At 39.4% G+C, this 72,089-nt stretch overlaps 3 protein-coding genes across 3 annotated transcripts in view; 1 reads left to right on the top strand and 2 right to left on the bottom strand.

Annotated features, from left to right (window-relative positions):
• LOC126162787 (polypeptide N-acetylgalactosaminyltransferase 1-like) overlaps positions 1–4,075 on the top strand; it is a 353,756-nt gene extending 349,681 nt beyond the window's left edge. Inside the window, exon 12 of the mRNA XM_049919504.1 lies at positions 3,672–4,075. Within this exon, the coding sequence (XP_049775461.1) occupies positions 3,672–3,803 (132 nt within the window). The 3' untranslated portion in view covers positions 3,804–4,075. The remainder of the gene's footprint in view (positions 1–3,671) is intronic.
• LOC126162788 (uncharacterized) overlaps positions 1–6,778 on the bottom strand; it is a 640,449-nt gene extending 633,671 nt beyond the window's left edge. Inside the window, exon 1 of the mRNA XM_049919506.1 lies at positions 6,733–6,778. The gene's annotated coding sequence lies outside the window, so the exon portion shown is untranslated. The remainder of the gene's footprint in view (positions 1–6,732) is intronic.
• Positions 6,779–25,831: 19,053 nt separating this feature from the next.
• LOC126162786 (protein FAM32A) lies at positions 25,832–41,154 on the bottom strand. The gene is made up of 3 exons (XM_049919503.1): positions 40,979–41,154; positions 40,755–40,893; positions 25,832–26,098 (listed from the first exon to the last, which is right to left on the bottom strand). The coding sequence occupies exons 1-3, from the start codon at positions 41,041–41,043 to the stop codon at positions 25,976–25,978; spliced, it is 327 nt and encodes a 108-aa protein (XP_049775460.1). The 5' UTR covers positions 41,044–41,154; the 3' UTR covers positions 25,832–25,975.
• Positions 41,155–72,089: the final 30,935 nt, after the last annotated feature.

Here is a 72,089-nt window from a genome sequence, read left to right as displayed (position 1 = left end):
GGAGAGCAGCACTTTGTGAATGTTTGCTGATAACACCTCAATGAACAGGAAGTAGTTGTCTTTCAGTGATTATTGGAGGATACGGGATGACTTATATAGAATTTCTATTTGATGTGATGAATGGCAACTTCCTAAAGCCACACTGATTTGTAGACTGAATATTTCTTTTTCAAGCAAATATATCATATTCAGACTGAGAATATGTTCAAGAATTCTGCAGCAAACCCATGTTAAGGATATCGGTGTGTAATTTTGCGGGTCCAATCTTGTACCGTCCCTAGACACAGAAGTTACCGGCACCTTTTTCCAGTTCCTTTGGACTTCACACTTGGTGAGAGATTCATGGTAAAGGCAAGAAAGAAAAAAAAGGCCCATGCTGAAGAGTACCTCTGCACAACTGTAATGAAATTTTACCCAGGCCTGGAAATACATTTAATTTCAACTCTTTCAGCTGCTTCTTGATGCCAGGGCTACCCAATTCTATGTTCTCCATATGACAGTCATGTGATGGTTAAACTATGATCTGTCTGTGCTGTTCTCCTGTGTGAACCATTTTTTCAACACAAAATTAAAAATTTCAGCTTTCCTTTCGCTGGTTTCTATTGCCACACCAACTGGCGATGAGTGACTGGACAGAAGCCTTCAACCCATTTACTGAATTTATGCAGGACCAGAATTTTCTTGGGTTCTCAGCAAGTACTACTAACTTTCGCCTGTCAACATTTCCGTATTCTGTTTTGAACTGAGAATGCAACAGTCTCTGTTTCCTCAACATTTCCTGAATTTTGTTATAAATCACCAAGGGTCTTTTCAGTCCTTAATTCACTTACTGGGCACATATTTCCCCACAGCAGGACTGACAGTCAGTTTAAACATTTCCCATAGTCCCCCTATTCAAACTAAATGATGGCCACTCGTTGTGTAAATAGGATGCTACAACTGCCTATCTGCTCGTTGCAGCATACATGCTCTCATAGCCTCCTTGATGGATTTATTAACTTTGGTAACCATTCTCACTATGATGTCATGATCACTAACTCTTATCTCTGTACGGGCATCATCGATAAGGTGAGGCCTGTTCGTAGCTGTACGGTCTAAAGAGAATCAAGATGAGGCTTAGAAACCAAATCTTGGAAGAAAGATTATATATTGGAATGGATTTCAAAGTTAGGCAATGGAAGTTGGTTGAAAATCTAGTGGGAAAGGATAGTCAGAGTATTAGTGGTGCATAGAAAGTGGGATATGTGTGAAATTGTGCACCATGCTATCTGTATTGGTGATAACTGCATTTTACAGTTAATTTATTGGGTTTGTAGGTGCCCCAGGAAGATTCGAGATTAGATTAGATTAGTACTTCGTAATGATGTGGAACGTGTCAGGTTAATAAAAGGTGTCTATACAAGATATTACATTACACAAAATATTACATGACACTTAATTTCTTTTATTTTTTATTTTATTTTATTGTGGGGGGATTGGGGAAATTACCCACTTACTATATCCAAAAATGCATCTAATGAGTAGAAGAAGTTGCCATTAAAAAATTGTTTTCATTTCCTTTTAAATGCTATATGGCTATCTGTCAGACTTACAGTGCTATTAGGTAAGTGACCAAAGACTTTTGTGGCAGCATAATTTACCCCCTTCTGAGCCAAATTTAGATTTAACCTTGAGTAGTGAAGATAATCCTTTCTCCTAGTGTTGTAGCTATGTACACTGCTTTTACTTTTGAATTCGTTCGGATTGCGTGGTAAGATAATTTACTCAGATGTATATCACCAAAATTTGCAATGACCCTAATAGCATAAGTAGCTGAACTCAAACGTTTCAGCAGATCCTCAGTGTGTTTTTTCTAGTTCAACCCCTCATCAATGCATACACCTAGAAATTTTGAATATTCTACCTTAGCTACCGATTTCTGATCGAAGTCTATATTTATTAATGATGTCATTCCATTTACTCTGTAGAACTGTATGTACTGTGTTTTGTCAAAGTTTAATGAGAGCCCATTTTCAGAGAACCAATTAATGATTTTCTGAAAAATATTGTTTACAATTTCACCAGTTAATTCTTGTCGGTTGGGTGTGATAGCTATACTTGTATCATCAGCAAAAAGTACCAGCTTTGCATCTTCGTGAATATAGAATGGCAAGTCATTAATATATATTAAGAACAGCAGAGGACCCAAGACCGAACCTTGCGGCACTCCATTCTTGATTGTTCCCCAGTTTGAGAAATCACCAGTTTTTTGCGTATTATGAGAACTGCTTATTTAAACTTTCTGCACTCTTCCAGTCAGGTATGATTTAAACCATTTGAGCACTGTCCCATTCATACCACAGTACTTGAGCTTATCTAGACATGTTCTATACAGATAAGAGGTTTTAACAAAGTAAAACTCAAACATTTGTCTTTATTAGACTATCTCACTGGTAGCTTATGAGTTAAGAGAGTGGTAAAATACTAGTTTTAGCCACTACACCTGTTTATCGTCTCTGAATACATATTTTGCAAGTGATCTCTCCCAAGTGTATGAGTTCCCTTCGCTGATTTCTACTGGGAACAAATAACAGCATTTAGCTCTAAATATGGCTGTTGTATATGTTGGATACGAGCTGTTCTAGCCTATCATGTCTTACACCTTACAGTGCTAATTTTTCTTCTTTGAAGTAACTGCCACTAGCTGCAAGACATTTGCTGCCTAATTTGAATGACTTTGTTCCAACTTCTGGTTAATCAATCCCACCACAACCTATGTCCCAGTAACATCCTTTTTGCATAGAACCTTGCTTTGGTCTTATTCAGCCACTGACTCTTAAAATTTTAACTCCTCAGTTAATTCAACAATTTTAACGACAGTGTCTCAATTTCCTTTGTACCACTCAGTATAAGAATTTACTAATCTTATATTATTTAAAGTCATTTAAATTTCTGTGGCCCCTCTGTGCAAGTACCTCAGCTAGTTGTCAACTGAAAAGTTTTTTCTCTCAAATGCTTGGCATGAGAGTTAATACAAATCCTTTGACGTTGGGCAAGACAATACTTCAGAGTGAAATGCATTACAAGGACTGGCCTTTAGTAACAGCATTCATTTGATTTCCACAACACACTTCTTTTTGGACACTCATTAGGCTGAAATCTGCTGTATCATTTGTATACATCCTACCCTCTCTCCAAATCTTGGTTTATGTTTTACCCTTTATGCAGTTACCATTTGCACTGTCATTTCCTTATTCATAAACTCTTTTGGCCAAACATTTTCACATTTGTCCATGCACCTCATCCTTAACATTTCTCTACAATTTCATCCAGTTTTGATCTATCATTTTAAAATAGAATATTCACTAATTTGTTCCTGCAAATTACTAATGTTAATTTCAAAGGAGTCAGAGACTCCTAAAATGAAAAACTTAATACTCTTTCACTAGACCTCTGTTATATTTTTAGGTCACAGTTATGTTTTATTAATAGGTTCCATCTCTTCAGAACCTTGTGTCTCTTGGGTTTTACACCTTTTTTTATTTGAATATTCAGACAGTATCTTCTTTTTTATTATTGACTAACCCAGTCTATATTTGGTACATCTCACCTAGATCTATAAGTTTGTTTTACAAAAAAAAAAAATGTTTGTTTACTTACATGACTAATTTCTACTTTCTATGTTGCAACAGACACTGGCACTGGAGCACCCATCAAGTGGTCTTTGTCTCACTGTGTCTGATGACTCAAAGTCACTTGTCACTGCCAAGTGTGATGGCGGAACTAAGCAGCAGTGGACACAACAATCCATGCCGTGGAGGTGACAGTGATCACTAACTGCAATGGAAGGAAACAAGCAAGCCTTTCCATCCCAGACATTTCATCTGGATCTCTCTCCGATGAGCACCAGACAGTGTATATTGTATAATTTTTTAAGTGTACTTGTCAGAAACTTATGACAACCCACTGGCATACAATAATGTTTCCTGGTTGTTGATAACATCTGGATGTTGGCAAAATGAATCAATTGTATCAACATTTTTTTTTAAGAAATGAAATGCATAAGTGTAAAGAAAAGTTACTATATTTCTTCTCATTGCAAAACAATACTGCCTTATTGAGACACACTGAAGAATTAATACACAAAAAGGTGGGAAGCTACAAATAGGTGAAAGACATTTTAGCAATATCAGGGCTTTCATAAAATATGTTAGTGATATAACAACAAATCAGTGTTACTGCATATCATGAAATACTAGTAGAGTAAGGTGAAAAATCAAAAAATTCCTTGGGCAACTACAAATATGATAAGTCTTTCATATTTACCTACAAAATTGCAGAGCTCATTTATTATTGGTATCTGAACATGCAACCCATAAAAGAGTGTCATAAATGAGAGTAAATGCTTGTCGTGACACTGCTCTCCTATTGTGAATGTTCATGAGACCTTCCGTAATTCATGACATTGTTCTTTCACTTACAGTTCATAGCCCATGTATTTCACAGAATTCATAGTGAGTTCTGGTCTTTCTGCATTGATTGAGTCACTAACCTTAATTCACATGAGGCAGGACTGTTTCTTCACAGCCATTTTAACTCATTCTTACACAAAGAGTAAGCAATAAGCTGCACAACACACAAGTCATGAAATCAGAACAGACTCATTAATTCATGGCAGTAGATCAGTACCCATTCCTCTTATGGACAAATGGTGATTCAATCACCATAGTGGCAACACAGAGTGTGTGACATTCGCCTGCTTTATTTCTTCGTTGATAGTGCTCGGTGCTGACATACTGCATTGTCATACTGGCTGAAAAATGGGAGTGGAACACTGACTACTGTAAATGATGTAGCTGACAGTTGTATTTCACAGTTCTTGACTTTCACTGTTCACAAACACCCAATATTACACAGTTATATGGCCAGTTCACTATTGGTAAATTTTGATAAGCATCATTAATAGGTTGCAGGCAAAGATCAGCATACTGCTACAATAGTTTGCTGTTGAACATCTATGAGCAGTTAAAACCTAACCACACAGTTCACAGTTCTTGCAGAATAATATGGTACGTGTGACACCATTTCTCAAACAGATTGAACAGACACTGTCACTATTTTAACACATGGCCTATTTGTGTTACACTAATTCCACTGTTAAGTTGATGCATTGTTGTTACTTGAAACAGTACACAATTCCCCTCTGAAAATCAGCCATGGACTGACTGGCTCGGGACCAAAACTCGGGCCTTTATATATCCTCACAATAATGGGCATTGAAAGTATATGTTGTTTGGTGTTTAAGTTACAGAAATTACAATTAGAGCATAACTCATTTAATTAACTGAATACATCAAAAAACTCCTTCTTTTTAACAGTCTTCTACCACAAATGTTAGGCCGAATTATTTGTTTAAATAATGAAATTAAAATATAGTTATAATAGAAGGAAACATTCCACTTAGGAAAAATATACCTAAAAACAAAGATGATGTGACTTACCAAATGAAAGTGCTGGCAGGTCGACAGACACACAAACGAACACAAACATACACACAAAATTCAAGCTTTCGCAACCAACGGTTGCCTCATCAGGAAAGAGGGAAGGAGAGGGAAAGACGAAAGGATGTGGGTTTTAAGGGAGAGGGTAAGGAGTCATTCCAGTCCCGGGAGCGGAAAGACTTACCTTAGGGGGAAAAAAGGACGGGTATACACTCGCGCGCACACACGCGCACACACACACACACACACACACACACACACACACACACACACAGACATATCCATCCAAACATATACAGACACAAGCAGACATATTTAAAGACCTTTAAATATGTCTGCTTGTGTCTGTATATGTGTGGATGGATATGTGTGTGTGTGCGAGTGTATACCCGTCCTTTTTTCCCCCCCTAAGGTAAGTCTTTCCGCTCCCGGGACTGGAATGACTCCTTACCCTCTCCCTTAAAACCCACATCCTTTCATCTTTCCCTCTCCTTCCCTCTTTCCTGATGAGGCAACCGTTGGTTGCGAAAGCTTGAATTTTGTGTGTATGTTTGTGTTCGTTTGTGTGTCTGTCGACCTGCCAGCACTTTCATTTGGTAAGTCACATCATCTTTGTTTTTAGGTATAGAAATTAAGATATAGTTATACAAACAATACTTTTGACAAACCTGGTAATTATTTTGGAATTAATTAAGGGGTGGCTTTGCTAAAATGTTTTCAAATGGAACCAAATAAGTAATTTAAGAATCCTTGTAGTTCTTCTTCCAAATGTTTATAATTATTACGGAATTTATATTTGTAAGTCAACAACAGAATCTAAGTCATGAAACAATTACTGATTTCACCCTATAACAAAGCTATTAACTATGAATGGTCAAAATAAATTAGGAAATTAATTACATACACAAAACTGAGCACAAAATTAGACCTGGTGCTATATTCTTTAAGACTGAGGGCCAACCTTTCTCTTTTATGGATATGCAAATTCTATTCATGCATGTTAATGGAAATTAGGCAAAAATGAAAATAACATGACTTTAAGGAGGCAGATTAAAATGACTTTAAGGAGGCCGATGGCAAAACAAGAGAGGAAGTAAAGAGATCCCAGTTTGCTTCGTCACAAGTGCACGTGTAAATTTCTTATTCATAGCAGAGTATTACTATCACAAGACTTAAGCAGGTTCACACCGTTGTAAGTCACAGTAATTGTGCTAAGATGAAGTGGTCTGCCTAGGATAGATTATGTACTCACCTGGTATTACACCTCCAGTAGCTCCATAGTCTCCATGACGATGGCCTTCCACCTGTTAAAGAATCTGATGAACGTATGTCAAATAATGTTTACCACAATGCAATAATTGATTTTTAATCTCTTTGTGTTTATAATCAGTGTTAGCTTTGTCAAGTATAAGTCTAAACATTTGAACCAGGTAAACAAATTAAATTCATAAGCACCATATCGCAAAATTCTCTGGTGGTGAACTAACATATCGATTCTCACAGCTCTCATATACTTAGGGATTACTGCGCTGACTGACTAGTAAAGCTGTATTGTTAGTCTTGCAGTGGTAAACGAAGTGCATTTTTGGGTGGCTGTGTGTGTGAATACATGTGCTATAGTTGGAAAAAGAACTAGTGCTCAATGGCTAGTGTGAATGCTGTTTTATGTTGTATTAGTGTGCTCCAGGTATAAATCAGTTATAAGTAAGTGGTTGCCTTTCCCTTGTCTTATATACTGCTCCCTCCAAGAATTTCCATTATTGTTATACTTGAAGATGCAATAGGCAAAGGAGCAAGTCTTCAACTATGATCTGTGTAATTAGAAAATGGCAAATTATTAGTGTTGTTTTATGAGGGTGATTTCTATATTCACAGTTACTTACAAGGCCCACCAAAAAGTTTCAGGAAAGTTTAATTTTCCAAAATGAATAACTGACAAGGGAACAAGTTATTTTAGTGAAATGGCATTTTTGGAAGCAGAAAAATCCGGGCGACAGAACCATGGTACTGAATTTTGGAAATAATGACTATTTAAGATTGGAATTTTCTAGAACACCAAAGTTTTGAATACAAATAATTTTTGAATGATAAATTATTTTTTCAAAAGCTTTATTTGTTGGAGAGAGGAGAGAAAGGATTTTCGAATGAACTATACAAATTTAGAAATTGCCTACTGAAAATTTGACCGTCATCTGGTTTGTCAGTATAATAAATCACAAACATAATTTTAAAGAAAATGTTTCCATATGACACAAATGAACTATTATCATTAGTAGACTGAAAACTATCCTGTGAAAAATACATTTTAACAAAATACAGCTATATTGTGTCACTGTCAGATAAATACTCTTAACAAAACAAGATCAAAGGAAAAAAATTGTTGACATCAAGCCTGGTATAAGAACAAGCTGGATACTCCCACACTGTTCTGTTGCAACTTGCATAGAAACCATCAAACCAGTCTTTGAACTGACCACAACAACAATATTGCTCTCATTAACTGAAAACATTGTAATTGGATTCAGTATATGCGCTTCCTGAAGGTAACTCATCACCACAGAAACAGGGGCTACTCCACATGTGAAATGAAGAAAGTTATAAGCAATACAGTTGTCACAATGTATCAGCAGGAAAACACAATTGAGGAAACTACAAATTTACAGAATGGCTGCGAAGCACTTTCCTTCATGAGTCAAAGTACTGAGCACTGTTGAAAGAAATTATTCTAGAATTTTGAACTATGAGTACCATCTTAGAGGAGGAAAGAGGGACAGGTTAGGGAACATTAGAAATGAAGTGCACATTACTTAGACAGACCCCAGAATGAGAGGATCCAACTCGTGTCAGGATGAGGACACAGATGACTCCCCTCATTGTCAAAACAGAAGGGTTCCTTTAATTTTGGAGTCCATATGAATGATCTACCCTTCATTTCTAATCCTCCCCCTCTTTTTTCCCTGAGTACACAGTTAATAGTTTCTTGTGCTTTTATGTTTGTATATGTTGTTGTTGTTGTTGTTGTTGTTGTTGTGGTCTTGTCCTGAGACTGGTTTGATGCAGCTCTCCATGCTAATCTATCCTGTGCAAGCTTCTTCATCCCCCAGTACCTACTGCAACCTACATCCTTCTGAATCTGCTTAGTGTACTCATCTCTTGGTCTCCCTCTACGATTTTTACCCTCCACGCTGCCCTCCAATGCTAGATTTGTGATCCCTTGATGCCTCAGAACATGTCCTACCAACCGATCCCTTCTTCTAGTCAAGTTGGACCACAAACTTCTCTTCTCCCCAATCCTAATCAATACCTCCTCATTAGTTACGTGATCTACCCACCTAATCTTCAACATTCTTCTGTAGCTGCAGAGTGAATTGATGGTTGTGATTGTCTCCAGCAAGAAAATTGGATATTTTCGTCTGAATACACATTTTACATTTTTTTGTGATGTTAAGCTACCTGCCTTTTACCAAGCACTGACCATTTACAAGTCTCCACACATTTCCAATGTCTGTCAAAGATCTTGTCACAGCTTTGCAGGAGGGGTCAAATGGTGGTGTGCAAAAATGCACTGCACACGGAATTGCCTGAACGTTGGAAATGCCTGCGAGCACGGTGCATAAAATCCTATGAAACATCCTGCATTGCTACCCTACTAAACTGCCCATGTTCATGAGTTGCTCCCTGCTGACCTGCCAGCAGGACAAATGTCTGCACTGGAATTTCTTGGTCACATGGAAGTTGACAATGAATGGCCATGGAACAGTCTGTGGATAGATGAAGCCCATTTCCATCTCCAAGAACATGTCAATATGCAGAATATGAGCAATGGAAAATCCATACACATGTGAATTGGTACTACTTCATTATGCAAAGGTGTCTGTGTGGTGTGGGTTGATGGCATCATTCATCATAGGGTGGTAATTTTCCAAGGTGAGTATTGCCAGTCCCGTTGCCTGTACCATCACAGGTAAGTGCTATGTGAATCTTTTGCACACCACTGTCATTCCAAATCATCGACAGTGTGGATGTGTGGGTAGGGTTATGTTCATGCAAGGTGGCACTTCTCCACACACTACACAGCCGTTTTGGAAATTCTAGAACTATCAGCCATCATTTCCCTACAGCCTGGCCATCCAGCTCACCCAATCTTAATCCATGCAACTTCTGGCTGTGTGGCTATCTGAATGATGTGATCTGTGCTCCAATTACGAACTTAGTTCTACTGAACACATGCATTACACAATGCAGTCTGAATGTGACCCCTGAGACACTCCAATCTGTTGTGGAACAAGCTGTTTAACGATTTCTACTTCTGGCAGAAAACGGTGGACAGCATACTGAACATGCCTTGCGTCAATATCACTACAATTAGAAACCGATTTAATTTTGCTTTTTATGCAGTTTTTGGCCTCATGACAATTTTCCCATGTGTTGTGGACTTAGCCACAGTGTATAGACTTACCTAATTAAGAGTGCCACAACTGTTGACTGCCGAACTTGTGCAGTAAAGCATACTGAACAGAATCAATGGTGTAATGTGCAACTCAAATCATAGCCACCATATTGTGATTCATCTGTCAGTTTTAGCCAACCCCATTTACATTAAGAAGCTTACAGTACCATCTATCAGTAAAATTTTCACTATACAAGGTATGTTCAAAAAATTCCACAACCTTGTCCACAAATTTTTCTGCACTTACCTTTCACTTATTGTGCATTACCTCCTTCAAAATACTCTCTTCCATTCATCATAGAGCCCAATGCCATTGCCCCTTCTGGAAGCAGTCTTGCTACGCATCTTGCTGGATTGTGCAAAGTGCCATCTGCATTTTCTTTTATCTTTTCTATCGTTGCAAACCATTGTCCTTTCAACAGGGTTTTCAATTTTGGACAGAAAAAAGAAAAGTCCATAAGTGCCACGTCTTGAAAGTACAGAGGATGAGACAGGACAGCAACTTTGCTTCCTGTACAATAGTCATGCACCAAAAGGGATTTTGAATGGTCTCACCACATTTCAGGCCATTTCCTTCTCACATTTTCTCGCAGGTGTCGCAACATGCCCCCATAGTACCATTGATTAACAGTCTGTCCCTGTGGCATGAACTCATGATAAACTAATCCTTCAAAGACAAAAGAAACTATTAGCATGGCTTCGACACTTGATCTGACCTGACAAACTTTTTTTGGTCTTGTAGGACCTTTCCTGACCCATTTTGAAGACTGAACCTTGGTCTCAGCATCATAACTGTAGACCCATGTCTCATCACCAGTTATGATTCTCTTAAGGAACATATCTTTCTCATATGCATAATCCAAAAGCTCTTCACGGATTGAGAGACGAAGGTCTTTCTTGTCTTGACTCATGAACAGAGGGACAAACTTGGTGGCAACAAGATGCATTTCAAGATGCTGTGTCAGAATTTCACGACATGATTAACTGCAATCTGACATTCTTCTCCAATCTCTCCGTCAGTCACTCTTTGACTGGCATGCACAATTTTATTGACGTTCCTGACATGAGCATTGTCAGTGATGTTGAAGAGTGTGATGAATATGGATCATCTTTAACTTGCATCTGACCATTTTTAAACAGTGTGAACCATTTGTAACACCGAGTGCGGCTTAAGCACCCATCACCATAGACTTGCTGCATCATTTGGTGTGTGTCTGTAGAGATTTTCTTGAGTTTCACAAAAAATTTAATGCACATGCATTGCTCCTGTCTCTGCCGTCTAGAAAATCGCAAACTGTGTGACGCAACGTTCTACTCAATACAGCACTGAACAATAACTAACAGACATACAACAATGAAACTTCCAGCAATTACACTTTAAATGCAGGCGTGTGCATGGATGTCAACTGCATCTTTCTCCAACACACCATTAGCACAAAATTATGTTATGTTCCGGAATTTTTTGAACAGACCTTGTGTGTGTGTGTGTGTGTGTGTGTGTGTGTGTGTTACATATATAAGTTACTGTGAAAGTAAGATAATTGGTACATCCTAGAATTAACCAGTGAAACCTAAGATCTACCACTGCAGTGTGGTAAAAGTCCAAGATTTCTCATTGTTTGTATAGACTGCTAACTTTTACCAGGAAATGTGCAAACTGGTAAAAGCTGGATCAAAGACTCCACCCTCTGTTGTACAAGTTCAGACAAGTTTCAGTATTGCCAATTTTGTGTTCAGTTAAGTTTCTTTGTTGGCAATTATGAGTTGTCAATCCGCTCACTACTGCGTAGTTTCAATCAGTGTCATGCATATGGTCATCTTCTCGAATTATTTTAATCGTGTTCCTTCTGCAGCTTTGCTTCAGAATGAGTGATGTTAAGCATAACAGATTTTACAAACTTTCAAGTGAATCGGTGAGTAAGAAGAAAGACAACAATTTTTATGTAAGTACTGAGCAATATAATATTCGTTTAAGTGAAAAATGCAAAAATTACTCGAACAGTCCATGGGTATACTGCCGGTTCATAGTGTCCAATGGGCACAATATTTCGGCAATCAGACATGTCACCATCATCAGGTGCGCTGACGAACTGAGCTCCTGAGGGAAGGCGGTCGAATTAAAACCCCTCCCCCCGCGGGCCACTCTCTTCGCCGTCCGCGCCCGCACACCGGCGGTCGCGAAGACGTGGGCGTCGGAATCTGTCTTAGCATCGACGTGCTTGCTACATCCGCCCTGGTCACCAGTTTGTACTTCTTGCTGAGAGTCTTCATAATTATGTTCAATGCCGGGTCCCAAGCCTTGCTGAGATTGTAGCCACAATCTCGGTTGATAAGATCTTCCCTGGTGCGAATTTCAATAGCCTCCCTTATAATGTTGTCCCAATATTTAGAGGTTTGATCCAGGATCTTGGTACGCTAATAATCCATCTCGTGTTTCTCAGACAAACAGTGCTCTGCTACCATCGACTTATTTGGATATTTCAGTCGAGTGTGCCTTTGATGTTCTCGGCAACGATCTTCGATGGTGAGTACGGTTTGTCCGATATTAGTCTTCCCACACTCACAGAGAATTTGGTATATGCCGGCCTTCCTCAAACTGAGATCATCTTTCACACTTCCCAGTAATGCCCGTGTTTTATTGGGCAGGCAAAAGATGGTTTTAACTCAGTGTTTCTTTAATATACGGCCGATTTTCCCCAATAGTCCCCATTGTATGGAATAAAGGCAGTGGCTACCTCTTCTTCCGTGACTTCACCCGTCTCCACAGGTTGTGTTGTGGTGGTGGGACGGAGAGCGCATCTAATCTGCCATTCTGAGTACCCGTTTTTTCGGAACACGGTTTTGAGGTGTTCCAATTCCTGGGGCAGATTCTCTGCATCTGAGATGCTGCGCGCCCTGTGTACTAGTGTTTTTAGTACTCCAGTCCTCTTGAGATGGTTGGTGGCAGCTGTCTGCATGCAGGTACAGGTCAGCGTGCATTTTCTTCCTATACACACCGTGGCTCAGGATACCATCAGCTCTTCTCATGACCACGACGTCCAGGAATGGTAATCTTCCTGTTCATTTGTTTTTTTTTTTTTTTTTTTTTTTTTTCTTCTGCTTCTCATTGAAATTGTATAGCCTAGCTGAATTTGCACACGGACAAGGATAATCACACAAGAGCAATACTTTGGAAATGAGAAATGCACAGTTATTGCCATAAAAGAGATAGTTATATCTTGCAGCTCAAGAGACATTTACTTTTATGTCGCACCCACCACAGACTGTCATACACACAGGAAATAAAGTGGCTCACAACATAGTCTTCCAGAGTATACTATGGTCACTGCATTTCGTGGAGAACTGTTCTTGCAATGTATTTGCCACTCCAGGGTGCAATCCACTAGTGACTTGATTGAATTCCTACCACAGGCTTCTTCATAGCAGACCACTCTTCTCTCTTTTTTAAATGGATTTCCCTTAATGTACTTCCTTTTTACACACACACACACACACACACACACACACACACACAAAATCATATTGACCAACTAGGATCACATTAACAACTTCAGTTCCTCTTCTTCCTTTGTTGTTGTTTCCTATTTTTCCAGTATTCCCTCATTTTCTCCCCATGAAGTCTCTTCCTTTCTTCTGTCCATGTTGTTCACTTTTTTATTTCTTCTGTTTTGAAAGCCTTCCAAATTTAACATTTTATTTTTAAAACAGTTTCTTTCCGTTATTTCTGATTCTTTGTTGTTTCTTTCTACATCTTCCCTTACTTCTGTAATCCATGCTATTGTCGATTTCTTCTTCCAGAAATATAGGAATATTTGTTTTGTTGTATATTTTCATCCATTCAGTAGAAGTGTTCGAAAAGGCTAATCTTTGTTTGGCCATTACTCGAGATATTTTCTCTATATTTTTGTAGATCTCCTCATTACTTCTTATTTTCCAACCATCTGCAGTTTTTCGTGCACCCATTATTTTTCTAATAATCCTTCTTTCTAGTACCTCTATTCCGCCCATCTTACAGTTCTTCATTAGACATTCGGATCCATATAAACATTCTGGTCGTACCACTGTGGTGTAGTGTTTTGGGTATACATTTCTTGTAAATATTTTTGGTCAAACCATATGCTCTTTCCATTTTGTTAATTCTTACATCTATTGCAGATTTTTTAGTCCATTCTGTTGTATAGTCTCTCCAAGATATTTAAATTCATTTACTCATTCTATTTTACCTATTTGTGTTTCTATGAATTTTGGCACATTTTTTATATTTGTCATGAATTTTGGTTTTTCAGCTGAAATTTTGAGACTAGTTGTGTGTGCTATTTTATCTGAATAACTGCTTCGGTCAGGTTTTCTGAAAGTATTGCAAAATCAGCCACAAAAGTCGAGCAGTTTACCTTAATTCCATTTGTTTTCCTTCCCAGAGTTATTGGTTCAATTTAGGGATTTTTTAGCTTCAAACTCCAGATCCTTACAATTTTTTCTAGAACACAAACAGTAAAGGTGATAGTTTATCACCTTGTCTAACACCAGTTTTTATTTCAAATGGCTGAGATACTTCTCCCATAAATTTGACTTTTAGATATTGTACCTGTTAGTGTTTCACGGATTATATTTGCTAACGCAGAAGGAGTTCCAAGAAAGGGCTAAGGATCTAATTCAACAGCATCCTATAGAGAATGTAGAACAACATTGGGAAAATATGAGAGATGGCCTAATAAAAGCAGCTGAAGAGGTAATTGGAAAAAAAAAACTTGAAAAGAGGAAGGAGTGGATAACTGATGAAATAATACTTATGTTTGAGGAAAGAAGGAAGCTCAAAAATAATGAAACGGAAGAAGGGAAAACGGCATACCGAGTGCTTAGGAACAAAATCAACAGGAAGTTGAAGCAAGTAAAAGAAAGATTCCTTGAAGACAGATGCAAAGAAGTTGAAGACCTTCTGAAGAAAGGGAACATTGAATTAGCATACAAAACAGTGAAACGCTTCTTCTCAGGAGGACAAAGGATTAGATGTAATGCCCTAATAAGAGAGGATAATAAGATGGTGTATAATCATGAAGATATAGCACTTACATGGAAGGAATACCTAGAGAAATTATATGGAGGCAATGTACAAGATGACATGATTGAAAGTGAGGACGAAGTAGATAAAGATGAACTAGGAGACAGCATACTAAGGTCTGAATTTGATCTGGCACTACAGGCACTTAAGCACGGAAAAGCACCAGGAATTGACTCATTGCCTGCAGAAATCATCAAAGCAGCTGGAACAGAAATAAAAGATAAATTGTATAAATTAATCTGCCAAATACATGATACTGGAGAGCTGCCTGAAGACGTCAAAAAGTGTATTATACTAAAATGTAAACTTTCACGGCCGGAAATATCATGTCCATTATAATTATCCGGGCTGTTATGCCGTGGTCGGTTGATGAATGCTGTGGTGATTCCCAACGTTTCGTCTCCGACTGCGGGAGACATCTTCAAGGGGGTCCGTAGCTTGATGGAAGATCCAACACACACACTGGCTCGCTACTGACTGCCGCTCAATTCCGTCACGCCGCGGCGCGGGGGCGCGCGGACACGGAATTGAGCGGCAGTCAGTAGCGAGCCAGTGTGTGTGTTGGATCTTCCATCAAGCTACGGACCCCCTTGAAGATGTCTCCCGCAGTCGGAGACGAAACGTTGGGAATCACCACAGCATTCATCAACCGACCACGGCATAACAGCCCGGATAATTATAATGGACATGAAAAAGTGTATTATTGTTCCATTACCAAAGAAAATGCCAGCAAAATCGTGTGCACAATACAGAACCCTCAGCCTAGCATCACATGCATCAAAAATTTTGACGACTATCCTCCTCAGAAGAATTGAAGGGAATGTGGAATGCATGCTCACAGAAGACCAGTTTGGCTTTAGAAGAGGGAGAGGTACGCGAGAAGCCATTATGGCCCTAAGGCTCATAATAGAAAAAAGAATGGAAAAAGGAAAGGACACCTACATAGCATTTATTGACCTCGAAAAAGCCTTTGATAAGGTTGAATGGAAAAGCTATTCCAGATATTGAGGGAAACTGGAGCTAAGTATAAGGACAGGAGAACGATATGGAACATATACAAAGAAGAGGTGGCAATAGTGAGGTGTGGGGAACATCAACAACAAGCAAAAATTAAACAGGGTGTGAGACAGGGATGTGCACTCTCCCCTGTCCTCTTTAATATGTACATACAGAAAGCAATGGACGAGGTCAGAGAAAAGTTAGGACAAGCTAATGGAATCAGGATCCAGGGAAAAATAGTTGATATGCTGCGTTTTGCGGATGACATTTCTGTCCTAGCGGAAAATGAGGAAGAATTACAAGTAGTGTTGGAGGAAATGGAAAACACTCTTGCTACACGGTACAACATGAAAATTAATAAGTCAAAAACAAAAATCTTAGTTGCAAGCAAACAAAATAATCAAGTAATTAAGAATATAAGGCAGAATGGAGAGAAGCTGAAAGAAATACAAGACTTTGTCTACTTGGGAAGCAGAATAACATCAGATGGTCGTAGTAGGCAAGATGTAATAAGTAGAATAAATCAGGCAAAGATTGCATTCTATAATAGGAAAGGACTCCTCACATCAAATATGATAAGTCTGTCGTTAAGGAAGCGGTTAATAAAGACCTTTGTTGGGAGTGTGCTTCTCTACGGCAGCGAAACCTGGACACTTGGAGAGGACGAAAGAAGAAGGATTGAAGGATTCGAAATGTGGTGTCTGCGAAGGATGTTAAAAATTCTATGGACGGCCAGGATGACAAATGAAGAAGTCCTGCAGAGAGTGGAGGAAGTTCCAGTTCTTTGGAAGACGGTCAAGAAGAGGAGAGATATATGGATGGGACACATTCTGAGACATGAAAGTCTTCTCCACACTATAACGGAAGGCCTTGTGGAGGGCAAAAGGGCAAGAGGCAGACCTAGAAGAAAGTACATAAGCCAGATAATGCAGGACCTAGGATGCGGAAGTTTCACGGAATTGAAGAGGCTGGCCGACAATCGCACTGAATGGAGAGCTGCTGCAAATCAATCTTAGGATTGGCAACTTAAGAAGAAGATTTGCTAATTTTGATTTAACACCAAATTCTCTAATGACCTTATCTATTGTTTCTCTGTCTATAAAATCAAATGTTTTCTTGAAATCTATAAATGACACTATTATTGGTTTGCTGGTTAACATTCTATGGCAAATTATTGACTAAGTTAAAAATTTGTTCTGCACAGGTTCTTCCCTTTCGAAAACCACCCTGATATTCATTGATGAAGGTTTCATGGGTCTCCAGTGTGTTGATACCTCGCGACGTTTAGGGAAGTGTCATACTACCCATCTTCTGGCGAAGTGTCGAGATTCGCAGAGAGCGGGCTATTTATATGTGTGGTCACCCCCCTCCACTAGACCTCGGATGGCTGTGGTGGACCAGCGGCGTGCGTGCAGTGGTGGGGATGGTGGTCGCCCCCGGCGGCTATGTTCGGTTCTTGGTGTAAGCATTCTGTCTGCATCCGCAGCAGAGGACGTTGACGGGAGTGCTCCCGATGGATTGCCGCTATCACAGGGTTCCATGCTGTGCTGAGTTGGTGTCCCTCATCTCTGTTGACCAGATTGTCATGAATCCTTATTTCTATGGATTCTTTGATAACGCTTTCCTAGAAGCCAGATGCTCGGCACAGTACCTTCACGTTTTCGGAGTTGAAGGTGTGTTCTGCTATGGCTGATTTTTCTGTGTGACCTAGTCGCACACATCTGATATGTTCTTCGCAGCATTTAGATATACAGCGCTGTGTTTGCCCAATGTATTGTTTACCGCATTCGCATGGTATCCTGTATACTCCTGGTGTGGACCCATGTATGGAAGGAACGCGATTCATTTTCGTCTTCTTCTTCTTCTTCTTCTTCTTCTTCTTCATCTTCTTCTGGGGTTCTCACTGCTTCCTTCTTCCTTTTAAGTGCCCTGTTGATCTGCGTTTCACTGTAGCCATTTTGGTGGAAGAATTCCCTCATGTGTTGCAGCTCAAATGGTAGGCTGTCATTGTCACAGATGGCGCACCCTATGTACCAGGGTTGTCAGGACTGTTTGTCTTTGTGCTGGATGGAGACAGCTTGTTGCATGAAAGTATAGGTCTGTGTGTGTCTTCTCCCTGTGTACTGCATGGCCTAGTGAACCATGTCTTCTCCCTGTGTACTGCATGGCCTAGTGAACCATCTGCCTTCCTCTTAATTAAAATATCAAGGAAAGGGAGGCATCCATTTTCCTCCATTTCCATTGTAAATGTGATGTTCGGATGGTTGCTGTTGAGGTTTTCCAGAAACTCATCTAGTGCCTGTTTTCCATGCATGACAAAAGTGTCGTTAACATAGCAGAAGAAGTGCTTTGGTTTCTATCTGGCAGTTTGAAGGGCCACCTCCCCGAAATGTTCCATATGAGATTTGCAATCGCAGGAGCCAGTGGGGAACCCATGGCCACACTGTCGATCTGCTCGAAGAATTCCCCATTGCACTGAAAATAGGTGGTTGAAGAGGCTCACTGCTTGTGGTTCAAAGTTCTGGACTAAAAGTGCCAAGAAGTGTTGAAGGGGCACTTTTGTGAAAAGCGATGTCATGTCAAAGATCACGAGTAGGTCCTCCCTTAGTAGTCACATGTCCCTGAGTATTTTTACAAATTCGGCAGAGTTTCTCACATGGTGGCTGCAGTGTCCCACAAGGGGTTTGAGCAGTGTCGTTAGGTATTTAGCAAGTCCGTAACTGTGAGAGTCGATGGAGTCCACAATCGGTCTCAGAGGTACCCCTTCCCTATGTATCTTGGGGAGTGCATAGAGGTGTGGTATCACTGGTGCTCTGGGGTACAGCCGCTTCTTCATTTGCTCAGGAAAGTCAGATTTCTTCAGCAGAGCTATCGTCTTTCTACTCATCGTTGGGGTTGGATCCTTCTTCAGCTTCTTGTAGGCCTCGTCTTGTAGCAGCAGGTTTATTTTCTGTTGGTACTTGGCAGTGCTTAATAGCACTGTAGTGGGGACGGAGATGAAATTCAGTCCTTTTCTGAGGATTGTGATTGTGGCAGCTTCCAGTTCTTTTCCAGTCAAATTGACCACAGCTCTGGTGTCATTCATCTCCTTTTTTGTCGTCTGAGTCCCGGCTAGTCTGCCGAATTTGCCGTGTTGTTTAGATGTAGATCCCGTTTTTGCACCTCACTGTTGGAGTAAGTGCTGCAGTCAGCCCATTCCCACAGATAGGCTGGTTATGTCCTTGCCAGTTGTAGGTGGCATGTGAGGAGGGTGCGCGCATTACTGTCAAGCTCCTTCCGAATGAAATGAATGAGCTCCCTTACTAAGGCCATGTTTGCTAGTTGTAATATCCGGTCAGTCTTCTTAGATTTTACTGGATGCCGAATCACCGCAAACCTTGGTAAGATGTTCTCGTCTCGACAGCATTGTAGGAAAGCCAGTGTGCTGAGAAGTTTCACTTTCTTGGTGCGTTCTTTCTGAAGCTGCAGACTATTTCCTCCCCCTAGAGGTGTCATATATGTGACTGTAGGCTTTCCCGGCGTAAACTGCTGATGAAGGTTTCTCGAGTCTCCAGCCAGGTGGTAGCATTGATATTTCATGACGTTTCAGGAAGTGTCATACTACCCATCCTCTGGCGAAGTGTTGAGATTCGCGGAGTGCAGGTTATCTATGTGCATGGTCACCCCTTCCACCAGACCTCGGGTGGCTGCGATGGACCAGCGGCGTACGCGCAGTGGTGGGGATGGCAGTCGCCCCCAGCGGTCGCATTCGGTTCTTGGTGTAAGCATTCTGTCAGTGTCAGCGGCGGAGGACATTGATGGGTGCACTCCCGACGGATTGCCACTATTGCAGGGTTCCATGCTGCACAGAGTTGGTATCCCTCATCTCTGCTGACCAGATTGTCGTGAATCCTTATTTCTATGGATTCTTTGGTAACGCTTTCCCAGAAGCCAGATGCTTGGCACAGTATCTTCATGTTTTCGAAGTTGAAGGTGTTCTCCTATGGCTAATTTTTCTGTGTGATCTAGTCGCACACATCTGATATGTCTTTGGCAGTGTTTAGATATACAGTGTTGTGTTGGCCCAATGTATTGTTTACCACATGGTATGCTGTATACGCCTGGTGTGTTAAGGTTCAGCGCATCTTTGGCAGAACTTAGGAGCTCCCTTGTCTTCAGTGGTGGTCTGAGAATGGTTTTGACATTGTATTTGCCCAGAAGATGCGCAATTTTGGCCGAGAGCAGACCCACGTATGGAAGGAACGAGTCGTCGGGAGAGCGCCCGTCGATGTCCTCCACCGCGGACACAGACAGAATGCTTACACAGAGAAGTGATCGCGGCCTCCAAGGGCGACCACCATCCCCCCACCGCAGCCACCCGAGGTCTAGTGGAGGGGGGCAGGGGTGACCACGCATATAAATAGCCCGCTCTCTGTGAATCTCAACACTTTGCCAGAAGATGGGTAGTATGACACTTCCCGAAATTTCGCGAGATATCAGTGCTACCACCCGGCTGGAGACCCGAGAAACTTTCATCAACAGTTTACGCCGGGAAAGCCTACGGTCACACACCCTGATATTCTCCCTGTTGTTTGTCTAAAGTATCTACCACCCGGTTCATGAGAATTTTTGATAATACTTTGTATGCCACTGGCAGAAGTAACATTCCTCTGTAATTATTGACATTTTGTTTGTCTCCCTTTTTATGTTGTGGGTGGATTAATGCTGTTTTCCATTCAACTGGACTCTTTTCAGTTTTCGAAATGTTCTCAAGAAGCAGTTGTAGATCCTTTATGATTTTTGGTTCTGACAACTTCAGTAATTCTGTTGTAATGGAGTCTTCACCACTTGCTTTATTGTTTTTGAGTGTTTTGATGGCTTCATGAATTTCTAACTCTGTTGGTGGGAAATTTTCCTCTAGATTTTGATGAGTCACTGGAAATTCTAATTTATCTATTGAAACTGGACAGTTTAACAGCTTTTAAAAAAAAATTTCTCAAATTTCACAGTTTTCTTTGTTATTTAAACCCATTTTGCCATTTTCATCTTTGAAACAAATACTTGGTGCCTGATACCCTTTAAGCACGTGTTTAAAAGACCTGAGTTTCTCCTGGTGTATACAACTTTCAAATAACTTCCGGGAATTCAGCCAGGTAACACTTCCGGCCATTGCCTTGAAAATGGCGGGCTGTTCTCCCGCCGAAATATTGGCGGTCGCTGAAAGTGTTACCTGGCTGAATTCCCGGAAGTTATTTGAATGTGTGTAAAAGTTTGGTAAAAATTTCTAGTATTATTTTTGGTGAAATTTTCTTCTATTTCAATAAGCTCAGAATTTTCAAAGTTTCTTTTGATTTTCCGGATTATTTTTGATGTTCCTTTCCTTTGTTGTCTGAATTGTTCAAGGTCTTCCTCTTCTTTCAAACGTCTCCATTTTCTCCATCTTTGAGCTCTTTGTATTGGCGCTTCTTCACACTCCTCATTTCACCATGTCTTCTTTTTATTCTTGACAAATCCTAAAATGTTCTCTGCTGCTCAAATTATTTGCATCTGGAGTTCATGCCAATCACCTTCTTTACTTGTTTCAATTTCTTCTCTAAATTTTTCTATATTTTTCTTTTGTGATATTAGCTGTACTGGTGTTGTATCTGATCACTTTCTTGGCCGCCTTTTTTGTTTTAGATGGAAGAAATTTTATTTTAATCTTAGAGAAATAATGATCCAAGTTGAATTCCCCCATTTCTATTTTAATGTGCATAATTTCCGTGATATACCTTTTAGATATGGCTACATGATCCAGTTGAAATTCTCCTAGGTCTGGATTTGGATGTCTCCAAGTTTTGGCTTTTCTTGATAGTTTGCGGAAATGTGTGGACATGAGTTTTAACTGGAACATTTTACATTTAGAAATAAGAGTTTTGTGTTTGTTACTAATGTTGATATGGTGTGTACCAATCTAGTACCATCTCAAAACTTCAAAAGCTTCATGCTGGAGATTACATCTTGTTCCAAGATGCTTACAGAGACCTCCTACCCCATCACAGGCACTTCATGACCTGTTACTGAAAATATCAATTTTTTGTCTTAATTCCTGCACTACATTGTTGACCAAGCTCATAAAGCTGAAATTGGTTTTTAAAATGAGATGCTGCAGCAACAGTCACATACACGGTTAGGAAATGCGTAGCCTCTAGATGCTTTGTCATCAGTTATTATGCTGACAGTGTAGCAGGCATGTGCACTGTCATGAAAGAGATTACTGACAACAGAGAAACAGTGTGATGTTCCAAGGACATGAGCAACACATGTGAATATTGATACCTGTGATATGTACCAGTGATAACTTTGAATCTTGTTCTGCAAAGCAACAGACCAGTTCTCAGCAAAGTCAAAATAAAGAACTTATGTGTCAGTATTCTGGGATGTGGCTGATTTTACTTCTGCTATGGCCATCTCTGAATCCTCCAGATATGATGGTAAGCTGTTCCTATCATGACCCAACACTTAACCTCTTTAACAAACTTCTCTGGTTCTATTGTCTTCTTCACCCACTCTCCTCCCTCCCACAGTACATAGATTATGTCATTGTCAGTATCCTGAGGGTGTAATGCTTCAACAGTCATCAATTCAGCACCAGCATCAGATCTATCTCTGTGTATTTTTTTCCTGTGGCACTGCTTATGGCAAAACAAATAAGGTACAAATTAATGGAGCATATAAATGTGCATACTTCCTTTCACTGGCTGGCATTTTATGCATTTTGGTCATAAGGAAAAGAATTTTGTAAGACCAATTTTTAAATTCGGGTTCGCCTTTTTCATTAGAAGATATGCTTCTTATTTATCTTGTCATATATCTTTTTACCTTTTCACCATTTTCAGAAACAATCTGCTGCAATCTTTGTCATTACTTAGATAATATTCTAGGGCAACAGTAAGCATATCATCTTACAACGGATGCCCACAGTAAGAACCTGAGCATGCCAAATACCTTTCTCATTCTTTATTTTGAGTTTTTGATTTCAAATAATGTGGGGGTGTGGATATGCATTTCTGTGTCTGCTGCTTAGAGTAGCTACCTGGTATCAGTGTCAGTAACTGTACCTTCTCAGTACAGACGGCTGCTGAGACAGCAGTAGTTCTGTTTTGAAAGCACAAGTCACATTTCGTGCACATATCTCTATCTTCAGGTTCTGCACCAAGTACATCTACATTATACATTTCACAAAGTTTCAGAGATGTTGCTTGTGTAAAGCTTGTTTCAATTTCTTCCACTTTTCTTTTTACATACTGTTTTCTTCTTTTGTTTCTTACCTCTCCTGGATGTTTAAGGGCGGATATAGTAGGGGCTACAGCAGAAATGTTAGCATCCAATGCATCAACTGCTTCACACCCAGGAATATAAACATCTGCACTGTCTTCTTCACATAAGGGTTATGGTGATTGTTCAGGTGGGTTGTCACTAAATTTCTTCTTGTAGTCAGTGTATCAATTCCTGCACAGTGGATGTGATGCTAATACTGAACTTACTCAAGGACCAAGATATTTCTGCAATGCCTCTGACAGTTTTCCAATACCACCTTCTTGTTTGTACTTTTCATAGTTCACATGCCCCACTCTTTCACTACCGTATTTCCTCACTGACATTGTATCTAACAAAAAGTTCAAACCAAACACAAAACTCAAAGCAGAATGGTTTATGTGCAAGTTCTCACTCATTTGTTATAAACAGAAGAGTGCTGGAAACAGTGTTGCCAACATGCATATTTTACAACAGAAATTAACTGATGCAGAATTTTGAAAATTTTTTAAAACTTTACACAGAAAAATATTGCCCACTGTGTTTGCACTGACTACTAACATATTAGCCAACAATACTTTGTAAAATTCTCAAAAGTTTTTGGGTGGGGGTGTTCAAGTAAATAATTAATAAAATCTCACAAAAATGCAATTTTTAACATTTTTAGTAATAAATATTTACATAATACAAATAGCTGGAGCAGAGAACAATACTTTTTAAAATTACATCAGTAGTATCTGGTAATATGACAGAAAATATATTGTTCTGTGACTTTCCAAATTAGAAAAAAGATTTTTAAAAGGAAATATTAAATTTTATGTTTTCATCTCAAATTTGTAAGTCAAAGGAAGCCCATAAGTGTGCAGGTGTGAACTAAATTTCAACACACTAATGGAGAGATTAACGCAAAACATCTGCCAGGTCTCGAATACTTTTGGTTCAATAGCTATATTTTTTGTTCTCTACTGCTTTAAGAGTTATTTACAAAATATAAATTTTTCAAAGGGCCATACCATTTACAAAAATTAAGATAAAACAAAAATACTTTATTTCTTAACACTTATGATATAAAGGTCTAATACACATTTCTTCCAGAGAAATTCATGAGAATGAGGTGAAATCACCCGACATATTTTAATGAATTTCATCTAACGGTTGTGAAACACTGTTGTTGTTTTTGTTTAAAGTATTTCTGTGATAAATCTCTCACCTGAATTTCCACATTCTCAGGACAGCTCTTGTTTAAGAACACAGACCACTAAAACTGAATTTTGAAACAATTTTGCTGATGCTATGCAGTGCATACATTAATAGTATGTAAGGTAAGGAAACAGAAGTTTCATGTTGACACAATGCCTAACTTTTAACTGCAAATCAATTATTGTTGCAGGTAGCTGCAAGTATCATTTGTCAAGGCTTTTACCCACTTTGTAATTATTACTGTGCATATTTATGTATGTACTGGCCTCTATATCAAAGAGTTTCCAGCAAATATTCCTTGTTCAACCACACTATGAAGAAGAGTCATGAAAATTTATCTACACATTCATATACCAAATCATTTGTGTGCAATACATAGCTCCTTGCTCTATTGTCAAGCTCCTTACTCTACTGTCTTGAGTTTTTTCTTTCACTTTCTTTGCTTTCAGACCTACCTGAAACTTCCAGTAAATTACTTGTTTACACACTTTGTTTTACTTCTTCATGAGTTCAGTCACTGTGAAAGTCATCATAACAGTTTTACATGGCATAAGAACAGCTGACATGAAACTCACTAGACATAATACCATATTTTAACTTTCAGTTTCTAGAACAGCATAGTCACATTTGACTGTGATTTCTTAACTGCTAATAATGAAGAGTGAAGACTCATTATAAACCTCAGACAACTTTCAGTCAGTTTTTTTTATACAAGATTAACTGTCCAAAACAAAGAGCTCTATATCTGTATCACATTCTAGTTTCTCCAGTTGAACAAAACCTCACTTTAAAAACTTAAGAAACATAAGCTGTTGTACCACACAAAAGATAACAAAAACATTTTCTAGATTATAATGCATTTTCTGTGGTGGGAAGACTGATTTTTCTGATTGCAATGCAACCATACCAACAAACACTTTGAAATACAGTTAAAGTGTAAGTGACCTTTAGAGTACTCAAGGCATATATACTGTAGCTAGCTTGTCAAAGAAAACACAACATTGTAAGACAGGAAATTTTTTACTTACAATACTTCAAAATAGCATGCATTTCCATTCTAGTTTCAGGCAACAACAAAGTGGTTGCAAATATTTCATAATGTATACTGTAAGTGCATCAGGAAAACATGTGTCTTCCAAGACTAAAATTTTAAACAAAAATTATATTTATGGAAATTCTCTCTTGTAACTTGCTTACTACCATAGACATTTACTGTTATTTACATCCTATCATCAGCTTCCAGAAGTTGTTACTTAAGTAGCAAGGTTGCAACTTGCTGTTAAGTGAGACCAGTCCTATAAACCTAACTGTACAATAAATACCAACATTTTTTTCTTTACACAAACTTCACACACTTTCATAACTGTTTTCCATATACCACTATGGAATAATGATGTTCATGTGTTCACATCAAATGACAGGTTCACATTGCACCACACCACCTTGCATAAGATGAGTGAGCAAACAAATGTGCGAGCAACAAATGGATATGTCCAAAACAAAGAATTTGTTCTACTTTGTCCAACTGACTTTTGGGATGTCAAAGTGCTCCGTCAGACTGTCCAGATGCCGGTTGAATTCCTCAACACGCTGCTTGTGTGTCATAGAAGCCTTCTGCTTAATGCGTTCTTTTTGCTGAAAGAAAAAAAATGATAAGTTATTTGGGTTTCCAAACATTCTCGTAACTTACAACCAATACCAATAAAATGTCATGCCAAACAGCTTTGACATCAAATTGCAGAACAAGTACCCCCTATTACGACACAATTGAGGCAATTCTGCACATAATTCACCACTGACAAATTGTACTTGAACACAGATTCACTTTTTTGTTACTATCATTTCAGCACAAAGTTTATGACAATTGTTGGTAATGATTGTGTTCTGCACTCTTGTACGTTTGTGTTAATTCAGAACAAGGAATGCTTCACGTGTGTAAGTACTGTACATTATTTTTGTTTTATCTGTGGAGAGTTAACTTTGAAATCCCAAAAACACAAGCTTAATCCTCTTATAAAGAAGTGTTACAGTTTTTACACCTAAAATCAAGTCAGCAACCAGGACAAACACCCCCAGTGAAGGAAATATGCAGCCCAGGCTGAGATTTTAGCTTCATGATTAAAAGGATGAAATCTTCTTCCTTATGATACAAAAGTGAATGTTTATCATGAGCACCATGCTGATTTTTCTGAGTATTTCTCCAAGAAAGTCACAGTTTTTTGTAATGATATCAAGTCTTTTCTGGAGAGTTTCGGCTATGGTTTCAGTGTAAATAAATGATGCTTGTCTATAGATTCCCACAATGTTAGTCTGAAAACAGTGTTTCTTCATTATTGGAACCCATTTCCTTCTGCTCCGATTGCTCACGAAGTCTATCTGAAGGAGGTACTTAAAAACTTGAAACTGTTACTCACACTTATCCCATAAAAGGAATACACAAGGCATGTATGTGGAGAGCTAATGGTAACTGAAGTACTTCTCAGCATTCTGGCCACTGCTGCTTTTTATGTGAGTGAACCAACACAGACAGAAAAAATTTATGGTGAAATATGGCCTACTTGCAATGAACTATTGTCACAATTTTAAGAATGTTGTCATATGGACCCCAAAAATTTATAGCTATTTCCACTGCACATTAAACTGGGTCTCGTCCCAAACTTTTTGAAAGTCTTTTGCCCCTGCACAGTGCTGGCTGGATGCACAATGCCAGGAGCATAGTTCAGCAGGTGGACTACGGTGGGGTGGAGGTTGTCACAGGCGGGATGGGTAGAGGGAGTGAGAGGTGGGAGGCAGGAAGAGGTGTTGCAGGTAAGTAGCTAATTGCTTCCAGTGAGGCAGCTGGTTTGCTCGCTAAGAACCCAGGAAGGGAGAGTTGACAGGTGAATCTGCTAGGCATATGATCCACGAATTTCAGAGGGGAACGGTGCATGATGAAGGTGACATGAAGAGATGATGATGATGGTTTGGTTTGTGGGGTACTCAACTGTGCTGTCATCAGCACCCGCACAAATTCCCAATCTGTACACAGTCCAATCTAGCTAATTTCACAAATGATGAGGACAACACAAACACCCAATCCCTGGGCAGAATAAATCCCCAACCCAGCCAAGAATCGAACCTAGGACCCCGCGATCCAGAAGTAGCAACACTGGTCACTAGACCACGAGCTGCAGACTGACATGGAGAAGTCAAATGGGAGGGGAGCAAGTGGGGACAGTCAGTTAACAGAGATTGAAGCCTGGATGGTTCTGGGAGCAAAGGATGGGTTGCATCCCACTTGTAGTTTAGAAAAGCTGGTGGTGGAGAGAACGATCCATGTGACCCAGGTTTTGAAGCAGTAATTGAAATCACACATGTTGTGCAACCTGGTGGTCTATTTTGTTCTTGGCCACAGTTTGGTGGTGGCCATTCATTTCGGTGGACAGCTGCTTGGTTGTCATACTGACATAAAAAGGTGTGCAATGATTTTTCTGATGTAGTGGCCTGATCTGACTTCTGATGCAGTAGAAAAGCCTGTATCAGGACCAGAGTAGGAAGTGCTGGGTGGGTGGATTGGGATATGATGCCTGTGGCAAGGGGTTGGGAGTAGGAGTAGCACAAGTAAGGACTAGGATGTCGCGTAGGCTGGGAACATGACAGAACATTGCTTTGGGAGGGGCGAGGAGGATCTTGGTTAGGGTGTCCCTAGTTTCAGGGCAAGTTGATAAATAATCAAAGCCCTGGTGAAGAATACTGTCTAGTTGTTCCAATCTAGGGTGATACTGGATGACAAGAGGTGATTGTTCCTTGGGGGTAGTGGGGAGATTACGTATGTGTGGGGATATGGCACAGGAAATCTGTTTTCAGACTAGGTTTGGGTGGTAGTGCCTGTCTGTGAATGCCCTTGCGAGACCATCGGCCTAGTGGGCAACAGGATTCTCATATGACAGCCATGCATCACATGCCTAGCCAATGCACCTGTCAACCCTCCCTCTCCGCACACCTAGCGAGCAAACCGGCTGCCTCCTCCTGGGCAATTAGTTGCGTACCTGCAACCCTTCTTCCTGCCTCCCACCTCCCCTTCTTCGCACCAAATTGACACAACCCCACCCGCACAGTAGTCCACCTGTCAAATTGCACTCCTGGAACTGTGTAGAGGACACATGCACGTGTGTCATGCACGCACATGAATATGTGGTGTGGTATGTGTGTTTATTTGTACTCTTAACTCATGGAAGGATTACTCCAAAAGCTAATAAGTTTTCTGTCGTTTTTTATTGCACCTGTTGACAACTCAATGCTTCTTTTTGGTGAATGGTCTTCTTAATTCCTAAAGTATTTAGATTCAACAGAACTTTCCTACATAATGAGATGACATAAGTGTTGATGTGCCACAACATTACTGCATTAGATCAAGATGCCCTGCACTCGACAAACTCAGATGCTATTGCTTTATTCACTCCTAATGCTTTTGTCCATCCACTCCTGATAAGATGAAATCTTGACATCAATGTACGAGCATTTCGTTACGGCTGTTCTGGGCACCATTCAAGCCCTGGAAGTGTCAGGGATCGCCACCAAGGATGGTTACAGCATTCCCATATACTTGGGCACAAAGACAAAATGTTCCATTTCCTCCAATTCTTCACATTATTTACACAGCCTTCTTTGCGATCACCACACTGACAATAGCACCAAGATGACAATCTCCATGTCAGTTTACAGTTGAGAGTACACACTATCGCTCTGCAAATCTTTAGCAGTAGAATGTGTGTCCCCAGAGTAATATCGGTCTGTGCATGCCAAAACATATTGACACTGCAACAAATGAAAGCTGTCAAATTATGAGGAGATGCTTAAACCATCAGCAATGGGCAACCTGCATATATTATTCAGAATAGCACCCTCATTAGTGTGAAGGGACCTTGAAACCAATGTAGTGATCAACAAGCTGGAATGAAGAAAACCCACTGCATGATCAGCAGGCACCAAAAATAGGTTAAGATTGAAAAGGAATCTTGTGAACTTCCTAGGTAATTGACCTGGGCTGCAATTCTGTTTATTGGACATGGTTTGCACCTGCTCATACAGCCCTTTTTCTTCTCCTGACTCTGGTCACTGCCACTCCACTACAGATACATTTCTGGGCTTTCCACATGGTCCACTCCTGTTATATGATGGGAGGTAACTACTTTGAGGGTTTCATTTCTTACTCAACTCATTGCCATTTTACTGACCACCACATCCAAACATATTCCAGCATACGAGTTTCCAGGATCAATCATTCACCCTGCAGCAGACTGTGCTCTGTTTCGAAACTTCCTGGCTGCTTAAAACTTTGTTCTGCACCAAAACCCCTACCCGGAACTTCGTGTTTCTTGGGCAATGCTCATTGTGGCTGGCCTTTCCAGGCACGACACATGACCCATTCTCACAGCTTTACTTCCCAAACATTGGGTTGTTATTCATACCAAGACAGGTCATTTGGTAAAGCCTACAACAGAAAAAAAATCATGTGGGCAGGTAAATGTTATGCCCAATAAACTTAATCGCAGAAAGGATGAAGCATCTTGCAATGATGACAATTTTCAAATCATTATCTGTGTTTAACATAGCCAAGTTCTGGCCTTAATTTCTTTACAAATCATTAGGTAAATGTGCACTGGCTCTTCCGCTGCATGCTGAAGTTAGTAACTACACAGAGAATGGTGGTAAATGAACACAATGAATCCTGAGTTCTGTGTCGGTAGCCAAAGACATTGCTATTTCGTAACATGACAAGGAAGATCCTGAATGTTGTCACTAGAAAAATGACAAAATATTTCTCAGAAGCAATTTTGTAATGTTATTGCTGCTAATTTTAATTGTAGGAATTTAAATCATGCTTTTGGCTATCAGCCTAATCGCAATCTTAGAAATCTTAACATAATCACAAAAAAATGAAGTAACAAATTAACATAACTCCTGAAACTTAGGAATACATACGGAGTCAATTTAAACATGTTGGTACATATCAAAACAATGCAAATCTGTAAATGTAGAAAAATAGGTGCTACATCAATTGGTTTGTGTCACTAGTTTGCACATAATCTGCTTAAGCTGCCACTTAACCCCCCCCCCCCTCCAATTAGTGTTGCCAACTTTCTTTCAATACTAATACTTAAGTTTAGCCTAAAAAGTTGTTTTAATGGCAGTAGTAACAATATAGAACAAAAATCAGAACTTTATTCTGGACTGTAAATTTTGGAAATAGTTTCCATGCTGTTGTGGTCCTCAGTCTGAAGAAGCTCTCCATGCTATTCTATCCTGTGCAGGCCTCTCTTCTCCAAACAACTTTCATCCGCTCACTACCCTTGATCTCTAAGAACATGTCCTATCAACTGATCCCTTCTTTTAGTCAAGTTTTGCCACAGATTTCTTTTCTCCCAATTCTGTTTAGTACCTCCTCGATCTACCAATCTAATACTCAGCATTCAAAAGCTTCCATTCTTTTTTTGTTTATCGCCCACGTTTCACTTCTATACAAGGCTACACTCCAGACAAATACCTTTAGAAATGATTTCCTAACACTTAATCCTACATTTGATGTTACAAATTTCTCTTCATCAGAAACACTTTTCTTGCCACTGTCAGCCTACTTCCTACTTTGGCCATCATCAGTTATTTTAATGCTCAAATAGCAAAACTCATCTTCTACTTTTAGTCTCTCACTTCCTAAAATAATTCCTTCAGCATTACCTGATTGAATTCTATTGCACTGCATTACCCTCTTTGATGTTCATTTTATATCATCCTTTCAAGACATTGTCCATGCCATTCAAATACTCTTTCAAGTCTTGCTGTTTCTGGCAGAATTACAATGTCAGTGGCAAACCTCAAAGTTCTTATTTGTTCTCCCTGAACTTTAATTCCTTCTCCAAATTTTTCTTAGGTTTTCTTTACTGCTTGCTCAATACACAGATTGTGTAACATTAGCGATAGGCTACAACCCTGTCTCACTGCTGTAATGTCTCTACATAATGTAATATGATTGTAATATTCTGGCTGCGAGCACCAGCGATGATGCACTACCGTAATTTGAGACAATGCTCTTTGCTGTGGAAAAAAGCATCTATGTTTTCTTGTAATTGCTGGAGATAAGTTTGCACACAGAAGTAATTTGAAATGCAGAGGTCAACTTGCAATCCCAATTATCAAGAATAAAAAGTTAATTCTTGAAAAAGGTATATATCGTTTACAAACATTTATTCGATGTTGGATCCTTGGACCTTCATAAAAATTATTAGTGTGTTTAGCAATACGGTGCATAGTGATTTCTTTGCGAATTAACAATACTGGACGGATCTGCTACTACCACACTCCAAATGACGTGCAATATTTTGCAGTCAGCTTGTACGTCCAAGACGTTCCCTAAGCGATCAGTTTGCTAGTCAGAAGATATCATACTGCCACTGTTGTTCAACGTTATCATTCTGAAAGTGTTTCCTAAAAAGAAAATTTTACAGTGACTAAATACTGTAGCTGCTAAGGGAGACGACATCTTCATCACAAGTTGTAGCAGTTTTTTCCAACTTGCCTAGTGTTCTCTGAGAAACGGAGAACCAGAAAACTCCGACTGCCAACTCACTCCTGCCTATCCCGTTTTCTCCTTACAGCAGCGATGAAGAAAACACATTCATCTATAGTCAAATTTTTTCACAGATCGTTTGTATTAGACAGGTAAAAAATTTTTATAATGTATGCATCCAGGCAAAAAATGCAGTACCTGTCTTTATCTATGTCAAAGTCAAAAGTAAGCAAGCTAATTAATTAATAAACTGTTTCTTTATGGCGTAGCATCAGCTCATTTCACTGCCTTCTCAACCACTGCTTCCCTCTCGTGCCTCTTGATTCATAGCTGCCGTCTGGTTTCAGTACCAGCTGTAAACAGCCCTTCGTTCCCTGTATTCTACTCATGCTACCTTCAGACTTTTCAAAGACAGTATTCCAATCAACACTGTCAGAAACTTTCTCTAGGCCTATAAATGCCTTTCCTTAGCCTATCTTCTAGGAGTCTTAGGGTGCATTCCTACATTTCTCTTGAAGCCAAACTTATGTTCTGTGAGGTCTGCTTCTACCAGTTTTTCCATTCTTGTGTGAAGAATCTGTCAGTATTTTGAAACCATGACTCACTAAACTGATAGTTTGGTAATATTCACACCCATCAAGACCTGCTTTCTTTTCTGAAATTTTTACTCTCCTTGAAGTCTGAAGGTACTTCACCTGTCTATTAGATCTTGCACACCAGGTGGAATAGTTTTGTAATGGCTGGTTCTCTCAAGGGCATCAGTATTTTCAACAAATTGTTATCTACTCCAGAGGCCTTGTTTTGACTTGGGTCTTTCAGTGTTCTGTCCAATTCTTCTCACGATACCACACGTCCTATCTCATCTTCATCTATGTCTTCTTCCCCTCCTGTAAAATTGCCTTATAGTTCATTTTCCTTGTGTAGTCCCTCTATATACAACTTCCACCTTCCAGCTCTCCCTTCTTTGCTTAGTACTGGTTGCTGTCTGAGCTCTTGATATTTGTGCAACTGCTTCTCTTTTCTACAAAGGCCTCTTCAATTTTTCTGTAGGCAGTCTCTCTTTCTCCCCTATGATATCTATAGCCTTACATTTGTCCTCTAGCCATTCATCGTTAGCCACTTTGCACGTCCTGTCAATCTTTTTTTAAATATATATTTGTATTCCCTTTCACCTACTTCAACATTTGTATTCCCTTCCACCTGTTTCATTTGCTGCATTTTTACATTGCCTCCTTTCATCAAGTAAATTCAGTGTATCTTGTGATATTCAAGGATTTTGACTAAGCCTTGTCTTTTTATCTATTTGATCATCAACTGCCTCCACTATTTCATCCCCCAAAGCTACCCAGTCATCATCTACTGTATTCATGTCTCCTGCTCATGCTCCCAGTGAAACTCTCAAACATCTCTGGTTCTTTCAACTTATTCGATACAATCTCCTTAATTTCCTAGCTTTGTGCAATTTCTTCAGTTTTAATCTACGATAAATGTAATTAATTTAATCGGCTCATTAATTGTAACAGTTGAGAGCCACAACTGCGGCTAGAAATGTCTTACAGTTCTAAATCTGGCACCAAAATCTCTGTCTTACCACTATACAATCAACTTGAAACCTTCCAGTGCCTCCAAGGTCTCTTCCGTGTATACAACCTCCTTTCACAGTTCTTAAACTAAGCATTAGTGATGATTAAATTATGTTCTGTGCAAAATTATAACAGATGGCTTCCTCTTTCATCCCCCCCCCCCCCCCGGTCCATATTCACCTACTACTAAACCTTCTCTTCTTTTTTCCACTACTGAATTCCAGTCCCCAACCACAATTAAATTTGAATATCCTTTAACTAGCTGAATGATTTCTTTTGTCTCATCATAAATTTCTTTAATCTCTTCATCATATGCACGGTTAGTTGGCGTGTAAACTTGAATTACTGTTGTGGATGTTGGCTTCATTTCTACCTCAGCTACAATAATATGTTCACTATGCTGTTCATAGTAGCTTACTCGCATTACTTGAATTACAGTGGCTTCATTTCTATCTCGGCTACAATAATGTGTTCACTATGCTGTTCATAGTAGCTTACTTGCATTCCTATTTTCTTATTCATTATTACACGTACTCCTGCATTACACCTATTTGAGCTAGTATTTATATAACACTGTACTCACTTGACTCGAAGTCCTGTTCCTCGTGCCACCAAATTTCACTAAATCCCACTATATCATACATCAACCTGTTTATTTCCATTTTTAAATTTTCGAACCTACATATCTGATAAAGGGATCTAACATTCCACACTCTTGACCCGTAAGACCCCCCCCCCCCCCCTTCCTCCTCCTCCTGACGATGACACCACCATCCAACAAAGTTCCAATCCAAAGATTCAAATGGGAGAATATTTTACCTCCAGAATATTTTACCCGAGAGGATATCACCAGTGAAAAAAATGGCTGTAATTTCCTATTACTTTCAACCATTCACAGCACCAGCACAGCAAGAACATGTTGGCTGATGTTACAACACCAGATCAGGTAATCATCCAGACTGTTGCCCCAGCAGTTACTGTAAATACTGCTGCCCCTCTTCAGGAACCACATATTTGGACTCACAACAAACATCCTCCATTGTGGTTGTATCTACAGCACAGCTACCTGCATCACTGAGACATTGAAGCCACCCTACCTCAACAAAGTCCATGGTTCATGGGAGAAGGGCTGGGCGATACAATTTCCGTAAACATCATAAATGTATTAATTCCTCAGTCCTTTCCTCCTCCACATATATTCAAATAAATAAGAGTTAAACATATTTTTGCACAGGTTCATTCCATGCAAGCAGCACTTTACAGCAAACTGTGTCCCACTTTGATATTAGAGTGTGTGTACCTGTGTCTGGAGCTCCGAGTTCACCATCAGAGAAGCACTTGGATGATTGGACACAATATGAAATTACTGCTGTGCCATATACCATATACTATTTTTATCACATTGAGAAGCACATATTTCTTTTCTGAACAACTTGAACAAAGCACTACTCACTTCCTCTCCATGCTGCCCATACCCATTCATCGGAAATGTTATTATTACTTCTTCCAAACTTCCTCTTTCCAAACACAGATCCAACAGTCTCTACATTACAAAACACCCCAAAGTCTGTCACTATTTACCAAGCAATCCAAAACAAACTTTGTGGCAGAAGCTGCATGAAACTCCCTTCCTTTTGTACATATTTTCATTATTTGTTAGGTCACAGTGATAAGGGAACAGGATAGTATGCATATAGATTAATGAAAAGAGAACTGTATAGGTCAAGGAGTCCCTGGATTTTTTTTTGTATTAGCAATAGAGATCATGTGATAGTGTTCATGTTACATATGAGGCCTCTATTCAAGCTGTTACATGTATGTAACAAGAAAATGTGAGAAACGTGAATTTTAGCATACAAACAATAAGTGGGTTAGAATACCTTCCTGAGCCCATTCCCTTCCCTAGATGCTACTAATATGACATAGTGAGAGCTGAAGTGATGATGGGTTTCAATGGTTACAAGATAGTGTAAATAGTGCAAAGGGCAATGTGTCACAGTGGGTGAATTAGAGGTCACCAAAGTGTAAACACTTGAAACTGTATTAAAATAGTGTATGAATCACAGTTTCACTACAAAAAACAGGTTCTGCACAAAATGTTTTCAGCCAATGAAGCTTGCAGCACAGTGGGTGCAAAAATGTAGCAGCCCTTTCTATACTGAACAGCTGCATAGCTGCTGCCAGCTGTGTTTCTGTAGGCCAAATGAGATACTACAGACGAGATATTCCAGAAAGCCAGAATTTTAGGGCAGCTGGTGTTTAGGGCACACTGTAGAGTCTTGGCCTCTGCTGCAATGGGACAAGTCAGCACTCATGGACAGGAAAAGACTGATTCCCTCCCCCAAAGTCTATACCCTGACAAAATACGGGTTGGCAATGCAGAACATATAGCTGAACATTAAGTTGGCACCCAATACAGCCACAACGGATGGCCCACAACTTCACACTGTGATGAGTGGTCTCAAGCAAATCCCAACCAAGCCAAATACTCCCACACTAAACACCTCACCCCCAGAAGTCCAGATATGGACACATGAGATAGAATAAAAAACAGGCATGCACAAGCTGTAGCACGTCTGTGTACTACAAACCAACACATGCCAAATGTGTCAGCTCCTCAAAAAACATGCACAGAACCAAAACTGGCTGTGCCAAAGTACCACCCGAAGGCAGGTCACAGACCAGGTGTCCTGGACATGTTATCAATAAAAACATTGGTGACAATGTGGCATTTGACCAAGTTCAGGGTCTCACATTACAGGTCAGTACTACATCTTACACCTCACCAATAGAGGACAGTTGGATACCACATGGCCTCAACTCTTTTCCGACCATGACCTCCAAAGTCCGCCAATTGTTCTTGTACATAAAGAATGATCACAGAGTATAACAAATCTATACCATACATCAATACACACACAATCAGCAAATCCGATGGAGTTGACTCCATCACCTTGGCATACCGCAAAAAAACATCTATTTTTTGTGTTGCACTGGGAATTTGGCGGCCAGATTTTTCTCAGGGGGAAGAGTTAAAACTGAACAAAACACAGCCATCCTCAGTGCCTTGGACAGGTCACTGAGACTCACATATTGGCCATCCCCGGATAATGCATCTGCCAATACAGCAACTCAGCAAAAGTCTCCGCTTCAAGATGGCAACGACATGGGACATCTACCAGCCTCCATGAAGTTAACATGGAAATGCAGACCCTTCTGCGAAGTCAGCACGGAGCAGCTGCATTTAAACCTCTTCTGGACCAGCCACCATTACCACCTAGTTGGGCAGTGTAGCTGTACCAAGTCTGTGTCAGACACAGCCTCTGAGATCATACCATAACTGTCACCACCCTCACTCCTGCATCGAGTTCTGAACCAACAGCTGCTGCTTGACTGCCCAATCCCTGGCACCTGGCAGCCAACACCGTCATCATCTCTACTTAAACTCTCCTCTTCGCCAGAGTCCACCAACTGCCTGCCCCTGTTCCCTAGTCCCAAGCCAGGCCCTGTGCAATGCGCCACAACCTGTTACAAGGGAGAGGATATCACTGTCACTGCCTCTAGCCCCCCACCCCGTGTCGTAATTAGTACTTGACCACTACTGTCGACTCAGCTCCTAGTGTAGTAGCAATGCTAACTCAGTTTGCCACACTGCTAGCAGCGCATGTAAGTCACATGCTGCATCTACCACACTCCCCGCTACAAGCTGGAACAATATGAAAGAACGTTAAACCATGTCGAAAATGAGTGCGCACTGAGATGACTGTTCAAGCTGTATGAATTACTAAAAAATTGTTTATGTTCACCATTTCTTTCTCTACGTCTGCCACAGCTTTACTCCCATCTCACAGCTATAGAAAACAACCCAACACATCACAGGTGGGGATCGAGTCCATCCTGACAAACAAGAAGACAGCTCCTACCAACTAGTAGCAAGTTTCGCACCCCAGACCACAACACCAATGTAAATTTCGACATGCACATCTCACAGAAAATTATGTACACAAACAAACCCACTACCCCACTTTTAAAATAAATAAATAAATAAATAATCACACACACACACACACACACACATACACACAATATCCCTTTCTATCCTGCTGCATAACCATTAACTCTACATTATGGCTCAGCGTTAAATATTGAAACAACCCCTGTACGAAGAAAAAGAATTGTAAACAATATTGGAACCCTCTGCAATATATCCTTCAATTAAACCAACCAAATCTATTTAGTATACCTCTCACCACCCCTCTCCCTCTGCCCCTTCACACTTAAGTTCCCACAAGACAATCATTCCTCTCATGCTTAGCCTTCCTGAACAGTAGTCATCAATTCCTGCAACTATCCTCAACCCCCTGTTTAAGGCTCTCCTATACTGTACCATCTTTGAACAAACCTCATGACAAAAAGAAAACCAAAATAAAACACACCTATCACAGACACCAATTTCTTGCAAACAAAGCCAAATAGATGAACAATTACAGCAATAAGAAGTCAACAAAACAATATCTACAAGGCCAACCAGAGTTTTCAAACCAGGGAACTCCAAGTCTTATCATGGCGGCACCACCACACGTCCTGCTCCCTGGTTCGAGAAGCAGTGACACATCAACTACTTCAATTCGCCGAACTGATGACACTGCTTACATTCTGTGACGAGGTATACAGAAATTTTACAGTCACAGCCATGTCCTCATCCACAGTAGCACTAACAAATTACTGTTAAATCAGTGGTTAGATTCATACCTAGCATCAAATGATGAACACACAAAATTAACAATTGTGAAAAGGATAGTTGCTACTCACCATACAGCAGAAATGCTAAGTCACAGACAGGCACATCAAAAAAGGCTGTCACAAAGTGGGCTTTCAGCCAAAAAGGCCTTTGTCGAAAACAGACAAAACACACACACATTACCACAGTCTCTGGCAGCTGAAGCAAGACTGCGAGCAGCAGCACATGATGAGAGGTAACCAGGTGGTGAGGGTAAGGAGGAGGCTGGGGGAGGTAGGAGGAGGAACAGCTGGATAGGGGGTGGGGGACGGTAAAGTGCTGCTTATTGGAGCATACAGTGACAAGGTGGAGAGAGGGTAGGACAGCTAGATGCAGTCCTGAGGTTAGACAGAGGGTGGGGTGGTAGTGGAAAAGGAGAGAAGTAAAAAGACAGTGTGTGTTGGTGGAATAGAGGGTTGTGTAGTGCTGGGATGGGATAGGGAATGGGCTAGATGGGTAAGGGCAACAACTATTGAAGTTTGAGGCTAGGAGAGTTACGGGTACATACAATAAATTGCAGGGGAAGTTTCAAACCGTGCAATCCTGAAAAGCTGGGAAGGATCTGGATGGCACAGGTTGTGAAGTAGTCATTGAAATGAAGAACGTCAAGTTGGGATACTCGCTCACCAAAAGGGTGGACCAGTTGTTTCCGGACCACAGTTTGTCAGTGGCCATTCATGCAAACAGACAGCTTGCTGGTTGTCATGCCCACATGGAATGCAGCACAGTGGTTGCAGCTTAACTTGAAGATCACACAACTTGTTTAACAGGTAGCCCTGCCTTTGATAGGATAGCTGATGCTTGTGAACGGACTGCAGTAGGAGGAGGAGGAGGAGGTGGTGCTGGTGGTGGGAGGATGTACAGGACAGATCTTGCATCTTGGTATATTACAGGGATATGAGCCAAAGGCAAAGGGTTGGGAGCAGGGGCTGTGTAGGGATGGAAGAGGATATTGTGTAGATTTGGTGGGCCGTGGAATATGACTGTGGGAGGCCTGGGAAGGTCAGTGTGTTGGACATTCTTCATTTCAGGGGACAACGAGAGGTAATCTAAACCCTGGCAGTGTGTGTGTGTGTGTGTGTGTGTGTGTGTGTGTGTGTGTGTGTTTTAGAGAGAGAGAGAAAGAGAGAGAGAGAGAGATATCTGCGACTCGGCATCTACTTTTCGTAATATTGTCATATTCCATTCTGGATTACAAACAAAATTAAATTCCTAAAGGGACAAACTTCAAACGATGAACTAACAATCCCAAAACCAGAAACGAATCAGCAGTAAATAACTACCAAGATTAAAATAACCATCTGCAATGCCGCCACACCACCACCACCACCACCACCACCACCACAACAACAACAACAATTAAAATAACCATCTGCAATGCCGCCACACCACCACCACCACCACCACCACCACCACCACCACCAACAATACTGAAATATGATGTACAAACGTTGAGTATAGTAAAGCAACTAATGTATGTATCTGCACTTCTAAACATTTGTGTGTCTGTACTGTGTAAATTTGCGTGTTAATAACATCCATACAATTAATATTGTTTATGTATGGATACATTAATGACTAAATAAATAAAGAACAGCTCATTTGGAGAGAACTACTACTTAAATTTCTACAAACTATTATTTACATTTTCAAGTACTGCAATTTTTCCATTTCAACACTTGAATAAGATCAGCAAATTGAAGGAATTCTGCTTCTTGGATACATGCCGGCAGATCATGTATAAATACAACGCGAACTAACAATATCGATTGGGGTGTGGTACACATGTAGTGATTACTCCAAAATCTGAATGTGCTGTTTCATTGTGTACTCTTCCTGGGTTTCTTAATGGAACACACTGCAACATTTTCTCAAACTAGCATTATTAAGACATTGTCAGCATAAAATGCTAATTATCTGTTTGCACAATTAAGTAAGAAGTTAAGCACAGAGGGTACATACTTTGATTAAATGGGAGCATGCTTTCATGCACACTGTAATAGAAATGAAGTCAACGTTAAAGTAGAGAAGAGGTTGTCACACAGGGTTCTGTTCATAGTCAACTTTTTTCCTTGGTGCACATAAATTACCTTACACTGAATATTGTAAGGGATTTAACTGTTTTCTTAAATTTGTGACGATACAGTTAGAAAAACTGAAAACTGAACAATAAGTTCATCACTTTTATCACAGCTGATCAATTCTCAGCAGTTACATACATGACAACATACTTGTCAAACTTTTCTGTTTATTTCTTCACATATACACAGGCGCCTACAAAACTGAATTCAACATGACAATGGGCAGATTCTGTCTTAATTGTTCTACAATAGAACATACAACACGTGAAGAAACAACAGTACTGAGCAAGCATATACATACCATTTTTTCCTGCATCTTTAGGAATGCCAATTCTGCCTTTGTTCTTTTAACTTCATTCCCTTGCTTTTCTTCCTTCGGTACTTCTATAATTTTAGGAACTTGTTCCAACAATTTCTTCTGATCCTTCTTTTTCTTTTTCCTAACGTAGGACATGAATATTAGCAAGCAATTCTACAGTTACCTAAATAGTCTTTCACATGTGGGACACTTTGTTACATACTCACTTTTTCACACCACCGTCCCCTTTTATTTTCAATGGGCCTTTCGCGACAACTTCGTACTCTGACATTTCACAATTTTGCGCTGTACACCACCGAAGCTGCTTACTCGTTGCCCGCGTTGGAAAACTGTACGAACAATCGAGAAACAAACTCCACAACCAAAGACATTCCGCCGATGCAGATGTACAGGCGTCTAAAGCTAGCGAAATGAGGGATGCTCAACTACCGGACCTACCGATAGATGGCTCTACCAGCTGATTACTGTCATCTGTATTGCCCGCCATATTCGAATTTGCCAAGAAGCTTCTCTCGGTCTGTACGGTGTATAAGGAATTAAGGATTATCGAAATGGTGATTTCTTGTTCCGCTTTCAATTGTACGAAGCGATGGAGTAAGGAAAGTGACTTACATTTCACATTACCGATTTCAATACGATAACAATACAGACTTAGTGCGTTTGCTAATTCGATGTTTTTGAACAGGTTTCTTCTGAAGCACCCAGAGCCGCTAAAGAAGTGGATTACTTCCGTGAAGTGGAAAGATTTTAATCCTACATCTTGCAGTTTTCTTTGCGGAAACCTTTTCCGGCAAGATGATTACGTAGTGAGCCCTGGAACATGGAAGAAACGTTTCAGACCCGAAGCAGTGCCATCAGTTTTTGACTTTCCGGCACATTTGATGCCACCAAATAAACAGCCACGACGACATGTTATTAGGATTTTGAGTGACAACGATGCTTCTCCATTTGAGGTAGCTAATGAATTTCCTTGCTATGTGTGTGCTTTTTAACTTTTGTGAATTTATTTCGTACGGACACAAATGGGCTACATAGGTCTAAGCAGCGTTGTAATACAGGTCCATATTTTTGTTTTTAGCGTTCTGTCCTGGAATCCGTGCTCTATTTGCCCACATTGCAGAAGCTACTGATTGCGTGAAGAATGTTGTCAATGAGAATTCTTCTGTGGAAAGCATGTCCCATTTATCCAATGCAGAAGCTGCGAATTGTGTCGAAAACGTTAGTATAAGGATGTTTTCACATCCCCAAAGTTTTCTTATAATATTTTTTCATCAAGCCTTGAGTTGTTTCAATCATATATAACGAAATTATTTGTTTATTTCAGAGTGCAGTTGGTTCTTAAGTAATTGATTGTGGTATACAGTCGAAAGTAGAAATGGAAGACAAGGCGACCGAAACTTGCAATTTTTTCTCAGACATTGTGCACGAATTAAAACGTAAACTGAAGTGCGCCCGTGAAAAACTTCGAAGAAGAGAGAAGAAAGTGTTTTCCAAGGATGACATCATAAGTTCATTGAAGGAGAAGGGGCATCTTCCTGAGAAGTTACATAACTTCCTCAATCACCAGAAAGGAACACAAATGGAATTAGTGTGCAATTTAGTGAACAACTCTCTCTCGTCAAAGGGTAATAGATACACAACAAATGTGAAAATGTTTGCGATGACTGTGTACTTTTATTCACCAGAAGCATATGAATACCTGCAAAAATTAATGCCTCTGCCCCATAAATCGTTAATTTCCAAATGGGTGGCAAGTGTAGACTGTGAACCTGGCTTCTTAAAAGATGTTTTTAAGTACATTGATTTGAACCCAATTGTAAGGGAGCAGTTCAGCGATTCATGTCTAATTGTAGACAGTATGGCAATTAGGAAGCAAGTACTTTGGGACCAAGGAACTAAGCAATACACAGGTTTTTTAGACTTTGGTAGGGAAGTGCCTCAGTCAAAAGAAGTAATAGAGGCATCTTTGGCTCTGGTTTTCATGCTTGTCTCTATTAAAGGCAAATTTAAATGCCCGATTGCATATTTCTTTATCAACGGTGTACAGGCAAATAATCAGGCCACATTGATAAAATCTGCTTTAGAGAGGCTGCATAGTTTTGGCATTAGGGTTTGGTGTGTTACATGTGATGGCTGCACTTTACGTTCACTTGGCTGTACTTTAAATTTTTCCAAGGGTGATTTTAAAAGCTACTTTCCTCATCCTGTGGAAAAATACAATGTTTATTGTATCTTGGACATGTGTCATATGATTAAGTTTGCCAGAAATGCTCTAGCAGAAGTATCTGCTATTGACTCTCCAACTCGCATTATTAGATGGCATTTCATTCAGCAATTGAACAAGGTACAACAAGAAGAAGGTATGACATTTGCCAACAAACTATCAGGACAACATATAAGTTATGTAAATAGAAAAATGACTGTTTCATTAGCTCCACAGACTTTGAGTTCTAGCGTGGCAGATAGTATAAAGTTTTTGAGGAGGGTTGGTGATCCAAATTCTAAAGGAAATGAAGCAACAGTAGAATTCTTGCATAATATTGATAGGATTTTTTATATTCTGAAATCCATTAGGTAAAGGGTATAAGAGCCCCCTGAGGGATGACAACAAATCTTATTGGCTTGCTATTTTCACACACACTGAAAATTATATCAAAAGCTTAAAAATCATTGGTGTTCCGTTGCTGCTCCATGCAAGAAATACTTTTGCTTTTGGGATAATTTTCAATATGCAATCAGTCAGGATTTGTAGTAGAGATAGGAAGACCTGTGGAATGGTACATTAGCTTATTTGTTTTAGTTGTAAATATTCGTCATGTATTGTTGTTTTTCTGACATGTTCCACATCCTGGAGGACCTCCTCACTACGGATCAATTGGAATGAAAGTAAATCTATTCTATCTATTCTATTCTATTCCGGCAAGTATGCTTTGTGTTGAATCTCCTCTGAAGTATTTTCTAACATATAAACTGTCACAAGACCACATAGAGATTTTTTCCTGCATTCAGTCCAGAGGTGTTTGGAACAATACAAATGCATACCAGTTCAAATGTTCCATGAGAAAGTTGCTCTTGGGTAACAGTGTCACTGCAATGACAATGCTCAAATTTTAATGTGTGTTGCTTGCCACCTGTTTACGATTTTCATGCAAGAAAGCATGTAGTAGAAAGTGATGAAAGTGCTGCAGAAAATGAAGTAGAGAAGTGGTGTGCACTTCTTGATGATAAGTTGATGATTAAGTTCTCATTTTACAAGCAAAACATACTGTATTATATTGCAGGGTATGTGTCATTGCGCCTTTCAAGGCAGATCACATGCAAAGACTGTCTTCACATACTGAAGCCACCAGTAGTTAAATCTGCATTAGAATGTGATTCTCTCTATGCTTTTCCCAATATGGCCAATAAAAATGCATTTGTAAATTTTGTTAACCGGGGAAAACTCGTTAGTACAAGTGACCGTGTGTACTCTGTTGTAGAATACTCAGAAACTGTTTCAGATGTTTCTGATTGCTGGGGATATGTGACAGAAATATATACAGGCCAAGATTTTGCATTGTGTTAAAAATAAATTTGTAGATTACCCATTTCCTGCTCTTGGTCATGATTACCATTATGAAATTAGGATTGAGGACTTACATCAGACTCAACTTGTTTGTAAGATTGCATCCCTATACTCCTGCATACGCTTAAAAACATATGGAAAAAAAGCAGCTGAGAAAATTTTAAACAACAAATCAAGTATAAGGCAGAATTTAAATAAACTCATATTGTTTAATCATGTATAGTGCTAAAATTGGAAGATATTATGTAATGGGACATTCCATGCGGGTGTGACATTTTGACAGATTTTTTAGAACTTTTTTGTCCATAGATTTGTTGTTGTGTAATGATGAACTTCAAAAGATGAATCACATTGAAGTAAAATTAACTCTTTACGTCCTGTGTAGATATTGTAACAAAATTATAATTGTTTATTATACAAGCTTATATTAAGATGTTTGGTGTTACAAAATATGCACTTGCATTAAAAACAGGTGATTTGTGTGAAATTAATGAAAAAAAAAATGTTCCGAGACTTATTTGACAGATGGCTTTAAGTGTGACAAAATGTTTCCCTCAATAGCTGTGTCAACTTGAATTTTTCACTTTAAGAAAACAGTTTAATCACAGGATGGGTGTGATCTAATGTAGTATGCAGTGGCCCTATGTTTCAAACAGTAATGTTTGTGGATACTCTGCAACATAAGAGCAATAAAATTGTTACTCTGTTAATTCTTGTTTTAATACTTCCTAGAATGAACACAATGTTCCAATTGATCGTAAGCATCCTTATTACTTTAGAACCTAATTTTCTGAATTTTGTCTTTATTCTGCTAGGATGTCTTTCTATTATATTTTGCTGTGTTGAGGAAGGGGGGGGGGGGGAGGGAGGGGAGAATGCAAATTTCTTTCTAGCACTACAAAGTACAGAATACAGTGATTACAGGTACACTTGGAAATTTCAGTATTCATGTTACATGCCTAATTTTCATCAACATTTACCTTAATTATACAGTTACACTTTTTGCTGATTTGAACTGTGTACTACATGTTAAAAAGATTTTGTTTGGTCATAGTAATAAAAGCATTTCAATTTGTTAGTTCATATGTCCCATACAGAACTGAAATTATCAAGTTATGATGACAAAGGAAGGAAATAACATTAAGGAATCTTACTTCACAGAAATTGTGCAAAAATGGTTACACTTTTTGCTAGTTAACTTTAACATAAACCATTTAGTTTTCCATTAAGAGTGAAAGCAGTTGCACGAGTCACGTAAAGAACAAAGCTTCCCATAGGGAACTAAAGTATTTTACGTTTGTGTTATTGCAGACCCAAAGTATTGTGATCTTCATATTTCTATTTAAAAAAGTTTGTAACTCAAATTCACAGACATTTTGGAATCTGTACATACATGTGTGTAGCATGGTACTTTTCATGTGCCATGTGGAACCTTTAATTTTCTGGTTTAAATATAATTTATTTCATGAATTACCTTTAATACCAACACTGTCTGAATGCATTATTTACCATTTAGAAGAAGAAATATTAGTGTACAGAATAACAAACCTCATGAAAAATGTGAGAGATTGTTCTGTACAGAACTTGGAATGGCTCTTTATCAATTGCAGGTAAAAAGAAGGCTTCTATTAAATGTTCAAAGAAACCAGTCAGTACCTCTTCATTTGCCATAGAGGTGATAAAGTAATAAAACAATTTACTTTTTTCAGAACTTCTGCTAAGTATTAAACGTGTGAAGACCTATTCAATTAGTATTTGCTTTACCAATAACCTGTAGTACAAGCACATCTATAAGCAGGTAATTATGGGAGTTAAGAGTTACGTTAAAATTAAAGATACTGACTGTTATTATTTGCTCACAAAGCATTGTAGTTGCTGTACAGTTTATGCTGTATGTGGTGTACCCAATATGATTCCTGGAGGACATAATATGCTGTTATCCTATGGGAGTGCACTGGTACCACACGTATTGAAAATATATTTTGCTGTGGAATAGTTGTATCAGATGTCTGTACCAGAAAACAAATCTCCACTGTAACACCCTCACGTTCTTGGTATGCTATTAGCTATTATTACAGGAATACTCTTCACATGGAGGAGGAAGCATAGTGAGATTTTCTTTTTCATCATTTCCAACATTGTACACAACTTTCTTGCACTTTTATGTTATCACTTTTTTTCCTTGATAATGGAGGAGAGAGAGCGGGAGAAAAAAAAATTAAGTGAGCTTTCACAAAAACTGAAAACTCTACTTGTGTCATTTGTTATTTTCAAAATGTTACTCTCTTTCCAAATACTGTTCTATTTCTTCAAACCAATTTTGAATTTCTCAGGTTATTACATATTATTTACTGTACTTTGTTCACCAATAATTCTGTTGTTACTGGATAGTTTGTAATGTGGCACTACCTTTGTGCCACTGGTATTGGCTAGTGTACTTTTGCAGATAAGAAAATCGACTGGACTAGAATGTCCTGTCAGTATAGGACAAATTCAGACAATATGGAACTTTTTACACTAAATTTGCAATACAATGTCACCCTTGTCACACAGATTGTAGGCAGCCATTGGGGTGTATGTCTGGCCAGCTTCTGCAGCTTTCACTTCCAGGTTGGTTTTTTGCTTGGGCCGTATACTGACAACCAGTCATTCCAGTGATTGACACCATGTCAAAGACTGGAACCAACATTCACAGAAATAAAATTCCATGGTTGTAATTCAAAGTGTAATTAATTTTGCTCACTGACATGTTTTGAATTCAATTTTAAAATAAAACCATGGTACCAGTCATTGTTTGGGTGTCAGACTGGAAAATTACAGTTTTAAGACACCCCAGCCTTAAAATTAACAGCTGTGATCGAGGTTATTTTCACCAAGTTCCTTCACTTCCTACATCATCATGGATCAGTCCTATATAATATTATTACTAGCCTAACTTCCAAATGATACAAGTCATGCATCTAAGAGGATGCCTTAACGTTGGCCTTTGTGTTTGTCTCATTTAAATGTATTTCTTGTCTCGTATCAAAGACTGAAGCACTGCTAAAAACTGATGATTCTACCTTATCACTCAGTTAAAATACACCGTGTCATGTACAGGCGATAATAAAATCATGGCATTTAAATTTCTGATCAAAGAGAGAGCCAAATTCGTAAGTGCATGTTGCAATTACAGTGTCAGCATATACGCAGATCGGTAATGCATCACTTCAGATAAAGAAAAAAATTATGAATTTTTCCGTTTATACGTAAGTAATACTTTGATAGTTCAGTTGTAATTTCTGTTGTCAGTAAAGATACCCCTAAGCAAACGATGTCAACTTTTTTTCAAGAGACGTCTTCACTGTTTTCCACACTTGACTTTCCGAATTATACTTGTAGTTAAAAGCTTTGGCAAGTAAGGTAATTTGTTGACCTCCATTGAATCTTAAATAGTGTTTTAAAACGGGCAAATAAGTAAAGCACTCGTAAAATTAATAGTAAACAATTTATAGGTCAGCTTGTCAAACTTTCAAAACACACTCGAATTTAGGAATTTCATAGCAGAACTGTCACTGTTTTTTCTCGCTAGATTAGAAACACTTCATTATGTTGATGTGTATCTAGAACATCCAATATAAAATACTTATGAGGGCGCAGAACGAAAAACATTTTCATCCATGTTTTGACACTTCGCTTTTTGTCAAATTCAGATATGGCGGACACTCAATGATATGATCTCTTGACCGGCACGGGCACGCGCTAGAGCCATCTATCGGTAAGTCCGGTAGTTGAGCATCCCTCATTTCGCTAGCTTTAGACGCCTGTTGCAGAAGTTATCATGGATGTTACATACCACAGTCTAACATAGCAGTCGCGACACTTCGACTCTATTTTGTTGCCTGCAGCGCCCCAAGCGACCGGTAGGTTGAACTGTGAGTTCGGCGCGATCGTGAAAGCGAATAGTGATTGTTTATTTTGATTTATACAATGGTTTTTACCATCGGGGGCATTTGTAGCGCAATAAATTGCAGCAACAGCAGGAATAACACACCACAGCTGTCTTTTTTTAGGTTTCCTTAGGATCCTGGGAGGTATATACCATCATGTTACTAAACTTAACTTCAGGATTCACTTGAAAACTATATGTGTATAAATGATGAATGTTTCGTTTTAGGAGCAGAAAATGGCTAGTTAATAGCAGACGAGAAGACCTTATGAAGAAAGACCCAGTTTACCTGTATAATAATACTAGGTTTTGTTCGCTACATTTCGAACAAAACCAGTTCATGAACGCAGACAATAACAAACTCGTTTGGAATGCAGTACCCACACTGTTTGGCATTCCAAATAAGCCCCCTCAACTGACAATGAAGAAGAAACTGCCACAAAGATTTGACAGTCAATCTAAAGCTGTAAAATAGTCCTATGACACAGAAGCAGCCAGTTCGACTCTAAATGTATCAGTGCCAGATTTGTGTGAATCCGCTTTGACGATGAAGTGGTTACATTAAGTGTAGCTGTTTGTGTCTTACAAAAGCGTGTGAAGTGTCAGAATTTGCAGAAGCGAAACTATTATGGGACAAGGAAAGTGCCTACAGACAGATTGTTTGAAAATTATTCAAATATTTGGTTTTTCGTGAAATGTAATGTAATCAGCTCATTATAATGTTTTCAGCATATGTCTCCCACTATTTGGCAGTTGCTTGTCCCACTTAGAATAATATAAAGATGACGGTCGTACTTGTGGCAACAGGCGACAGTGACAAACACAGTAACCCTACAGAACGATAAACGAGCTGTCGATCGCTTTTGCATGTAGAGGTACATGTCTGTGCTTCTTACATGTGAATCTATGTGTTTATATTCTTTTGATATCAACGTGGTAAGCTGAAATTCTGTCCAATGTCACAAGTGTTTCTTCACGAATGTGTTGTAGCTTGCCACACTAATCATGGTTTTTGTCCACACTTGCACATAGCCGGACGAAGTAGCCGTGCGGTTAAAGGCGCTGCAGTCTGGAACCGCAAGACCGCTACGGTCGCAGGTTCGAATCCTGCCTCGGGCATGGATGTTTGTGATGTCCTTAGGTTAGTTAGGTTTAAGTAGTTCTAAGTTCTAGGGGACTAATGACCTCAGCAGTTGAGTCCCATAGTGCTCAGAGCCAACTTGCGCCTATTTTAGAATTATTTTTAGAAACGTATATGCCTCCTGATACTACACAAACTCTTGGATGCAAGAAAATAACTCGAATAATTCGGAAATTACGTAGGAAATGGATGCAAACAAACATTATGCTTACGATGCGTCTGACGTTCACCTTACCTGCCGCTTGGAGCGCTAGTGTCGCTCCATCTGTCAAACGGCAACAACTTTTACAGCAGTGAGTGTCGCGATTGTTATGTTAGACTGTGTTACATACAAACATAGATCTTGTTGCAAAGATATACCCCTTTCTCGGGAATTTGGCCGCCTGGAGCAAGCCTTTTTATTTGACGTCACTTAGGCATCTTGCACGTCAGTGAATTAACGATGAAGGCAACACATGTAGAGCCAGTTCCGAGAGGAGGAAGTCCCTGACCCGGCCGGGAATCGAATCTGGGTCGCCGTGATCGAGAATCAGCAACGCTAGCTACAAGACCACGAGCTACTGACCACGGTTTTGCAGTTAGTGCTAAAGCGAGGTTTCCACCTTCAACATACGTGATGTCACAATTGACTTGACGGCTAATACGGCACTGACGCTTCAGCAGTTCACGCTCCTATCAAAATTGTCGTGGCAATGTTTCCAGTAAGCAGGGATTATTTGTACGGACATTAGTGTTGTCATTAAGGGTATGGTATTACAACTGAGCCAAGAATCCAACTAGAAGAAGAGGAAGCACAAGTGTTGGGTTGGAAAGTAGAATTTATGCACGAATAACATCAAACAAAGTAATGAACGTAGTCCTCGTAAATGAAGATCCATATGTGAAACACTTACAGGTAAGGAAAGCTAATTCCGAGAACCTGTATAGCTGTGATTTAATTTCTATTAAAAAATCCGACACTCTCATTTAAAATGCAGTCCTGGCTCAAGTAAAACTAGAAGTGACACTTCGATATGTGACATTTGGTTAGGGTTGCCATAAGTTTTGTCTGACAAACTTATTAAAAATGGACGTAATTTTGGAAGCAGAAACCTATACAAACTACGACACCTCACTTAATCATAAAATGCGAACAAAGTGCTCCTTTTAGTCGGGAATTGAGAACCACTGCAGTAAGGCGTTTACAGTAGGTCCTCTATCCAGGCACCTCAAACAAAAGCTTTCCTTCAGTCTGTGAGTCACACTATGTTCGAGGGCGTAGAAGAGGCCACTGCTGCAGCCATGTATGTGGTTGTAATAATAAAAAAAGGAATAGGAGGAGAAGAAAAAGGTCCGCTACACATTTATTGTTTTGCCAGTAAACTGCACTCAGAGGTACTCAAATTCACAATACATAAATTCAAATTGTTTTGGAGAACTAGTAAGCCTAAGTGTATTTTTCCAATTCTTTTCCAAAAAATAGAAGACACCTAAGAAATCAGACAGAGAAAATCTTACAAATTCCAATGTAGGTGTCTGGAAGCAGGGCGGACATTATTCTGTCATCTCATTAGTATGGAATTTAGAACTGGCATATTTCTTTTTTGATAGAATTATGGTGCCTCCATTCTTGCACAATGATATTAGCAGGTCTGTTTTCATGGCAGATGGTTAACATTATAACTTGTTATTAGTCATTTACAAGTTCATTCATTTTAGGTAATGCAATGTAATAGAACATTACGAAAGAGAATCCACAGCACCCCATGTTCTGAGATGATGTAAAAAACCGTAACCTCTCTGTAAACTTCTCATTATGCTTTTGTTTCAAAACATTTGCTGGGACTAGCTCAGCTTCTTGTACCTCATACTTCTTGGTGCCTCTCCTGCCTGCACAGAAAGCACAAGTTGACGTTATTAATCATTATACAACTTATATTAATTACATATGATCCATATTGCATCAATTTTATTTAATATTACTAATATTTCCTGTCCTAACATTATTTTTATATATTTTTTCATTATTGTAATGGTGAGCTCCTAATGAAGCACTAATGCTATTGATTGGTCACCATTGCTGCAGTCTTAAATGCATAGTGCATGATCAATAAAAGGACACATGTTTATTCAAAATTTGTTACACGAAAAATGATCTTTTTAAAAGAAGTATTGCCATGCAAAGAAAATACTGGTGTTGACCTACTTATATTTCTTTCCATAGTCGTGCGTCACTCTGTTAGTAATGAACTAACGATCATTCATTGTGCCAATATTTTATTGGTGCTCCTATCATTAAGATAATTCTGGCTTCTCTTCTTACTAATCACATAGAATAAATAAGATTCAATTATTCACAAAAGAGGAGGAGGCGTAATAATGGCGACTGGCCTTTCAGATATCAGACATTGTCTGTTTTATGTTTCATGTCCAATACATAACTGCAGTTATAAAAATGATTACAATGGAAATGAGAGGATCCAGCGCACAGAACTGAAAATAAATAAAACTAGAAGGACTTTTAAAAGAAAAAATTAACGTGAACTGTTACTGAGAATTACGTGTCACTACTAACAGTAAAAACAACATACCTATTTTGCTTATCTTTAAAGCGTACAGCTTTTAACACTAACGTTTTTGTTCATTACAAGTAAAGAATTTTTAACTATAAATAAGATATATTTCATTGCGTAATAGTTTTTCGGTCACAATATGGCTTTTTGAATAACATACTACATGTAATATGCGTAATCCTTCATTATTGATGTAGATGAAGGTGAATGTTAAGCACTATTATCAAGTAGATAATTTTTCAGATCATAATTCATTCAAATTTTATAAACATTTTCTTCTTATGTAAGTGCTATGGTAAAAATAGAAAAGCACACTAAAATGGCTATGGAAGAAAACTGTGACATGGAACCTGACACAGAACAAAGCAAATTCACTAATGCAGAAATTGAAAATTCATGCATTTCCAAACATGATCTATAATTTTGCTCTTAAAGTGATACAGATACTGCCATTGTTGGCCATTTATCTGAAGTTGATGTGCACCCAGATAATGCTTCAAGTAATATAATTATTCAATTTAATAATGTTTCATGTGAAGTAAATGTTTGAATAGACACTACTTCTCATGAATCAGATGTACAAATAGGTGATCAGCCTGGAGATCCAATTATGCAACTGTTACAAAGTTTTCAGGCAATGGAAGAAACTGTAAAAGCTTTTAAGACAGAACAATAAACGAATTTCAAAAGAGTGGAAAACATCATACTGGCACAATTACAGAAGGAATCCACACAACAACAAAGAATGTCAGATGAAATGAAAAAAAAAAACAACCTAATAACCTAACAAAATTGACTACTAATTTTAATAGTTTATCACTGCAGTTTAATGCTTTGACAGGTGAAATTATACAATCAAAAGTGGCCTATAAATGTGTACCGAAAGCCACATGTTCAATCTGAGCAACAAAACCAATTGAAAGGTATTGTGCAAAAATTAGGAAGTAAAGCTGATACTGTTCTGGAAGAGCAGGGGGCTAAAGTACATAACCAATTTGATGACCAGTGCAAGCACATTGTTGATGACTTTTCGATATAGTTTTCACAGAAGGACAAAGTGATTCATAGAAAATTAGATTCAGGGTTAGGGTGTGTAATAAATGAAATGGTCACACAATGATTTGCTGAAATAGTCCAATCAACATAGAATAAAAATTACTACTGTGCAGCAAGAGTCATCAGACGCTACTAGAGAGTTCAAGGCACCCCACCAACTATTAACAAAAAATTTCATAGTTACAATAGATCTGTTCCACATCCGATGACGTAAGGAACTAAATGAATTACAGTGATTTACTACCAATCTGCACATTGTACGAAGCAGGGATTGCACAATCATTAACCTCTGTCCTACGTGAGGAAGTTTACTTATGCACGGAAATTCCAGGTATTTTCGCCAGATAAACGTACTCCACATCCTTATGTATTTAAAGAGGCTTTTGAAGGGGTACTACCTCAACCCTGGAGTAGACAGCAAAAAATTTACTTCACAACAAGCTATATTCAGGTTGATGGTGCCCTTTAGGCAGCTCAAATGGCAGAACTTGCCAAACATGTGAACAACATCAAAAAGCACATTTCCTAGATACTGGTCAGAATGCCTTCAGGAAAGGCTTAGGAAACAGGTACTCAATCCTGAACCATTTAGAACTAACAGGCTAGCCTCTTCAGGTATTTTGAGAAGTAGTTACACAAAACGCACTGTTGGAATGAGCCAATTTCTCATAAAATTATTTTGAGAATTCTAAAGGTAATGATGTGTTTAGATATTCATGAGAAATTGGACCATGTTCTGGAAGACGACATAGAACATTTTGACATCTGACTCCATAGAACTTATCTATGGAGACATAAAGTCAGTCATAATAACAATAATGGCCACAACAGCATGCCACTGTCAAATCACCTGCAAGTGAAAAGTCACAATACAGGCCAGCCAGTGGCTATTGCACTGCCAAAATGAGATCACCTCCTGTGTCACCCAGGTACGGTGCATGATGCATTGACCATCATTCGCCAAATCTAAATAATGGCAGACAACTAATATCATCTTGCTTGTCAATGAAATGGGGGTGGACAGTTTTATAGAAGTAACAAAAGCAGTTTCTGGAATTCACATAATATAAACCAGAAACGAAGTATATGGATAACAGCTACCCAAGAATAATCAAACGTACCATGGTCCATCTAATATCAGCAGGCAGAATCAAGGCCTGTTGGTAAATATTATCAAATGGACCAATGAGCCACAAGTAGCTACCAACAACAAAGCATTGTCACACTAATTCTGGTCTCATTAGCCCTTCAATAATGATCGTTTCACAGGGTAGGTGAATCAAGGCAATCACATAAACCTCTTAAGATATAATGATGGAATTGGTATAAGATATGAGTTAGCTGTAGGTGAACACATGTGTTCTACTAACCAACAAGACGACATGTTCAACCTTCTGTTAGTACGATAGTTGGGAAAATTCCTACTTTAATTTTTATAGACACAGGTTATTTTGTAGAATTTATTTAACAAGATTAAGGAGATAAACAAAGTGCCAACTTGCCTAGTACAAAACTACCATATAACTACAGCTTTATGTATTCTGAAGTAAAAAATTCACTCAATATGGAACCGAATTTGACGTAGTTTCAGTCAGTTTGTTTTGTATGAACATATGCAAGTACACAACATACATATTGGTTGGAATTTACTGAACCATTTGAGCACATAGTAAACAATCTGCCAATTTACACAACCCCATATACTCCATATCATCTGTTAATGAACAGTAAAGAAGTTAATGATTGGACAGACTCACTGCCACACATGCCTAAAGGAGAATTAATGTGGGAAGAAAAGATAAGGTATACACTTGGCACTCACTGAACATGCTAGAATGGCTATGACAATATGTTTGGAGATGTACAACAGTATTCAGTGGGAGTAACTGTGTTGTTAAAATCAAATCAGAAATCTTCAACCCAACAGAAAAGAAATAGTGACTGGCAGCTACTGTATACAGGACCATATAAGATTGTACAGCTCACACATCCAGGGAACTACCTTTTGCCATTTCAAAAAACAAACAAAATTAATTATTAAATAACATCAAGATTTGGAAAAGTATCTGCACAGGTAGTAGTGATGGTTGAGAAAATGTAAAAAGTATAGATCCTTGGCGAATGATTTATGACAAATATGTTCCAAGCAATTTCATATCTGGAATAGTTTTACAGCAGTACACCAATTCAATTACAAGAAACTCTGTATAACTCTCTGCACTGTTTTGCCAGAAATTTACAAACAAATATGTTTCTAAGTAACAATCTGACTCAGAAAGAAGAGGATACACTTTGTGTTCAGTATGTGCATATGTGACAATCATGTGTACAGAAGATCAAGAAGTACTGTAATATGGAACTGGAATATTGTCTGAAAAGATACTCTCATTTTCTTTGATGTAAACTAAAGTATAATGCGCACCATTTGCATGTGGGAAAGTCCTTGTTGGAATGAGTGGACGATCAATCAACAACAGAATTACTCTACATAAGCAGCAGTGCAGATTGCTGTAGGCAGATAAATCGGCTGTGGAGGAGAATGCACTGTGTGAGGCTGATCATATTTAAAATTCGTCAACATGAAAGCTCTTGCTGTAGAGAAGAGCTATCATACCCACTTGTGTACGGAAGCTATAGAAATACAAAAACATGACAGCAGCTTCAACAAGAAAGAAGAAGGTTCCAACATGAATGGATCCTGGATTCCTGTGCTGCAGCAAACAACCATTACAGGTAGCAAGGGAGAATCCAGCAGTAATGGCCATGGAAAAACCTTGGACATTGGTGAACGAGGCACATATAACCTGCTCGACTACAGTCCACCACCAGCAATGGAGGGTGAAGCTTTGACAATGCCAACCACTTGTGCTGGCAATACATCAGAAAAATCAGCAAACAAACGTCACCTGAAGAACGCAAGACAGGAGCCAATGTGCAATTTACAACATAACGTTAGATCCGCTAACTGTAGCACAGAAACAGATTTAACTTCAGATAAAACAAAATTGTATAAATCATTCAACTTCAAAAATCTGTATGTACTAAATCATTCTCAGTACCTTTGAAAGTTGGACAGTTCCACTTTTTTGATTCAGAGCCACAATGCAAACGCTGAAGGGACTTCTTTTCCTTAACATTTTTGTGAACTAGAATATCAAACCACTTGTTACCATACACAGTTCATAAAGGTGAAATAAAATTTCAAAAATGACGCAAGAAAAACCCATCACTTCTTATTAAAACATATGCCAGCGATAAATATAACTGTAACTTAACTCCAGCTGTGAATGAGATTCTTGATTAAAACCAGGTACACAATTTTTGTTTCTTTTGGGCAGAAATGTTAATTATTATTTTAATATTAGCATATACACTCCTGGAAATTGAAATAAGAACACCGTGAATTCATTGTCCCAGGAAGGGGAAACTTTATTGACACATTCCTGGGGTCAGATACATCACATGATCACACTGACAGAACCACAGGCACATAGACACAGGCAACAGAGCATGCACAATGTCGGCACTAGTACAGTGTATATCCACCTTTCGCAGCAATGCAGGCTGCTATTCTCCCATGGAGACGGTCGTAGAGATGCTGGATGTAGTCCTGTGGAACGGCTTGCCATGCCATTTCCACCTGGCGCCTCAGTTGGACCAGCGTTCGTGCTGGACGTGCAGACCGCGTGAGACGATGCTTCATCCAGTCCCAAACATGCTCAATGGGGGACAGATCTGGAGATCTTGCTGGCCAGGGTAGTTGACTTACACCTTCTAGAGCACGTTGGGTGGCACGGGATACATGCGGACGTGCATTGTCCTGTTGGAACAGCAAGTTCCCTTGCCGGTCTAGGAATGGTAGAACGATGGGTTCGATGACGGTTTGGATGTACCGTGCACTATTCAGTGTCCCCTCGACGATCACCAGTGGTGTACGGCCAGTGTAGGAGATCGCTCCCCACACCATGATGCCGGGTGTTGGCCCTGTGTGCCTCGGTCATATGCAGTCCTGATTGTGGCGCTCACCTGCACGGCGCCAAACACGCATACGACCATCATTGGCACCAAGGCAGAAGCGACTCTCATCGCTGAAGACGACACGTCTCCATTCGTCCCTCCATTCACGCCTGTCGCGACACCACTGGAGGCGGGCTGCACGATGTTGGGGCGTGAGCGGAAGACGGCCTAACGGTGTGCGGGACCGTAGCCCAGCTTCATGGAGACGGTTGCGAATGGTCCTCGCCGATACCCCAGGAGCAACAGTGTCCCTAATTTGCTGGGAAGTGGCGGTGCGGTCCCCTACGGCACTGCGTAGGATCCTACGGTCTTGGCGTGCATCTGTGCGTCGCTGCGGTCCGGTCCCAGGTCGACGGGCACGTGCACCTTCCGCCGACCACTGGCGACAACATCGATGTACTGTGGAGACCTCACGCCCCACGTGTTGAGCAATTCGGCGGTACGTCCACCCGGCCTCCCGCATGCCCACTATACGCCCTCGCTCAAAGTTCGTCAACTGCACATACGGTTCACGTCCACGCTGTCGCGGCATGCAACCAGTGTTAAAGACTGCGATGGAGCTCCGTATGCCACGGCAAACTGGCTGACACTGACGGCGGCGGTGCACAAATGCTGCGCAGCTTGCGCCATTCGACGGCCAACACCGCGGTTCCTGGTGTGTCCGCTGTGCCGTGCGTGTGATCATTGCTTGTACAGCCCTCTCGCAGTGTCCGGAGCAAGTACGGTGGGTCTGACACACCGGTGTCAATGTGTTCTTTTTTCCATTTCCAGGAGTGTATTTTTAAAAATCCTTTATAAAAATAGTCATTTTCATTTATGAATGTCCTAAATTAAAAATTTTACCTGGTGACCATAAATATTATTATTATTACATGCCATTGGACTCTACTGGATAACACAAAGCTGTTATGTTCCAACCTTTGGAGTTTGCAAGTGGCTCTCATTTTTTCTCTGCCAACTCTTTTTCTTTCTTCAGTCCACTTTGTCCCTGATCTGGCCGTGAGTCCATTCTCTGATGGTAATATCTCCAATTTGTTATTTCTTTATTTTTTATTTATTTTTTTCTCTGTGTAAGTTTCTATTGAAAATGTCTGATAGACGTATACGAGTCTTCTCTAAATCCATTTTGACTTGCTGAATTCAGAATATGGCATTGAACTGTTCTATCTATATCTCAATTTTGTGAGTGCATCTGTGTTGGGAGTCTGTGAATTTACCCACAAAATCTCAGTCTTCTTTTTCTAGTGTCTGCCACGAGATTCAGCTGTCTTCCAGATTGTAGCATGTATATGTCTTCTGTTCTTTTGGGGCAGAATACGTTTCTTAGAAGTGTGCATTCTTCTTTTAGGATATCTCCAGATCAGTTTTCCTGTGGAATGTAAGAGTTCTGTTTGCTCGAATGATTTCAGGCTTGATAACTGTCTTATAGCACCAGATTTTCATGTATATGGATATAAATTTTTTTCTGTAGCGTTTTTAGATTTTATCACAAGTTCTCCTCTAAGTTTTTGCATCCGAATTTTCTGTGCCATTTTTCTTCCCCTGTATGTTTAAGGATTTCGCCTAAGTACTTGAAGTACAGAACTTGTGAGGTTCGTCTTCTTTTAGACAGCATTTTATTTTCTGAATTTTACATTTAATTAGTATTCTGCAGCTAGCATAAGTAATTCAGTCCCTTAATCAATACTGTAGAACACAGTAGTAGCGAGTGAGAAGTTGTTTCTCATGCAGGCATCGATGAAGGAGAGACTGTGTGATGCGATTGTGAATCACTGGAGTGGGGAGAGGTACAGGAGACATGAGAAAGGATCTTGTTTGGCGGTGTGTGTAGAGAAGGACCAAAGTCACTTAGCGCGAAACTCAAAATTCTCTTTATTGAACACTAGTTACTAAAGTCCACATCTGACATAGCAAATACTAGGAGGAGCCTACGTGCTTCCTATCAGAGCATTAATACAACAGTACAATTATGCAGTAAACTAGTTAAAACAGTATACAAGTTAATATTGTTATGTTACCGACAGTGTACGAAAATTTGTTTTTTTTTTCAGACGACTGCCAGCAGCACTGATATACTTGGAGAAATACATGATACACACTGTCCTGTCTTACAATACATTCATTCACCACCAGTTTCGATCATGGAGCATCTTCAGAGTGGAAAAATATCTATTGCGACAACTTCATATGTCATACATGCTATTTAACCAAAAAAGTATACGCCACTGCCTACTAAAAAAACGCCAGAAAATGATAGTTAACGCCATAATACCATAATAATAAGCGAGCAGAAAACATGTGACAGCAGTAACTGTACAGCTCCATTGCTCAAGCACAACAACACCCAGTAGGTCAACACATAAGTACATGGCACTGTGCACTTACTGCTGTTACATATTTTCAAGTTTCCAGTGTTTTATGCTTGCTATTAGAGCGTTAGGTATCATTTTCTGAAGTTTTCAAGTTGCCAGTAACTTTTTTAATGAATTGTTTCAACTACTTCCTCGCCAATAAATGCACTGTATTGGCATCCTGGGACTTATTTCAAGTATATTATGAATGTGCGCTTCCATTTATAATCACAGATCGCCTCCTTGTATCTTCTAAAGAATTCAGTGTGCTACAAAAACTGTTCCAAGGAATAACATCAGTGAGAGATTTATGGAGAACAGGCACCAATCAATTAAGGTAATCCTACAATGCTTATATGGACTTGTGGATTAACTGACGATGTTTTTAGCGGTTGTACCTGGTTTGGAGGCCAACTTTTTCAATGCATTATTGGAGAGATTTTATCTGTTTATTCATTGTCGTCTCATAGTCTGTTAGTATTGCCAGATCATCTGCAAAAGCTGGGAACGGAATTTGGATATCATTTTTAGTTTTCCAAAGTCGTGGAAAATTGGTTATATTTTTGGTTTTTAAGTTCCCTGTATTTCTCTTGGACGACTTTGTACAAAACCATATTAAAGAGGATATGAGACTATTGCAATGCCAAACAATGGGTTTGATCATAAAAGGTTCTGACAATTCATTCAGTCACCTTTCTTTCTGCAGTGCATGAATCAGAGCATATTTCCAGTCTTAAGGACGTTTTCCTATCTACCAAATCTCTGTCATGATTTGTAAGTTGTTTGATGGACTCAGGTCCAAAATTGTTCAGCATTTTTGCAGTAACACCATCTTCTCCCAAGGCTCTTGAGGATATGCCTACAAATCTCTTCTTGTGATAGTGTTAGAGACTCCGTGTGGGTGTATGTGGTGATTTTCTTAGGGAATGTTGAAGAGGTTTGAGGCCGTTGAGTTCAGAAAAACATTGTGCCAGTTCCTGACAGTTTTCCTGATTCGTCAAGATGAGCCTTCCACCATTCCTGCAGAAGACCTACCGAAATCTAGTGCTACAAACATTTTCTTTGATGGAGTCTGATACATGTAGTTCTTTCACGTATTTCCTCTTGTGTTGTCAAATGGTTTTCATCAATTGTTTCCTCATTACATAGAAGTATTGTTCATTTCCTGGTGTTTTCTTAGCTATGCTTAGCCTGTTGACTGCTGCACACATGGTGATGGATGTTTCACCACCAGGCCATGCCATGGCGTCAGGCATGAGGCTCTACTGTGGTCTGCAGTGGCCTCATGGCACTAAAATGAGTGACTGGAATGAGGAAGCTACAACCAGTGCTCGGTGTTTAGTTGGCATCCTGCTCAGATGAGATCCCTCACTCACTGTGTTGTGCGATCTTTGTCTTGGCTGCCGAATTTATGGAAGTGTTATTAACGACTCCGTGTGGGTGTATGTGGTGATTTTCTTAGGGAATGTTGAAGAGGTTTGAGGCCGTTGAGTTCAGAAAAACATTGTGCCAGTTCCTGACAGTTTTCCTGATTCGTCAAGATGAGCCTTCCACCATTCCTGCAGAAGACCTACCGAAATCTAGTGCTACAAACATTTTCTTTGATGGAGTCTGATACATGTAGTTCTTTCACGTATTTCCTCTTGTGTTGTCAAATGGTTTTCATCAATTGTTTCCTCATTACATAGAAGTATTGTTCATTTCCTGGTGTTTTCTTAGCTATGCTTAGCCTGTTGACTGCTGCACACATGGTGATGGATGTTTCACCACCAGGCCATGCCATGGCGTCAGGCATGAGGCTCTACTGTGGTCTGCAGTGGCCTCATGGCACTAAAATGAGTGACTGGAATGAGGAAGCTACAACCAGTGCTCGGTGTTTAGTTGGCATCCTGCTCAGATGAGATCCCTCACTCACTGTGTTGTGCGATCTTTGTCTTGGCTGCCGAATTTATGGAAGTGTTATTAACGACTTTTTTTTAACTATGGGACTTAACATCTGTGGTCACCAGTCCCCTAGAAATCAGTTTACTTAAACCTAACTAACCTAAGGACATCACACACATCCATGCCCGAGGCAGGATTCGAACCTGCGACCGTAGCAGTCACGCGGTTCCAGACTGAAGCGCCTAGAACCGCACGGCCACACCAGCCAGCTATTAACGATTTGATCACAGGAAAATATCTATGACAATCAAGAATACATGTCATTGCTGGCTGTTCCACTCCCAGCAATTTAAGCTGTGCTCTTGTAATTCTGCCTAACCACACCCTCAGAAATCACGACATATTCAGAATAAACAGCATAATATTTCTGACAAGCAAGACTAGGAATATGATTGCTGTTCATTTCACTCACAGTGGTTTTAGCTGTCCCTTAGATTCGTGCCTAACCACTCTCTCGGAAATCGTGACATATTCGAAAACAGGGGCCAAATGTTCGTGACAAGTGAGCATGCAAATGACACTGCTGGTCGTTTCACTCTCAGGAATTCCGTCTTTATTTTTACAAACACACTGAAGTCACAAAATGGAAGAAAATCATTCCTGAGAGAATGCATTCTTATATGTGAATAACATAGAATATTGCAGAACATACAGGGTGGCAGTAATTAAAGCAGTGTGGGCCAATTTATGGCGGAAAAAATTAATTCCAGTTTTGGTCACCAGGCGCAAATCTAGCGTTGTACAGCTCGTTGAGGTCTCCTGTGCTCATTATTGAACAATTTGTGTAAGCTGTGGTTAATAATAAAGTTAACATTATGTCTTTCCCACTTGTTTGAGATTTTCTGACCATATCCCATTTCTGATCCATTACATATGGAAATATTTCTATACATCTCTCTTGCAGTCACAGTGACAGAAATGCATGTGGTGGCAAATACTGGAACTAATTTTATTCCTACATAAAACTTTTTCCTCATTATTGTGTTGGAATATCTACCAAGTTCCGTCATCACACAACAATTATGGTCTACACTGGACCTCTGTGAGTAGCTGCACTTTAATTATAACCATCTGGTACTTCTGTTATATGAATAAGAAAGAACCAGAAACTGTTACAGACGAAAAGATAGAAAATATATTAGCTTGTAGTAGAAACAGAAGGAACTTCCTTCTACTCTGCAACTGCACATCCCTAACCACATGACTACATCAAGCACATATAACTTAGATCGTTTATACTATTTATCTTAGGACCTCCTAAAGACTTTCAAAACTGATGTGTCATTAAGTGCGTCTGAACAGGCCATGAGAGCCCAATGCTAGTGACCAGCCGCCGTGTCATCCTTAGGCCACAGGTGTCATTGGATGAGGATATGGAGGGGCATGTGGTCAGCATACTGCTTTCCTGGCCGTATGTCAGTTTACATGACCGGAGACACTACTTCTCAATCAAGTAGCTCCTCAGTTTGCCTCACAGGGGCTGAGTGCACCCTTCTTGCCAACAGCTCTCAGCACACCAGATGGTCACCCATACAAGAGCTAGCCCAGCCCGACAGTGCTTAACTTCGGTGATCTGACGGAAACCGGTGTTATCACTGTGGCAAAGCCATATGCGATGTGTCATTAAGTGGCATTTAACTGCAACATATTGTACCAAGAGTAATGTGTTTGTGACAAATTATTAATTTGCCATTGCACTGAAACAGCAGACTGTCATAACACGCAAGTTTTAATACCGAAACAACAAATTAGATGAAATCCAATATGGCGTTCCCAAAGTAGCGAGCGAAGGATGGCACGTGACCCAACCTGAACGCCAGTTGTAGTTTCCTCATTTTGGGTATTTGCCAGTCAATGTGTTAAGGAAAGCATTTTTGCGTTCTTTTAGCAGTTTTCCACATTTTGAATACCATAGAGCTGTCTGTAGTTCTTTTTCAGTAAGATTAATTCTATGGCCTTTTATGTAATTCTGAAGTCGAATTTTACCTGGGTGTACCCTAGTCCTTTTTCCCATATTTCTTTGAGGTTGGTGCCTCTGATTTTTCTTGTGTCCAGTTTTTATAGTTGTGCTTTTTTCTGACGCACTCGTATTTTCTTTGGGCTAAATATCATTTTGATTCTCGTTATAATGGTCCAAGTCTATGTTCACTCCTCTGAGGACTTGAGCATCTTGGATTTCTTTCCGTTAGAGGTAGAAGTGTGTAGGAAATGTATACGTGATCGATCTGTTCAAATGGTTCAAATGGCTCTGAGCACTATGGGACTTAACTTCTGAGGTCATCAGTCCCCTAGAACTTAGAACTACTTCAACCTAACTAACCTAAGGGCATCACACACATCCATGCCTGATGCAGGATTCGAACCTGCGACCGTAGCGGTCGCTCGGTTCCAGACTGTAGCGCCTAGAACCGCTCGGCAACCCATCTGGTGATCGATGTGTAATTCACTAGTTTCTTTTATTGGGGTCCTCCAAGTCTTTTGTTTTCATTAATCTTTTCTCAAATATGTTAACATGATTTTTAAGTCGTTTCATTGGCATAGGTTGAAGAGTCTTGCGACGCTTTTGTTAATGAATCTGTGTGGTTGATACTGACCTCCAATTTTGTGGTATTCTCTTTGCTGATTTGTACATTGAAGTCACCACCAAAATCGACACATCTTTAGAGATTTCTGCATTACTTTCTCGAGTTTGGTCCAGAACTTTCCAGTGTTTGTCGGTCTTTTCTGTTGTCTATGTCACTGGTCACATGGTCGTGGGTCAATGTGTACTTGTTGGCACATGGTCATGAGATGGTTATTTGTGGGATGGGCTTCTCTGAGTTGACTGCATTTCCATGTACAACAAAGAGCCTAGCCATGCAGTCTAACGCACCGCTTTCCGTGTGGAAAGGCAGGGCGGTCCCCTGCATGAATCTGCCTGGCAGATTAGTGTTGAGGTCCGGTGTGCTGGCCAGTCTGTGGATGGTTTTTAAGGCGGTTTTCCATCTGCCTCGGCGAATGCGGGCTGGTTCCCCTTATTCCGCCTCAGTTATACTATGTCAGAGACTGCTGGCAAACATTGTCTCCACATACGTGTACACCATAATTACTCTACCACATAAATGTTGGGGTTACACTCATCTGGTGTGAGACATTCCTGGGGGGTCCAGGGGAGGCAGAATTGCACAATAACCCTGGGTTCGGTGTGGGGTGGCGGTGGGATGAGAGGACTGCTGTAGCCTGTTGTGGGGTTGTGTACCCTTGCGTGCTATGTTGGGGACAAAGCCTGCCCATCGTTTCTAGGTCCACAGTTCAATACAATACAATACAACAAAATGCCATGCCCAAAATCTGAACACCATTAGAGTCTCGTTTTCCTGTACTCCTGCAGCTCTCATAGTTACCATAGTCTATTGTGTCATTGGTGAATCTTGTTTCTTGGAGGAACAGTATCAAAATTTTTTTACTCTATCTTACTCTGACCTTAGCGTCTAGTTTTCCAGTTTGAATTTGTGTGTTAATGCGATTTTAAATATATTTTTCATCTCTATCATCAATAGCTGAAATTCCTGTCTGCCTCATTTCATGCAAGCAGGCAAAATGAATATGTTTATAGATTCCAACAGGTATTACAATTTCAGAGACTAGTATAATACCCATTTTGATCCACTTAATTTTATTTGTTGAAATTTTCTTACAAAACTATATCTCTACAATTAACATTATGAGTCATGACAAAGTTATATTGATGGTACCAATCCACATCCCAGCATTAGTTGTAAATTCTTAGTTCAGTTTATCCGTCATCTGTCTAAATGCTCTAGAGAGAGTGGTACAAATTCTGGCTGCTACTCCAGAAATTACTATTTTTTTCAGATACTGAATTGTTTACTCAGTACTAGAGATTTCAGACATTTCAGTTGCAGTGTCAGGTTATGATAAACTTAAGTTAAAATATTAATCATGTTCTCATTTCACATTTTGATCAAGACTCATATTAAGCGACCATTAGCCCTCTGTGGGAGATATTGTGTATTTATGAAGTTTCATGTGTTCATCCTCCCATGCAAGCAGACAGTTTGTGGACCTATGTGTGTAGTAAAGATGATATAATAGAAATTCAAATCTAACACAATTCAAATAGTTATTCGTTTTTATGGGCCATCTTGTTCCACTTCAATAAGCACATTTAAAAACAAAATTAAAGACATCACATATGCCACAGTTACATCTTCATCTCAATATTGCATTGAACAAGTCAAATCTTTCCTTCTTTAACTATGTGTCCACAGTCATGCTCAGCTCTTGAGTTGTGCTTCCTATGAATATCCTGGAATTCACTTTAATATTGAAAATTCAAATGCTAATTGTGGTCTTCAGACCCTTTCCTGATGGAGAACCATCATGGTTACGGAATGAAGGAATACACTGAAAAAAATAAACAGTTCTGTTAGTAATAACAGTAGTAATTACCAAATAACTAACACATCCAGTCACCAAACTGGTGAAATCTATTTCCCAATGTACCACACAATCTAGCTACTATTGGCACACACAGTTTTGCCTGCTGTCTCTTGCACTTTCCAGCTAGATATTCCACATAGCATAATATTCCTTAGCCCAATATAGAGACAGCACACAAGTATGAACTGTGGATCGACTAGGTGTAGCCAGCTGCCTGTCTAAAAAACCACGCACAGTTGTAAGTGTCGATGCATTAGTCAACCGCGTTACTGGTTGCTCTGCCAGAGCATCCACTACAAGTTAATATGGCACAGCATTTAAAAAAACATGAGGAAAAAATGGGTCAAATGGCTCTGAGCCAAATGGGACTTAACATCTGTGGTCATCAGTCCCCTAGAACTGAGAACTACTTAAACCTAACTAACCTAAGGACATCACACTCATCCATGCCCGAGGCAGGATTCGAACCTGCAACTGTAGCAGTCTCGCGGTTCGGGACCGAGCGCCTAGAACCTATAGACCACCGCGGCTGGCCATGAGGAAAAAACGTATTTTGTCTTCTGTTGAGTAAAGTATTATCGGTTCTTCTTTGTTTGGTTTGTCTCTTGTAAATTATGCACCGAATAGACTTAGTCAGGAAGAAGATGGAACAGAACAAATTTTTCTGTAATAAGGCCAAACAAAACAAATTAAAGAACAATCGGCTCAATAAAAATTGTAGAGAGATTGCTGACGAAAATATTGTTTATATTTCAATGGTATTCAGTTTACTTATTTCCCTTGTATTTTTAACTTTACATCTGGCAGCTAGCACACATCTGCATATTTGCAGCAACAAAGTACCACTAATTCAACTACTCACAAAACAGCAGTGTTAGCAGCTTGATAAGATGTATTTAATGGTCAATTTGGAAACTGAAGAGCAACCAGCTGAGTCCCACTCTACCCAGTTGTCACAAGGAGCACCTATACTGTTTCACATGGTAACCTCGACCCTTCAGTAGTGCGCCTCATACATCAGTGGCAACGTAGTGTGCGCCATACATAGTATTGCATTTCTATATAAAAAGTGAGTCCATTATGGTGTACAGCACTTGTGGCATTTTAAAGCAAGAAATCATTACCTCAAAAGCGCTTCTCGCTCTTAAGTTTCCAGATTGATTGTTGCTCCTGGCCTTTTCTTCCCACAAACTTTTCTTAAGGGAAATCTCCATTTAGTAATTTACTCTGCAGTCTGATTCACTGTGTGTTAAATGCGACATCAGACATTTTTTCATAAGTAACAGAAGTGGATGGATAAAGAGTTTTGTTCTGATAGCCAGCACGGGATACCAATTTCTGTTTCGCTCCTAAGGCTATGGGATCTAGCTCTGTACAATGTAACTAATTGTCATGTATCTTCTACATGTGCACAAGTTCGTTTTACTTCGGTGTTTCAAGAATCTTACTCTCAGAACTGATTAATAACCTCTGAAAATCCCCCATTTTGTCGTTCAAACATGACATCATCCGGACATGTCACACTGATGGATGCAGTCAAAGTTCATAACATATTTGTTCACAACATTCTGAATGAGGACTCAGTTCTGGATCAGCTAATGTCGCTCGACTGCTGCTGCCACCATTAGCGATCTAATAGAGTACTTGTGCATACAATAGCTGCCACAAAGTGACTGTCATGCCAAAACAATGGGCCATAAGAATAAAGTGAAGCAAAAGTGAAGCAAATGATTTTCCTTCGAATTTCGAAGCTAAAGCTTCGGAATTTATGAATAAAATGTGAAGCAAGAGCATTTGCTTATGGGAACAAAAAGAACAATGAAAGCTTTTGCTTTTCCCTTGAGCTCTTGCTTCGGTATTAAAGAGAAGCTCTGACTTCATTCCGGAAGCAATTGATTGTAAAATCTGAAGGCTGGTCAGTACCAGGCTCACGTTTGCTGAGTGCAGATATGGCTCAAATAGCAGCACGTTTACGCCGCGAAAAATGCTACAGACCACGTCGATGTCCACCTGGAGAGCAATATAAACTCTGTATTGTTTCACGAAGAAAATGTTAAGTGGATTGAAAAGCATTTTCTGACAGAGACACGGGAAAGAAGTGGTGGAGCACTATCGTCGGAACAGAAGATGAAAATTTTAGTTCGGTATGTAGGTGATCCAGGATTCCAGTCTGGAATAGCAGAACAAAAGGGAATTCATCAAACTACAGTGAGTAAAACAGTGAGTAGTGTTTCTAAAAAGATAATGGAAAAAGCTGATTTGTGGATCAAGTTTCCGTCATCAACACATGTGGCTAAAAATGAGTGTCTACAAAAATGTAAATTTCCAAGTGCTATTGGTGTAATTGACTGTACACATGTGCGAATTCCAAAACCTGTGCAATTTGGCGACGAATATATCAACAGAAAGGGTTTTGCTAGTATAAATCTGCAGGCTACATGCAATGTGAAGGAACAGTTCACTAGTGTTGAGGCTAGCTGGCCCGGATCAGTACATGACAATCGAATACAGAGAAATTTCTAGTGTCTGTAAAGTGCAGAGAGAATGTAAGAACACTGTTCTTTTGGGTGATGGCCTAGAGCCCTGCCTCATGACCCCCTTTCATTATCCAACTGGGGACAGTCACAAGTCATACAATAACCTTTTAAAAAAAGAAAGAGTTGTGATAGTGTGTTGCTTTGGTCAGCTGAAGAGGTGGTTTCCTGTTTTGCAGTATATGTGTAGAGTTGCCTTATCAAATGTTCCAACAATAATAACTTGCTGCTTTATACTGCATAATGTTGCGAAACATCTACAAGATGAAGATTTTGAAGACATGGCACAGGATTTACATGAAGATGGTGACAATGAGGAGAAGGAACCTTTAACTGAAGTGAATATTCCTTCGGAAAGGACGTCAAAGAAGACAATAAATTGCAGCTCTAATACAAAATGCAGGATTTTGAATTTTTTATTTATGAAAAGATACAAAACTACTGATCGTCTTCAACAAAAGGAATAACACAGTCTACAGAACGGTATATACATTAAAACTATTTTCATTGTCCTCCTGCTGCAAATTGTTTACATTATTCATCTTTATATTAGGAAAGTTCATTAACATAGCTTCTTTTCCCATTTGCAGTCGACTGAGCTTTAGTTGCTCCAGCAGCACCAGCCTATGTAATTCTGTGGTACTGAGCAACTTCGTCTCGTCTGTTTCTGGCAATGATCCTTTCTTCAAGGGCGATGGCCGCGCATATGGACTTGCTCTAGACAAATAGGATGGTGGGCCAGCACGAGGTGTAATATCTGTTCCTAGAAACACATATGTATGCCAGAGATGTAAACAACAGTAGAACTTAACATGTGTTTGCATTTTTATGAAGATTTACTTTACAAAGATAACAGCGGAAACTTTCCTTCACAAAGGGTTTCGAAAAGTTGGAGGCCCAAGTTAACTCTAGCCATAGCACTTAATGAAACTGATTAGTAAACATGGCTCTTACATATCATATTACTGCTAGCACCACCAATAATAGTAATAGTAGTAGTAGTACTTACGATACAGTAATAAGAACATTTCGGTACTCTCGCGAAAAACAAATTTCCGCTAGTATCTTTATAAGTAGCAGTAATTAATTTTGTTTGTCTAACATGAACTAGAACTGACTCTTACCAAATGACTTCGAGTGCTCTACTGGCTCTACTGGCGATAGTGTAGATATGGACGGTGCAACCCCTAGTGTCACTGCCCCTGAAAGTTAACGATTCTATAAAAAGAACAACTCATTTTAATATTTACAGATTGTGTGTAATAAATTCAACCAAATGAAAATAAATAAATATTAACATCACACGAGCTTATAATTTATCTTACCTGGTATCTGGTTCATTGTAGGTTTCCCTTCTCCTTGTAGCAAGCTGTAAAACTTTTTCTCCCAAACATTTAAAACAATCTGTTTATTTTCCGTTCTGTTCTTATCCGTTTTCCTTTTTAGTCTTGTTTTCATGTTACTAACTTTCTTTAGCAATTGTTTCCTGTCAATTTTAATGCCGATACTAGTTTCAAATGAATGTATAACATTTAGGATTGCTTCTTCTTTCTTTCTTTTTGCTTCTGGAAATTGTGACTTCTCTAATAACTCAGGATGATTTTCTAAAGCCGTGACTAAAAACAACATTGTACTTTCTGCATACACCAAGCTTTCATCTGAATCGGATGAGGATATCTTCAGTCGATAAGTGACAGTACTCACTGAAAATAAATGAAGCAACACGCAGTTGCACAGCAAAGGAAACAGTGATGAAGCCTGCTCTTGCTCAACAATGGTTCGCTGACCATGCGTACCAAGCAGGTGGCTAGGAGTTTTTGCTACTGTGTTAGAAGTAAAAAGTAGAGAGGAAAAGCAGAAGGTTATTCTTACAATCAGAAGCTAATGCTTCTGCTTTTACCTTTTGCTTCCAAGTGAATGCTCTTACTTCTACCTTTTGCTCCAAGCTTGTGCTTCAGTTTTATTCATACAGCCCAATAAGGTCATACGTAGTGCCATAACCTTAAGGAAACTGCAGCTTGTTCCCTCACAGTCACTCCCACCCCAGCTGTATGCTGGCGCTTCCTCTGCTGCCTGGAGCCCCCTAAAAACTTTCTACACTTACATCTACATCTACATCTACATCTGTGCTGTGCAAACCACCACAAAGTGCATAGCACAGGGTATGTCTCACTGCACCAAATATTATGGTTTGTTCCTATTGTGGCGGAACCGGTTTATAGTATTTCGTGACTTTAATTACTTATAAATGATACTGCAGGTAGATCAAAAAAATATAAAAACGGTTACCTATTGTCAGTGTAACAATTCGTTTGATCTCAAAAATGATTATCCCGACTAATATTTGTCACTCTGCTAAAGAAATATCCACCTGACATCGTGTAGAAATGTTGTGTGTAAAGTCGTGTGAGAGGCACCAAATTGAATATCATTTATCAGATTTTACACAACTATTACTTAAGATGGAAGCACTTTTCTCTAGCAAAAGGAACATTTAGTCACAAAATACTACCCGTGCACAACACTAATGTACGTCTCCTATTAAAATATTTCATGTAAATCGTCCAAAATAATTATTTTCTTCATACATCAGCAAATAAGAAATTGATATTAAGTAACGTGCTGTGAGCACTGTTTTAAAAGATTCAATTTGAGTTGAATTCTGTCTTTTAAAGTAAATTCTGGACCACCGGTGCACATTTAGTTCCATTCATTTATATCTAACAACATTTATGTTTGTTAAAATTCTCTATTCGAAACTGCTGTGGAGATAATTTTGCTAAGGTGGCGGCAGACAGATGATAGACAATTTGACTATTGTTATTCTCGATTCCTTTTATATCAAGTTAATATATTGCTTTCTATTCACTAATAATTTTAAATGAAATTACTTCATATTTTTTATACCAGCTACTAGGAAACTCAGCTGTAAGTTACTAGCGCTAATGGCTGCTCCCCTAATTGCGGAGCTGAAAATTAACACTTAAAAACATTAATTAGATTGGATTACAATTGAAATAAATACAAATCCACGTCTAGACAATAGCAACTCTATTTTTCAAATAATAATTAACAATATCGATACAGGTTTTCTCTTTACATACCTCACACGTCTCACGTCCGAACAGTTCATCGGTTAGCGTAGGAAGAACAACTGAACCACAATTATCACAGATAACAAAAAAAGATTATAATTGTCGTTGTCTATGAATGTAGTTCTCTGATAACAGTTTTAATTCACACATTAATTAAATTATTACAGAAATAGTTAAATAATGTTGTCTTTTTTACATGATACAGTCTTTTTTATACGTAGTTTCGATAATATTTGTTGAAGTTTGTACACTTAGTTCATTTTAACATCTTGTGGCTAGAACATAGTGTTGTGGATATTACACTGTTCCATTCATGTATGGAGTGCAGGAAGAATGACTGTTTGAATGCCTCTGTGCAGGCTGTAATTATTCTAATCTTATCCTCATTATTCGTGTGTGAGTGATATGTAGGACATTGTAGTGTACTCCTAGAGTCATCATTTAAAGATGGTTCTTGAAACTTTGGTTCTCTAGTAGTAGGGATAGTTTACTTCTATATTTAGGAGTCTGTCAGGTGAGTTTCTTCAGCATACCTTAACACTCTTCCATGGGTCAAACGAAACTGTGACCATTGGTTCTGCCCTTTTCTGTATATTCCCTGTTAGTCCTACTTGGTACGGGCCCTACACAGTTGAAAAATATTCGAGAAAGGGTCGCATGAGTGATTTGGAAGCAATATCCTTTGTAAACT

The sequence above is a fragment of the Schistocerca cancellata genome, chromosome 2 (assembly GCF_023864275.1).
Source record: "Schistocerca cancellata isolate TAMUIC-IGC-003103 chromosome 2, iqSchCanc2.1, whole genome shotgun sequence".
Classification (NCBI taxonomy): Eukaryota; Metazoa; Arthropoda; class Insecta; order Orthoptera; family Acrididae; genus Schistocerca; species Schistocerca cancellata.
This window is presented reverse-complemented; position numbering and strand designations above follow the sequence as displayed.

Excerpts from the sequence above, each read along its gene's own strand:
- LOC126162786 (XM_049919503.1), bottom strand. The coding sequence starts at position 41,043 with ATGTCAGAGTACGAAGTTGTCGCGAAAGGCCCATTGAAAATAAAAGGG. Across the intron at positions 40,894-40,978 it reads GGGGACGGTGGTGTGAAAAA|GAAAAAGAAAAAGAAGGATC; the intron begins GTGAGTATGTAA and ends GTCCTACGTTAG. Across the intron at positions 26,099-40,754 it reads TAAAGATGCAGGAAAAAATG|CAAAAAGAACGCATTAAGCA; the intron begins GTATGTATATGC and ends TTTTTCTTTCAG.